The 70,886-nt window shown below is 37.8% G+C and overlaps 6 protein-coding genes across 9 annotated transcripts; 2 read left to right on the plus strand and 4 right to left on the minus strand.

The window, feature by feature from the left end:
• Nucleotides 1–1,027: 1,027 nt before the first annotated feature.
• On the plus strand, nt 1,028–4,734 carry LOC113282577 (phytoene synthase 2, chloroplastic-like). Its single transcript, XM_026531615.1, has 6 exons — nt 1,028–1,827; nt 1,933–1,983; nt 3,386–3,558; nt 3,659–3,894; nt 4,124–4,316; nt 4,414–4,734. Exons 1-6 carry the CDS (start codon nt 1,371–1,373, stop codon nt 4,600–4,602), a joined length of 1,299 nt encoding a protein of 432 aa, XP_026387400.1. The 5' UTR covers nt 1,028–1,370; the 3' UTR covers nt 4,603–4,734.
• Nucleotides 4,735–11,735: 7,001 nt separating this feature from the next.
• Nucleotides 11,736–15,994, plus strand: LOC113282579 (uncharacterized protein At4g15970-like). Of its 3 annotated transcripts, none has more exons than XM_026531617.1 (5): nt 11,736–12,201; nt 13,323–13,688; nt 14,816–15,297; nt 15,389–15,483; nt 15,890–15,994. In XM_026531617.1, the coding sequence occupies exons 1-4, from the start codon at nt 11,944–11,946 to the stop codon at nt 15,471–15,473; spliced, it is 1,191 nt and encodes a 396-aa protein (XP_026387402.1). In that variant the 5' UTR covers nt 11,736–11,943; the 3' UTR covers nt 15,474–15,483; nt 15,890–15,994. The 3 variants fall into 3 exon arrangements, with proteins under 3 accessions (XP_026387402.1, XP_026387403.1, XP_026387401.1); XM_026531618.1 differs by lacking the exon at nt 15,890–15,994 and having other exon boundaries at nt 13,323–13,422; nt 13,504–13,688; nt 15,389–15,840; XM_026531616.1 differs by lacking the exon at nt 15,890–15,994 and having other exon boundaries at nt 15,389–15,840.
• Nucleotides 15,995–16,108: 114 nt separating this feature from the next.
• LOC113282581 (major latex protein 146-like) lies at nt 16,109–17,408 on the minus strand. The gene is made up of 3 exons (XM_026531620.1): nt 16,960–17,408; nt 16,506–16,813; nt 16,109–16,207 (listed from the first exon to the last, which is right to left on the minus strand). The coding sequence occupies exons 1-2, from the start codon at nt 17,174–17,176 to the stop codon at nt 16,539–16,541; spliced, it is 492 nt and encodes a 163-aa protein (XP_026387405.1). The 5' UTR covers nt 17,177–17,408; the 3' UTR covers nt 16,109–16,207; nt 16,506–16,538.
• Nucleotides 17,409–17,617: 209 nt separating this feature from the next.
• Nucleotides 17,618–20,880, minus strand: LOC113282580 (superoxide dismutase [Fe] 3, chloroplastic-like). The gene is made up of 8 exons (XM_026531619.1): nt 20,619–20,880; nt 20,387–20,464; nt 18,829–19,020; nt 18,499–18,670; nt 18,216–18,289; nt 18,081–18,107; nt 17,968–17,991; nt 17,618–17,852 (listed from the first exon to the last, which is right to left on the minus strand). Exons 1-8 carry the CDS (start codon nt 20,715–20,717, stop codon nt 17,727–17,729), a joined length of 792 nt encoding a protein of 263 aa, XP_026387404.1. The 5' UTR covers nt 20,718–20,880; the 3' UTR covers nt 17,618–17,726.
• Nucleotides 20,881–22,672: 1,792 nt separating this feature from the next.
• On the minus strand, nt 22,673–25,754 carry LOC113282582 (40S ribosomal protein S14-2-like). 2 transcript variants are annotated; one of them, XM_026531622.1, is made up of 6 exons: nt 25,646–25,754; nt 25,384–25,503; nt 25,227–25,272; nt 23,532–23,617; nt 23,183–23,312; nt 22,673–22,992 (listed from the first exon to the last, which is right to left on the minus strand). In XM_026531622.1, exons 1-6 carry the CDS (start codon nt 25,646–25,648, stop codon nt 22,925–22,927), a joined length of 453 nt encoding a protein of 150 aa, XP_026387407.1. In that variant the 5' UTR covers nt 25,649–25,754; the 3' UTR covers nt 22,673–22,924. The 2 variants fall into 2 exon arrangements, with proteins under 2 accessions (XP_026387407.1, XP_026387406.1); XM_026531621.1 differs by lacking the exon at nt 25,646–25,754 and having other exon boundaries at nt 25,384–25,512.
• Nucleotides 25,755–35,179: 9,425 nt separating this feature from the next.
• LOC113279538 (PHD finger protein MALE MEIOCYTE DEATH 1-like) lies at nt 35,180–37,934 on the minus strand. The gene is made up of 4 exons (XM_026528228.1): nt 37,559–37,934; nt 37,067–37,313; nt 36,082–36,938; nt 35,180–36,003 (listed from the first exon to the last, which is right to left on the minus strand). Exons 1-4 carry the CDS (start codon nt 37,932–37,934, stop codon nt 35,180–35,182), a joined length of 2,304 nt encoding a protein of 767 aa, XP_026384013.1.
• Between the last annotated feature and the right edge of the window lie 32,952 nt (nt 37,935–70,886).

Genomic DNA, 70,886 nt, shown 5'->3' on the forward strand with positions numbered 1-70,886 from the left:
ATTGTATGATTTCCCCCCAAAGTATTTAGTTTTTTTTTGTTCTACTCCAATGGCTCCATCACCTCTAAAATCAATATATCCTGAGACAAGTGCTAGATCTTCTTCTAAAGTATAATTGATATTGAGAGCTCTCATTTGAAATAGACTGGTAAAAGAATAACCACTGAACTACTCTTCTTCTTTTTTTCAAATTCTTTTTAACACTCATTTGCTCATCAAAGTAGCATGATGCATAAAGAAACATTGTTGCATCTAGTTACTTAGTAACCGGTAAGGAAAAAAAAATAATCAAATTTGGAGGTCAGCCTATGGCTGGAGACAGTGCCAGGATATTTATGTGGTATCATTTGGACTTTACATAGACGTGGATATAAATTTTACCCATAGTTACATTTTTGGTTTATAAAATGTGAACCATCACAGAAATATGGATAAATTTTTGCTCGAGAGCAAAATTTCCAAAGAGTTCTTTTGAGAACTTGATTGTATGTTGGCTCTGGAACAACCAAATTTACAAGAGTTACTATATTTCACAGGAATTACTAATTTACAACATATTTCACATGAATTACTAATATTACCTAGCTCTTCAATCGTACAAAAATTGGTGACTCTAGTTGAATTCACTAACCCCCCCGTTACCCTGGAGGAGCCTTGCGAATCTGCCCACGGAAGAAATGTCCTTTTGAAAATTACCCATTACAGCTCTCTCCTAGGTGTTGGGTAAGTAGACATAGAACCAACATTTAACTTTTTCTTGTTTGGGTATAAAAAAGAAGATCCTGATTCTGGAAATACCTGTTTGATCATCTACCCTTCGTTCCAAATTTGCCACCTCCACACGTATTTTTTTCCCCTTTTTTAAAAAAGGATTCCCAAGAGACAAAAATGAGAATCAGAGAAATGAGACTCCACAAACTGAGTTGATAACCTTATCTTTCATTTCATTGGACAAGCATTTCTACGTGTCACTTTTCCTTGATTTCATGGAACTTCTTCATCTCCTTCCCTCCTCTTATTACAATTTGATTACAGAAAAACAAACCACTGACGAATACAAAGCAGCAAGTGGTAGTAGCAGTAGTAGAAGGAGAAAAGGATAAAAGAGAAATTAGTTTTCAGAAGAAAAAATTATAATTTACTTTATGTGCGATAAAAAGCCTAAGTGAGAAAACAAGAAAAACACAAAGACTTCGAAAAAGAAGGTCCGTCTTTGATTAATCTTGTTTTTTCTTACTTGGGTTTTGTTTAAATTCATTTTTCGATCAAAGGGTTTCATTTTTGAATCAAAGGGTTTCATCAAAGATTGTATTTTTTTAAGAGGAGTTATAGTGAATGTATTGAAAAAGGTGAAGTAGAGGGAGTGAATAATGTCTTGTGCTTTGTTATATGTAGTTTCACCAAATACAGAGATCTCAAAATTCATTTCATATGGATTACCTGATTATTCCATTAAAGCTGCTTTGAGTTCAAATTTTGATGGGAGAATTAAAGGGAAGAAGAAAGGAACAAGATGGAGTTCTTTCTCTTTTACTTCAGACTTGAAGTATACTTGCTTGAGTGGTGGAGGGTCAGACAATGCTGGGACTTTCCCTGTTGTGTCCAGTTTAGTTGCAAATTCAGCAGCTGAAGTTGCAGTTTCTTCAGAGCAAAGGGTTTATGATGTTGTGCTTAAGCAAGCAGCTTTAGTTAAGGAGCAATTGGGGTCTTCTGGGCAAATTGATGTCAAGCCTGATATTGTTGTTCCTGGGACTCTAAGTTTGTTGAGTGAAGCTTATGATCGGTGTGGGGAAGTCTGTGCTGAATATGCTAAGACCTTTTATTTAGGTGTGGCTTCTCATTTCAGCTCTATTTGGTTGTATCATTCCAATTTGAAATTCATTGTTTTGGTGGACTAACTTCAATTTTTGGTCTTAATTTTTCGATTTTCAGGTACATTGCTCATGACACCTGAGAAGCGTAAAGCTATTTGGGCAATCTATGGTGAGTTTCAGCAATGTTTTACTTGAAATGTATGTTCATGTAGACGAGTCAGATACAATACTGGCATATTGACTTGATTTTGTTGCTGTAAATTTAGTAAGTTCTGGTAAATGATGAAGTGAATAGTGAGATGCTTAGGAGGGATAATTGGCCTTCTTGACTGGCCTAAAGTGAATCGAAAAGACAGAAGAAATCCAAAACCTGCAAGTATTTGTGTATTAGATGGGAAAACATATCCACCATCATGATTGTCACATATTACTGAAATTGTGCTTAAGATTATTCTAATTCCAACATGATCTCATACGTGTCGAGGGAAGGAAGTAGATGGGTGTATGACGGTAGACTCAAAAGCGTATCTTAATCGGGGATGCTCTCCCATATACTACAAGGACTTGTTTTGTCTCTATCAAGCACTAAAAGTTCCTTAATAAGTTAGTGTTTAGCTTAAGTAATCGTTTAGCTTAAAATAAGATTGGATTAGTGATTAGTTTATTGTTTTAACACATGATGCCCAATATGTTAAGCATAATAGTTTGTTTAAAAGTTGTGTTAGCTGAACTTAAGATTGAGTCACTCATTAAACTTTTATGGTTTCGACATAAGGTGCCCATCTTCTTCAATAGTTCATCTATACTTTTTCTTTAGACCCCTTCTTATGTATTTCATAGTTGGCAAACACATCTGTTGGATAAGGTATATAATATGTTGATTCTGTCGGCATTTTGATTCCCAACAATGTCGAAGTTTTATTTTTAATTGAACAATAATTATACGTGTCATCGAGTTACTTACTTTTTTCCAATAGAATATGTTAATCTTTTGCCCTCTTCACATGGATTTCTAATTCAAACCCACTTAACAATGATTAACTTTTGGGTGGCACCACAAAACAAAGATATTTTTTATAAATCTTGCAAATTTTCTGATGTTATATTATTAGGTATCAGAACCGACGGCATCAAGAAGAATATAAAACTTAACTGATATACCTGCACTGTTGGGAATAGATCCTGCCGTTAGTTCTATATTACTATATCTTCCTAGTGAATCCCTGGGGGTAACACTAGCACTAACCTCTGAGAATCAGCTTAAAGGAAAGAGTGCCGGAGACATAATATGCCACCATCAATCCCATTTTGTAGTTGACTCAGGTCGGGTTGTCTGGGTCACTTAACAACTAAAGTTTTGCTTACAAAAGGAATGGTGATTTTCGCTTATATCCTGTATGTGAATTCATAAATTCTTAATATGTTGACTGTGTGTTTGCAGCATATCTGGCATCAGAGTGTTTGAACAAATATTAATCAGTGCTCTTTGTGCTTAGTTTTAGTTCTCTATCGAGTAGTTCACTTTAAATGAGATTTCAAACCCTTGACTCATTAGCTTCTTTTTTCCACAGTGTGGTGCAGGAGAACAGATGAGCTTGTTGATGGGCCTAATGCTTCTCACATAACACCCAAGGCATTGGACAGGTGGGAGTCAAGGTTGGAGGATTTGTACGCAGGTCGTCCATATGATATGCTTGATGCAGCCTTATCCGACACAGTTCAAAAATTTCCTGTCGATATACAGGTACATACTAGTTTAGTGCCCGCTATCCCCAAATTCTAAAAGCACTACTGTTCTGTATTAATGAAATGTTTCATCAACTAATAAATCTTTCATTTTACAGCCTTTTAAGGACATGATTGAAGGCATGAGACTGGACCTTAAGAAGTCAAGATACCAGAACTTCGATGAACTCTACCTTTACTGTTACTACGTAGCAGGAACTGTTGGTTTAATGAGTGTTCCTGTAATGGGCATCGAACCTGAATCAAAAGCCACAACGGAGAGCGTTTATGGTGCTGCTTTGGCATTAGGAATTGCAAATCAACTAACCAACATTCTTAGGGATGTCGGAGAAGAGTAAGTGCTATTTAGCTCTAAATATTGCCATCTTCTAAGTAGTGGATTTCTTTTCATAAATATTTGAACTATCATTTAACATACCATCCCATTGTTCAGTATTTTCAAACAAACATGAGCATACAATACACAAAGCCAGAAACCTTTGAAGTTGATTTAGATGACCATTGAATATTTGTTCTCGCTTTCTTTATGATATGTTTTCTCACCAACTAATTTTCTTATTCAGCGCAAGAAGAGGAAGGGTTTATTTACCACAAGATGAGCTGATGCAATCCGGGCTTTCGGATGAGGACATATTTGCTGGTAAAGTAACAGACAAGTGGAGAAGTTTCATGAAAAAACAAATTAAACGGGCAAGAATGTTCTTCGATGAAGCAGAGAGTGGAGTAACACAGCTCAGTGCATCTAGTAGATGGCCGGTAAGAAATAACAAAAAAAATCCTCTAAACATGCTTAATTCACCTATCCCTGTAACGACATTTTGATGGTTTATGCTCATGTATTGTTTTGTTCTAGGTTTGGGCCTCATTGTTACTGTATCGCCAAATATTGGATGAGATTGAAGCCAATGATTACAATAACTTCACGAAGAGAGCTTATGTAAGTAAAGCAAAGAAGGTAGTAGCATTGCCAGTTGCTTATGCGAAATCTATTTTGGGATCTACTAAAAAAACACCACAGACCTTACAAGCATCGAAGAAATAGTGTTACTTTAGAACATACTTACGTTGTAACTAGGATTAATGAAAAGCCCAGATTGCTGTATATTAGAAGGAAAGAAAAAATACTCTTGATGAATGAAATATCCTTACTACCACAAGTTGATCATGAAATTGTTCAGGAAAGCCACATTGGCGGAGCCTAACAACGAGATTACAGAAAATTTTGATTGGAGCAAATCATATTGAAATTGTTGAGCAAATGAAACAAAATTGAAAATTTGAAAAAAAATAAAGTATCACCCACGGGGAACAATTGGTTCCATCATTGTATACCAGAGCATCTTGTGCCGTATGGTATGGACGAAATTCAAACTGTTGTTGTGTTACTTGTATACACTGCTTGTATCAACCATGTTTCTTTTTCGTTAAATCTTTGTTATCCCGCTGTCAAAAGCTAGACTGCACTACCTGAGTCTGGAATTAACAATCAGGATTTGCCAACTCTAATGCTAAGAGTATAATTCCAATGGGCGGGCAAATGGTAGATTTGCTCATTTTCACCCCGTGGGATAGACAAATGGTTAAAATGGATGGGCAAAGGCTGAGAGTTTGCCGATCCAGTCTTATGTTGAGATGATCACGAGTTAGATTTGTTCACACTCCAGTGTATATTTAACATATTATTCTGATTGGTTGGTTATTTAACTGATCCCCATTATCCGAGTTCAAATTTGTTGACACTCCGAGTGTATATTTCACATATTCTTCTGATTGGTCGATTATTTAACTGATGACCATATTATCATTCATGTTTAGAATCACGACCCTCGTTACATAACTCCCTAAATTAAATCAAGGATAAAGATTGAAATGTTACGTGCGCACTCGTTAAGGAGTGTGCACAAATTCAGACTCCTCATTAGCCTCGATGTTTAGAATTTCGACCCTCGCTAAATAACTACCTAAATTAAATCAATAGTGGAGATTGAAGTGTTACGTGCACACTCTTTAAGTAGTGTGCACAAATTTGGACTCGATGATCACTCAATTGAAACGAACGAGTCAACCATAGACAATTGGCCTAGGTAAAGTCGAGACTCGGCTCTGGTTGGGATGATGGTTCGGCCTTGTTTGAGCCGATAACAACTAGTTTCATCCAGCGACTCTAATTTCATTCCCTATAAATTCAACCATTTTCGACCCTTGTACACTCAAATAATATCAAAATCTTAATCTCAAAATCAGAAGAAGAAAAAGAATCCAAAAATAATGTCCGGTTCATCATAGATACAAAATACTCCAACATTAAATGTTTCGTCATCAAAAGTTTGCGGCATAAAGTATAGTCTGAATAAAGATAAAGCTATTTGCAGAGGTTGTGTAGCATCAACGCTTGATAATGTTAATGGTGCTCAACAACAACATAATACGCTTTGTGAGAATATTCATAAGAATTTTAGTTAGGAAACTAGGAATATTAAAAAACGTGAGGCTAATGAGTTGTCAGGTCATTTAAATACAACCACCAAAGATATGAACAATTAGGTAGCTTTGATGATGCAAATGGGTCGGAAAGAGCGATTAGTGAATCAGTGATACTGAAGTCAGTATGGTAAGTCGCATTTCAAATTGTGTAATTGATCTTTAAAACGTGTTATGTTAGTTGTAATAACTAATTTATAAATATTCAATCTGCACCAATTAAAAACTCAAAAGGAATGATAAAGAAAAAGAACTTCGAGTTCCAAGCACGAAGTTGGTCTCCACATCTCGAAAAGCTCAACCGATATAACCCTAATATGTTGAATGGATATCGGTACCAATGGAGTCACCTTAGGTGACTATAATCTTCACCAAAAACAACTTCAAACCCTCAGCACAATACTGGATGATTCCCACATGATAATTCTAATTTTAATGTTAGTGGAAATTGAGAAAGATGACGGACCAGGTGTCAAAAAAGCAACTACAACAACAACAACAACAACAACAAAAGAAAAAAGAAAGACAACTCAAGATACCGCATAATCATCAACTTCATAATTCAATTTTAAAGAACTCTTTGAGAAACAAGAAAAAGCCGGTATTGTTAAAATAATAGAGCGCTAGAAAATGGTCGCACAATAAAAATTAAAGGTTGTAAGGCGGTTGGACAATTTTCTTTTAATGCGCATACGAAAGGAATTATGAGAATGGAAATATCAAAGATGAATCCTACACAACTACAACTCTGGCAAGAAGAATTTGATGAAATTCAAGCACAGAAGGCACTAATACGCCCAACAACAGTTGACATTGATTCTGATAAAGAGGACGACACATTATATGAGGAAAACAATAATGCCATTATATTTGTTTAGTTGTTACTTTTTAAATTCCGGATGTAATAGTTAGCTTTAGATTAAATGTAATCCTTAATGTAAAATGCAATGCAATCCTTAGTTTCGATTTCAATGTTTGTTTAATTCAAATTATACAAATCAACATAACAAATTAAATCATATTAATATAACTAAAACGATAAAGCAATAATAGGAAAAATCTTGTAATGGTTTCTTCTTTCGACTTCGGCCCAATTCTGCGCAGTAAGATTCTCCTTTAGTCGTAAATATAAACCTATGTTTTGAACTCTCTTCTACCATTCTGTATTCTCTTACGGGCATACCATGAAGGGATTGAACTTCTTTTCTCAGATTTTTTTTTGGATACTTGTCCAACCAGTATCCCGTCGGGTATCCTTGATTACCATATTATGCAAAATGATGCAAGTAAGCATAACCATGTTCATTTTTATTGGTTCAAAAAAGCGATATGGTCCATAAATTATATGGAACTTCCTCTTTAAAATACCTAGTGCTCGTTCAACATCCTGCATACTTCCCATCTGCTTTTTATTAAAATATCTTTATCACGGTTCTTATCGTGTTCGGGTATCCTTGCACTAACGTTGACTACGCTTGATAATTTTCGTCTGCTATGAAATACCACATGTTATAATTATTGTCCTTGACGATGAAATGGAGAGTTGGAGCAGTTTCATACTTCAGTTTTTTAAATAAAGGAGATTTATGCAAAATATTGATGTCGTTGTTGCAACCAGGGAATTAAAAAAAATTCGACATATCCAACAATCATAAGAAGTCGATGCTTCCAGAACAACGATTTTTTTTGAATATTGACCCTTATACTAACCTTACCAAACATAAGGATATTCATGCCACACCCAATGCATGCAATCAAGGTTACGTAGCATTCCGGAAATGCCCATATTCACATTTTCAACTAGTAGTCATTCGACATCATCTTGTGTTGCTTGTCGTAAAAAACGTGGACCGAAATGGGTTGACTACAGTTTCTCAAAACATACCGAGATTTTCGTATGTTGTTATTTTTTCCTTACAAATGTACACATTACAGGCATCCGTTGGCACACCATAACTTAAAATCCTTAGAGTTGCAGTAACTTTTTATTTAGGACTATATCGAAAGCTCTCCAGTAAACCTAATAACCAAGTAACGTGTCATACATAAGCGACGTTGGAAGTCTTAATCAGAGTACACACATCCATTGATAAAATAATCACACATCATTTGTTGGTGTCATTCCTCACGAAATCTCCACATATATCTTCTTGTAAAAACTGCTCTTGGTTCTGGAGCTCGCGGTATTTGTCCCATGTATAATTGTCTCATATTGTTGGTAATCATTCTCTCATCGTCTGAATCTTCATCCATTTGATTCAACTGCTGCATCCAAATTTGTTGATGTTGGAGAAAGATTAGCGCATCTGAATGTGTTTCCTCATTTCCAAATTAGGATCCATTAATAAAAATTAAACCTTAATCAAAACGATAAAAAAAAGTAATATATTGAAGAAATTGGATGAATATATGTGAATATAACAAATAAATGGAAGTTGTGTGTGTTAGATGTCGATGAATGAGATTTATATAGGTAGGACGGAGATATATCCGTTGGATAATGCATTCGTGTCGTCTATAGTTGAGCCGGTCGGCTTAACTTTATCCAAAACTCGGCTCCAGTTGAACTGAGCATTGGCTCAACCAGGGACAATCATCTCTAGTAATGAAGAACGACTCCAACATTACCGATATACTTTTTTTTTTCACCGTGAGAAGATGAATTTACCCATTACTAGATGAATCAAGGTCATATCTTGGACATCAAAGTTTTTGTTACAGAATCATGAGTACTATGTCCGTCAGTTTGTTGTAAGAGATAAGAATGTGATATCTGATTCTACAGGAAAAAAGATAGAAGCATTAGTTCAGATTTTGGGTATGTTGACAATTTCCACAAGATATTCAAGACTGGTGTAAGGAAGACTTTCCCATATGTACTTCACTTATTTAATCAATAAAATCGCTATTTTGAATAAAAAAATTTGCTCTGCTGGACTTGCTCAAATTCATTGTTTATGTTAATCTACTTGTCACCCATATATTTCTCCCCCATTATGTGTCTCCAATATGTGGAGCTAGTTTAAACCCCTCACTTGTGTTTTTATCCCTACTTATCAGATGTGAGGTTTTATTCTACCTAAGAAAATTACAAATAAGATAAATGTCATACAAAGAGACTTCTGGTGGGATAAAAATTCGGGCACTAGAGGTTTCTATCCTAAAGCGTGGATCAATCTCTGTAAACCAATGAAAGTAGTAGATAGGCTTAGGATTTAGGGATGCCCACAAATTCGATTTAGCGAGGATTGTAAAATAGCCTGGAGACTAGTTCAGGAACCAGACTCCTTATGGGGTAAACATTGAAACCAATATATTTTAAATGAAAAAGCCCCTTAAAAGTAAAATCACTAGATAAATGTTCTTGGACATGCAAAAGCTTATGTAAACGATTAGAACTGATAAACCAATATCGTATCTTGGAAGTAGGAAATGAACTTAGTATCAGTGTTTGGGAAGACAACTGGGTCCCAGGTATAAATGGAAATCTGGCCTCTTATCGCAATACGTTTAAAAATTCTATAACGCTTGTGGCAGATCTTATAGATCCCATCACTAAAAAAAAATGAAATTTCACCCTTATTTATGCTTCCTTCCCTGTGGACATAGCTTCACAAATTTGTTGTATCTACATGTTCCTAGACAAAATAAAATTTCTAAAACAGGATAAACTTAGATTGACCTTGACAAAATATGGGGTTTACATTGTTAAATCAATGTATGATAAACTTAATGAGGTATGAACAAATATTGTAAGTTTATCGCTACCTAAAACTTTTTGAAAACCTCTTTGGAAACTGAACATATCACAGAGAACTATTTGTTTTTCCTGGAAATGCATTCAGAATGCCCTAGCTACTAATGTTAAGTTATGCGGAAAAGTTAAAGACAAGACACTTGTTATTTGTAGGTATGCATAAGTTGTATGGGAACAAGAACCAAACCCAATCACAATCCTGTCTGGCCCACCTACTAGCATCCTTGATTTATGTAAAAATTGGTTCCATACCTCAAACCAGGTGATAACAATATATTTACTTCTTACAAAATGTGGTTTATTTGGAAAGAAAGATGCAACTAAGTTTTTGAAGAAAAGTCTAAAACAACTTCTCAGCTGTCTAAGAAGTTCAGAGACACATCCTTTGTTGGTCTAGAAAAGATTCACATAAGAAAGACAATGATATCTCTAATAAGAAATCTAAAATTCCATGGAAAGCTTCAGAGCCCCACTCTCTTAAAATTAATGTAGATGCGGCCTGGATCTCTCAATTTTCTTATTATAGATATGTTTTAATTCTAAAGGATGACGCTGGTGTATTCGAAAAAGGAAGAGCATGACCATCATCAAGCACAGACCCACAAGAAGCAGAAGTTGTAGGGGTCCTACAAGCAACCTAATGGGCAAAGGAGAAGAACATCAATCATTTCAGTATTGAAGGTGATTGTGAAATTCGTATTAATCACCTCAATAACACCCCCTCAGATGTATCTGACGCAACAAAAACATTTTGGAGGAAGTGGATAAAGTGCAAACTCTTGTTCAAGTTTTTTGGGTTTTTGTTTTGTTCCTAAGACAAGAAATGTTGTTACAGATTCCTTAGCAATATTGCAAAAACTTTAAAGTCTGAATTGGATCAGACTCACAACCTTCCGGCCTGTATTAATCAAAATTTTCTAATAGATAAATATAATATCAGGAGGAATCGGTCCTTTATATTAGATGACTCTACTACCTTTGTAACTCAGACTCTTTATGAGTCTTAATTCTATATAAATAATTAAATTTCACAAAGAAAAAAAATCCATTATAACTGGTCTTACGACCAAACAAACCCATTTCCTCCTAGTGAGCCGGATATCATGATACATGACATTATCGTTTTCCGACAAATTCAACTTTTTGTTTTTGGCAGGCATTTACGAATCCACTTCTAATGATGAGTTATAGTATTTTAGGCAATGTAGTTAATTTCGGTCGAGATTTATGTAGTCGATTTCGGTCATTTCGTCCGAAATTTCGGCGAAATTCCGGATTTCGGTCCAAGAAGACACGATTTTGTTAATTTCGGTCGGACGAAATCTTTGCGAAAATTTCGGTCGGAAACGCGTTTTTCGGTCGGAATTGATTTGTCTTGGCCGGATTTTTTTTTCTTTTTAAATTGAGTGGACTAATTTCACGTACAAAAATTAAAAAGATTAATTCACTCACTAGTATTATTGCTTGTTGCTGTGTTTGAATTTCTTGAGCTAAAATTATTATTTGGTGTTGATGATGAGGAAGGTGAACAACCAGATTTACTAATACTATGTTTCTTTTAAGTGATTATCGATACGAGGATATAAAATATGAAACCGAGATTTTACCGAGATTTTAAAACGGAATTTTCCCGAGACAAAGTTGTACCAGTATCTCGGTGTCGAGCGAGACAATCCGAAATCCGAAATTGACTACCTTGGTCGAGATACTACCGATGATATCGTTTTCGGTGTTTATCTGAGATGCCAATATCGTCGATACTTCACTGATATTCACCGAAATATTGTTTTTCGGTCCCAACCGATATTCATAAATCCGATATTGACCGCGTTGATTTAGACATGCTTTCATGGGAAGGTCCTACGAATTTCAGATCCTCGTGATAATATCATAAATGCGGGACACAGTAACAGTTGCATGTAGGTGTACGCGTCACCATATCGACCCAGAAACAGACCCTCGGCCTCAGTCCGTTCACATTTTCAGTCCCATCTCATGAATTTCTCTGCCGCTGCGACAACAAATGAAAGAAACGAGTTAAAATCATCCATCACAGAAGATCAAGTTTCAAGACGAACGGGGTTTCAAGACGATCATAATCATGTCGTGATACAAGTTATAAATTCCGAATGAGAAACCGATTTCATGAGGATAGTTGGTGGAGGAGGAATTACTACTGTTGGAAGGCTAAAACGAAGGTCTAAAATGATGATAATTCATAATTCTGATAGTGTCGGTGGTCTTTTATTTCGACGGACACTGACATTGATACTGTTTTTTGCGTTCGTCGGAGTTCCTAGTTTGTATCTTTATTCAGCAGTCTATCATCCTTTTGACTTTCATTCTTCGTCAAATAATCTTCTCACTGGTTCTGCTTTCTCTTACAACATCAATCATTCTGAGGTGAGTGACTAATTTGCCATTTTCTGCTCTTTAATTTTTCAAATTTGTCTGTAAAGTTTGTTAGGAGCTTAAAACACTAGTTAGGGTTTGTCTAATTGTTGCCGAATTTGGGGCGTTTCAGCTCAATTTTGCTGTAATCAGAAAAAAAAGGAAACATCTTTTTGTCTTTCTAGACTTGATTCTGCAATGCACGCACATTGCTTGACAAATTGTCAGCTCATTTTGATGTATTGACTTGATTTTGCAATACAACACACACACAGCTTGACAAATGGGTTCCGAATTTCATCTCAGTTTGATGTATTTGGCAAAAGGGAAACACTGATTCTAGACTTGATTCTGCAATGCACACACTAGATGAATGACATGGTCAATTTACTTTGCACATGGCAAAAGAGAGTACTCAAAATTGATTTCTCTGTGTTGAATACTGAGCCACAGAAGCTCATTGGGGTCATACCATAGTTGATTAATAAAGTCCATGATAACTAGACTTGATTTTACTCCCCCAGTTGGACGTAAACTCTGTCTGCTGACTAATTTATGGACCAGTAAGTGTAGGTTTTCCTGAAAGTAAGGGTGATACATTGCCATTATTTGGTGTCGCCTTTAAGAACTTGTTTGTTTGCAGCTGACTCGGCGTCTGAATCTGAGTTAACCCCTGACTCGGACCGAGTCAGCAGTCAGACCGTTTATTTTCCATTTTGAGTCAGATCTGACTCGACCTCTGACTCAGACATAACCCCTGACTCGGACTCATTTGAGTCAGGTAACAAAATACCCCTGACTCATGGGACCAAACCACTGACTCACTTATTTCCGAGTCAGATGAGTCAGATCTGACTCAAAACAAACATATCGACTCAGATCCAGATGAGTCAGGTGATTTCACTCAGATCCAGATGACTCAGATGAGTCAGGAGTAAACAAACATGGTGTAAGTGTCAACTGTGCTTAGACAGATGATGCACAATGTGGTCATGGGAATATCATCCTTTGAAAAACGAGGAAAAGGAATAAATCAAGAAATTATTAGTGCTTGATGTGAGATTGTAGATGGTCATATCTTTCTATTTTTGCAATTTGGTTTTGTCTGATCTGTTTCTGCATTAATTCTGCAGGATAGTGACGAAGTTAGGTTGGAAAGAGTTTTAAAAGAGGCATCAATGGGTCAAAGAACTGTAATCTTAACTACGTTAAATGAAGCATGGGCAGCTCCAGGTTCTATTTTTGATCTCTTTCTGGAGAGCTTCAGGATAGGAGATAACACTAGTAAACTTTTGAATCATTTGGTGATTATAGCTTTGGACCAAAAGGCATATAGTCGTTGCTTGGCTGTTCATAGCCACTGCTTTCCTCTTTCTACCCAAGGAGTTGATTTCTCTAAGGAGGCTTATTTTATGACCCCCGACTATCTGAAGATGATGTGGAGACGAATAGCATTTTTATTGTCTGTTCTTGAGATGGGATACAACTTCATTTTCACGGTAATTTTTTTATGCTTGTTATTTATTGCAGCTGAGCATATCTCTACTTACATGATAGCCTTTATGACTGTGCCTAGAGAGTTTTTCTGTTATCATTTCAGTTGCACTTGTTATATATGTCTTCGATGTCAGGGTCATAACATTCTTTTACTGCTCTTTGAGAAAAGCATATGGATTATTTGCTTTCATTCTTTTCTCCGCCATGGGTGAATCATTAATTGTGCTGTTACCTTGTGCTATTATTCATCGCTTCGTTAAATATGCTCAGCATTATCAATTTCTTATAAATTTCTGAAATGTAGAAGTATTTGATCAAAATCACAATACACCTCCATAATATTGCATAGTCTGTTAGTTATACGTTGGTTTCCTTCTGTTTAGTCCTATATCCTTAAATCTCTCTAGATTCCAGGACCCATCAACTTTCCATGTCTAGTTTCGGGAAACATATTATACATCGGTAATGCAATTGTTTATTCAATACTGTGTTGTCTTAAGTGTTTGATTAAACTCAAAATTTTAGGAGAGTAGATCTATTAAGTCTGTAAGTAGAATGCAGACAAAATATGTGGAATTGCCTTAAATATTTCTTAAAATAGGTAGCGGGGCATTGCTGAACAATAAATTATGGATGGGAAATACATTAGCTGTACATCAAACCCCAATTGGGATTTACTGAAACAATATGCTACACTCTATCCCATTTGTTCGTTTTTTTATTGATATCTAAAACCAGTTTCTTACATTTGTCACCACAGTAATTTTCCTGGAACCAGAAGTGTGTTTCTCATGACCATGCTGATCTTGAGACCTCTAATCCTCGAACCTACCTAAGATAAGAGATGATGGACTTGTGGATGGTATCTGGATAGGATGTGCCTTACATGTGGTAATAATTGTAAGGTAGTTTTAGAAGACCTTATAAAGCATTCAGTTTCCTAGAACCATATCTTTTTCTTAACACCGGGGATATTCATACCGCATCTTGCAACCATTTTGGGTATGATAGGTTTTCTAAATTCTAATCAATTTGTCGCTTTTTATATTGTATTTTATCCTAGGTAGGTCTTTCTTGGTTACATATTGTACCCTTTTCAATGGTTTTTCGGTTGGTTATTCTTCTCTAGGATGCTGATATCATGTGGTTCCGGGACCCGTTTCCACGATTTTATCCAGATGCAGATTTCCAGATCGCATGTGATCTCTTCTTCGGCAGTTCTTACGACCTACAGAACCGACCAAATGGTGGGTTTAACTATGTTAAGTCCAATAACCGAACAATAGAATTCTACAAGTTTTGGTACTCCTCAAGAGATATCCATCCAGGATACCATGACCAGGATGTGCTTAATATGATCAAATTTGATCCATTTATTATGGAGATCGGACTGAAAATGAGGTTCTTAAATACTGCTTACTTTGGCGGGTTTTGTGAGTCAAGCAAAGATTTAAATCAAGTATGTACCATGCATGCAAATTGTTGCTTGGGTTTGGATAATAAGGTTCACGATTTGAAGATCATGCTCGATGATTGGAGAAAGTTTTTGTCTTTGCCTCAAACTCTGAAGAGATCAAATCAATCTGCTTGGCGGGTACCGCAAAATTGCAGGTATCTGTTTCTTTCTGTTTTCATGTAATCTGGAGTTGTCAATTTTATGTTATTTATTTTTTTGCTCACAAAAGTTGTATGGTGGTTGCAGCCTTGCATCTCTCCACACGAATAACTTGCCGATGGAGAATGTAGAAGAAGGAGTAGTAGTAGAAATAGGAGACACACAAAACTAAATCCATATAGGTATGGTATGTGGCCATTTAAATGGATGCCTTTTAACATTTTCTCTGGTCAGTAGGTGTTTGGTTGATACATTTCCATGTGCTCGAAACAACATATCATTAGTTATAATCATTTCATTCCATAAATTTTTTGCGAAACCTAAGATGGAAAGATTTGCACATTTTTTGTATAGATTAAACTGAACTGTGATCATTCAGTTATTAAATGTGATCTAACTAGAGCAGTGGCGTGTAGACCACCAGTTGAGCATTACTGTAAATCAGGGTGCCACGGGTTAACATTGGTTTTGTATTGTAAAGCCTGTGACACTATCTTTGGGAATTTTCCCACATTTGCTAGCCTATTTCTCTTGGTTAATTTGGATTCACAGAAATAAACAGGTGTTCAATAAAGTTCCCTTTTGCAGCACTCTGGTCTTGAACTCTGCTTCGGCCTTACTCAAGGAGTGTACTGACAATCAGAGTACTGCAGGCGCAACCGCGCAACATAAGTTAAAATGTTGATATGGCGCTTCTAATCATGTCAATAATACATGCATTAGTGTAGTGATCATGGTAAAGCTGGGAAAATTGCAGGATAGGCGAGACACGTTTTCAGGAACGCCAACATCATGGCAGACCGGAGGCGATTTTAGAAGCTCTATTGCTTCCTGCCAGCTGAACTTCACCATGATCGTAACAGACTACAGTAAGTAAGACCAATCTTGGTGTTCGCCACTATATATCTGTTGGCCAAAATTAAAAGAGAAAATTGGTCAATATTTTATTTTGGGGAATCAACTAGTATTGGGTAGTGTAGCATGTATCATAAGCCCATGTTAATATTACTACTCTCAAAGAGACCACTGCAATCTGGCTTAACCTTCTTGATTATTACAGGTAATAGACACTCGAGTGTCGCGTGGACACAAAATACATTATACAGTAGTATAATTTATTAACTGACCAGAAAAATTACTGACAAAACATTAAGCAACACACCATGGCACCAAAGACCAAACTATAAATTTGGTAGAAACTTACTGATAAAGTACTATAAGCTTGATCGAGTGATCATCACTGACACAAGTGAGCATTTAGGTCTCTGGTAATCTTATCGAGCACATCAAGGTATGAAAGTGGAGTTGGCGAATCCTCGTTCAGCTTCTCATACTCGACACTCCATTTCACTACATTCCCTTCTATATCACCCTTTTTCGGTTTGACGTGCAGTGTCACTGCAAACTTCTTATATACGTTCATCACTTCTCCTTCGAATAGATCGTGAGTTATCCTTCTCTTTTCATCGTCCATCTCTGTTACTTTTTCCTTCACACAGTGTGGTTTTCCCTCTGCCAACATCCAAAATCAAGTGTTAGAAACAAAAGGAAATGAAGTGATTAAAACCGCACAAGGCACACGAGAAAACAATATAACACTAGGTTTTGTTTTTAACAGATGACAAACAAAAGGTGTAGTTTAGTAGTTTGTTTGGTACCGAGAACATAGTTCCACTGCTTGACGGAGCCAACACTAACTCCATCTCCTTCAATAACTTGGATGTCACCATAGACAAACGGCATGATCTTTGGAAGTTCGGTGACTTCATGTTTGTACATTGAATAATACTTATCAGCAGAGCAGTGGACTTCTGTTTTGAAGGATAGTGTCCCTTTCAAACAAGTACCAGTACCACCAGTAACAGCACCAGCCATTGATTTTCACAAATATGTACGTTTTCCCACCACAAACTGGTATTACTACAAGTGTTAGACTGATACTTTTTCTGGCTATTTTATTTCCTTGCTCGCTGTGATGATCAACCTTTTATAGACTATCTAAATCAGAGATGGCATTATTGAAGCTGAGGTCAGATCATATTAGTGTTCTTATCCTGATGCATGCATGCACTTTGAAAATATAAGAATATAAAAGCTATACCCGGATTCAAACCCACTTGCTTATATTATATGCGACAGTTATCACCGTGATGGTAGCCATGCACGCCTTTATGAGCTATGACTTAATCCTCAATTATTAGCTACCGAGTTGCATGCAATCAATGGGAGGATGAGTTAGGTTGCATTTGTTCAACTGTTTTTTTAGGAGACTTAAGTGGTATCATTGAGACCAATAAGCCCTCATGACAAATTCAATGTGAAGGGAGAACCAAAGGAAAGCATCACTCAATTGATTAATATTCCTAAATCCTAAATACACCAAGATTAATATCAGCACAGAAAATTTATACGGACTTGAAACTTATCAAGCAACAGGAATTTTTGGTTCGCCTAAATTTACAAATGCTTCTGCCCGAACCATGCGTGCTGTTGCTGCACTCCATGATACAAGATGGTTCAGAAAAACATCCACGTATTTCGCTTTGTCATTCTATTCAGAACGCAAGATACAGGTCTGATTAGTAAATGATAAAATGGTAAAGTCCAAACCCTTGGAAAGAACTAAAGAAGAAACAGAAGACGACAACATAAAAGTTTTAACATACCTTGTAGTCTATATAGTATGCATGCTGTAACAAAAAAAAACATGAAAAAATCAGAAATGGCACAAAACCGATATATTTAAAACTGAATCTAATAAAAAGAGGAGTTGGCTTACCTCCCACACATCCAAACTGATGATGGGCTGAAAAAGAAAGAACGAGTTAGTGCAAAACGAAATAACACAACACCTATATTTATCTTGAAACCTCCTAATCTAAAAGCACACAAATGTGAGGGTGAGAATGCGTACAATATCGCCAGATATGAGCGGATTAATGGCATTTGACGTTTTAACTATCTCGAGCCTTTTCTCTGTAGTTTTCACTGAATAATCAAAACACCAATTGTTTAGATAATAAAAGATGATAGAACATGAATACTTAGATGCGAAATTTTCAACTTCCAATTTGTAGGGTGGTATAGAGGTCTATCTCTGATATTGCCCACCCTAAATGGGGTTTTCTAATGACAAGAAAGAAAAAAACAGCAAGAGGAGTAATTTAGCTTAGAGATATGGGACTGGAAGTACTTACAGACAAGCCAAACCCAACTAGAACCAAACTGAGACAAAGCAGCTTCTACAAATTTTTCTCTAAAATTAGTGAAAGAACCAAAGTCCTTTTCAATCTGCTGAATGACACCTTCTCCGGGTATTTTACCACCATCTGGTTGCATCGATTCCCAAAAGAACTCATGATTCCAAACCTAGAAAACGTGGGTTAAAGCATTAACTTGTGAAGCGGGCACAAAAATGAAGAGATGTGTAGGAATTCATCTTAGTTTTTTACGAGTTGAGGGAATAAGAATTTGTGTACAAAATGTAGCAAAAAAAAACAAAAAAAAACGATCATCCACTAACACACCTGAGCAGCATTGTTGAACTCTGGTAATGGGTTCCCAAAATTGTATGTAACATTCACAAGCTCATCCAAGGTATAACCATACAGTGACTTGTTATCTGAGAGTTGTTTATTCAAACCATCCACATAATTACGATGATGTTTTCCCCAATGCATTTCAAGTGTCTCCCGGGTCATATATGGTTCCAGCGCATCCTAGACATACCATATTAGATATTAGTATAAGAGAGTTAAAAAAGGTAGCCTAGCATGCTCGTACTTAGTCATCCCGTGGACAAACGACAAGTGAGGGGTTAGGCCTGAGCTCATGAAAGTGGAAGTAAAATACAGCCTCAGAATAGGGCGTTCCAAAAGAAACTAGTACAAAAGTTCAAGAAGACGGTAAGATTAGTGTTCTAGCAAGGTCACCAATAATACTCCATAAGCTATCCGACTTGGTAGAAAAACAACCTCTGGCTGCAGAACCAGCAGGACTTTTGCCCGGTTCAGATGGTTGGACATTCGTCGAAAGGTAGTGACTCTAAATCCTAATTCTGCTGTCCAATTCGACTAGTTCATATAAATATTTTTTTATGCAGTCAGGTTTGGGAAGAAAGTATACCGCTTTACAATTGTAAAAGAACTAATACGACTAGGCTAATATCTGCATCAGCATTTTCTTAGTACATAACTGTCAAAATTGGTAATTGCTTCAACTCATGCATCAGTAGACACTAACTATACATAGGTTAGAAAGAAGCAACCAATAATTTCAACAACTTTCAATTTAAACCAAACATTAACAGGGTTAGGTAGTATTGGAAAAGTTAGAAAGATGTGCAGTTGATAGACTAAGTTGCCATCCACCATATGGTGTGCCCTTACTGGGGTTTTAATTTGTAAATGTGATGATTAATGCTAAACCTGGGAGTCATTCTGCAGGAGCAAACCGAAGAAAACTGGTGGGAGAAATACACCCAGAAATGTAAGGAGAACCAGGCCATCAAGTGAACATGATATGGATAATATGGATGACGAAGATGATCTAGATTTGAGCTTGAGATGATTGACTGTGTGTTTCTAGTAGCCATTCTATAGGTATTTTACTCTTCAGTCAAACCTTTAGATATTCTAACCGGTACAGCTTGAAAAAAAATCCTTGTATCTCTTAAATTAGTAAACATCAGGTTTTTTACTACTACAATGGTCTAGTCTGATGAATGGAACTGCAATCCTTGGATTTGTTAAATCTAGTACATACTGCAGAGATTTTTATGTATCTTTCTCAAGGTCGTTAGATATCTCGAGTTCACAGGATATATTTGAGCATACAAGTTGTACATAAACATTTCAATACACACATCCCAGAAAGTTTAACACTGTTTGTTTTATCAAACTATACCATTCAGACAACACACTCCTATCCTTCGCATACAATGCCTAACTCATGCTCCAGTTTCAGTTGAATATTTCATATTTCAACCAGATGCACAAAATTTGAACATAAGTTTCTAGTTATGCTCATATAAACTTGGTTTCAAAATTTTCCTAATTTGATCAAAAAGATAATAGTATTACTTACAAGTTTATAAGGAGGTGTTGTGAGACCATGGTAAGCTACAATCCTTGAATTCCTTCTAGTCTTATGAAACATTCCTTTCTGCAATATATATCAAAAGAAATTAGTACAGATAAAATAAGGTACCTAAAATAAACACTTGAAAATATAAATGACCTCAAATTTAGGGTACAACTTGCAATTTCCCAAATTATCTCCAAATTCTTAATATGGATGAAAATAGAGAGAGAGAGACCTTGGGAAGAAGCTTTTGAGAGTTGAAGGAGGTTGAAAAACTGGTTGCCAGAAGATGAGAATCAACAGAGAAAGGGTTCTTACAACAACAGGCCTCCATGTTTACTCTGTTTCACCACTCCCTCTCTCTAAAACCCTAAACCCTTAGAAAAAAAAAGAAGGATATCTTACCAATTTGCAGAACTGGAGTTAAAATGAAAAAGATAAACAGGGAAAACTAACTTCAGGAGAGAGAGAAATTTGAGAAGAAGTGAGAAATAAAAAAGATAATGACCAATCTATCCTTCCAACTATACCCTTTGAATCTCAGGCTTCCAGTTCCAACTGCTAAAGCCCGAAGGAAGCGAGAATGTTACCCGCTTAGTAACAGCTGAATGACAGATGATCCTACGTGGCGGACATAGTGGCAGCAATACGTGTCTTTTGAGTTTATCCAGGTCATCAAGATTAATGCTAAAGAAAATGATAAAGGTTTTTCGTGTTTCGATAAGTCATATAGAGAATCTAACAGTCATAATGGAGACATCTAACGACTGAGTATTAAGCAAACCTTCTTTCAATTTTTTTCCTTACTCCTTAGCAATTTCTTTCTTGACTTTTTTCATCAAACAAACAGAAACATCCCATGCATCTGCGTTTGATTAAATAGTAAGGAACCCATATTGCATTATAATCAAAAATCTCTTTATTGCTTATCAATTCTTCTTCTGCTACTTTAGTTGTTTTTCAAGAATTTTACACTTATTTGCTTGAAGTTTCACTGTTCTCAGATCTATAGCAACAATTTATTCAATCAAATCAAGAATAAAAAATGGATAAGAAATTGAAGATTAGGGAATATTATAATTTTGATCCATTACTGCTACGAAAATAGTAAAACAAGCATATTCTGACGATCTGGATTTTGGTTTTTCATCTTAATTCATGGTGTTTTTGTACAGTAGAAAGAGAAAGAGAAAATATTGTTGTACAGCAGAGAGAGAAAAAAGTGAGAAGAAAATAGAAAGAGAAAGTAATTTGTTTTTTTTTTTTTTTTTTTTTTGTACATGACGTGTATAGAGGAATTTACTCATCTCTCTGCCATTGTACATACCAACGTCATCATCGCTGTTACACCGCGGTTAGCTAGCTGTTCAAGTAGCACGGTTCCGAAGGATATGAGTCTGAGATGGGTGTGCGCCTTGTTTGGTAAAATTTATGATTATTTATTTATGATTATAGATAATCATTTTTAAAATAAATTTTTTCAAATAATTGATTATCTTAAGATATTGATCTCAAAAAGGAAAGGAAAGAACAATGATTTACCATTTTTTTCTAGTCCCATGTAGTTTTGATGTCTCTATCTTAACCATATATAAAAAATAAGAAAAAATTCAACTTGAATTTGTAGGAAAAAATAATTGATTATAATAAATTTTCAAAACAATTTTTTTCGGTTTATGGAAATAATGGATTTTTTTAATTATGATTAAAATAATCAATTATTATAATGTTTACCAAACACATATAAAATCCATTATAATCTGCGTAATGGATTATGGGCTGATAATATAATCTGCTTAATGAATTATGGGCTGATAATCCATTAAAATAATGGTTACCAAACATCCCCATCCCCGTATGGACACCAACTACCTTTGAATCTCAGGCTGCTAATTGCTAAAGCCTGAAGGATATGGACACCCTAATAGTGATGATCCTATATGAACACCAACTACCTTTGAATCTCAGGCTGCTAATTGCTAAAGCCTGAAGGATATGGACACCCTAATAGTGATGATCCTATATGAACGCAAGTGCCATTTTGATCCAAGGTGTTCATCCACATTCTTGCATTCTGCTTGATTTTCTAAGAAGTTTGCTCAATTTCACAACGCACTGGTCTGTAAAGGACTATAAGGCAACGAGTGCTAAACACACTCTTCAAAACAGTTGGTTGACTAAGTTTGATGAAAATCCTAGACAGTGGAGCAGCTGGAGTGCTTTAAGTACAATTGTGTCCGTCGAAGCAAACTAGCAGCAATGATATTAATTTAAAACAGTAAAAAAGCCAAACAGCATTGCTTTTAAACAGTAAATAATTTAGACAACGTCAAAGAAAATGTTGCTTATCATGTAGAAATTTAAATAGCTATTTCATATAAAACTAACCCAGCATTTAAATTACTGCAATCCAGTTAATAAACTGAACACAAAACTCATATAACATAACCTAGAAGTTCAACAAATTATGTTGCTCATAAAACATCTTAACACATGTTTTCCAAATGAAAAGTGTAGCCCCAAGAGGAATTGATTTATGAACTACAGTCTCCTTCCTCTTCTACCACCCTTTCTGCGAGTGCTGTCAGTTGGAATTGGAGTAACGTCCTCTGCAAACAAAACAGTGTGAACAAAATGAATAAAGAGATTATAAATTGACATTAACTGTCAGTTTTAGGTTCAAAGTTTGAATTACATTCAAGTATTTACGAGAAGTTGTCAGTAATCTATTTTTATCTTGAGAAATTACTTTTGGCGTAGAATGAAAAAAGGCCAATGTCATCAAGAGTCGAGACTTACCAATGCGGCCAACTCTCATGCCAGAACGAGCAAGTGCTCTAAGAGCAGACTGAGCACCTGGACCTGGTGTCTTTGTCTTGTTTCCTCCTGTTGCACGAAGCTTAATATGCAAAGCAGTAACTCCAAGCTCCTATATTTGTAATTGGAGAACATAATTAAGCAAAATGAGAGAGGGGAGTTGAAGTACCAACTAAAAGAACAGAAAAGAATATTCCAAAGACAGCCACAAAAATGTTGAGTAACAAGTAATGTATAACTTTCAACTCAAAAAGGAAAATAAGTGCGAACCAGTTTTTAGAGACTAGAAATGACAGTTGGAGGTCAAAAACAAAAACAAAAAAATACCCACCTTGCATCGTGCAGCAACATCTTGTGCTGCAAGCATGGCAGCATAAGGAGAGGATTCATCCCTATCTGCTTTGACCTTCATCCCACCTGTTGAAATTGAACACAAACAAAGAAACCAATCATACAGCTGTCACAAGTATGTGCATAACAACAGCCTTAGAGCTTGAGACGCCGTAACTGTGTAAAAGCAATGGCTGTAAGAATTCTACTCCTGAATCAAAATTCATCCATTATCTATTAATTAAGGCTTTTAAGATAGATTAATAAGAATGACAACACTAACGAGAAAAAACAAATCTAAAGGAGATAATGATGGTATTTGTAATCCAACACATTGGAGCACATCTCCGTAGATGATAGTTTAAGGAGAAGACTCAAGCAGAGTGGATTTCATTTCGTTATACGCACAAATAAAATCTTAGAAATCATCGTCTTTGATATCCAAGAAGAACTATGTGCGATATACTACTTACTGATTTAATCAAATAACTGGATTATCAAAAGCAAAAACAAAATTCAACCTACTGAAATCAAAATTAACAACAGACTTAGAACTTCAGATGCCATAACCGTGTAAAAGCAGATAGTTTAACAAGAATGATTGTAAGGAATTCTACTCCTGAGTCAAAATTCAATAGTTCATCCATTATCTACTAAGTAAAATTTTCATGATAGATTATAAGAAAGATGCTAGTGAGCAAAAAATCAAACAAAAATCAAATGTAAAAGGGGATAATGAGGGTATTTGTAATCCAACACATTGGAGCACATCTCCGTGGATGATAGTTAAGGAGAAGACTCAAGCAGAGTGGATTTCATTTCGTTATACGCACAAATAAAATCTTAGAAATCATTGTCTTAGATATCCAAGAAGAACTATGAGCGATATACTAAATGATTTAATCAAAACAAATCAAATAACTCAATTATCAAAACAAAAACAGAATCCATTCAACATTCTTAAATCAAAATTTCTTACATACATATGGAGCGTGTTTCTGAAACCCAAAAGTAATTTTTCACTCTAAAGAGCAAATTTCTTTTAGAGAATATACAGTGAAAACCTATCACTGATTCATAGGTGTTTAAAAACAATTTTTAGCTGAATCCTTTTAGTATATATAGTTGTAATAAGAATTCAAAATCATTGATGACATGAATATTTTACATCCTCCGAGAGATCCTCTGAAACAAGAGGATGAGCTAGAGGATGTAAATCAAAACATATGCCACACAATCCTCAAAATCTTTCTTCAAGTTCCAGCTGGAGGAGGATTTTTAGGAAAAATTAGACAACTCCCATATGGCCGTAAAAAAAATAAGCACATCCCAACCTGTTGGAGATGTTCTTAGAACTTGAGACATCGTAACCATGTCATGTACTCAACCACTTCCAACAAATTTACGGAAAAAAAAAAGTTAAACAACAGAATAGACTGTGCTAATGTTTTCTACTGCTATCATTTAACTGTACATAATAGTTTAGATGGAATAATTTTGTGTTTCTTAATATGACTTAATTGTAACCCTTGTGCTTAGCATGAATCAACACGAAAATGAAGGTAAACCCGAGAATCACCTAAACAAAATGTACACAGAAATTTTAAAGCACGTAGTTTCACTAACAAATACTTGACACAGAACCAAAAAAATCAATTGTTATTTCGTTTACAAGGTTTTAGGAAATGGAGATTACCAGTGATACGAACAAGGGTTTCTCTTCCAGACAGATCAGTCACATGCTGCAACAATTCCACACAAAACATTACATTAGACATCCTAACTTCCCAATACAAAAACAAGCTAAATATAAAGGTGATGATTCTCACAAAAACCCCAAAAAAAGTACTTACAATGAAAGTGTCATTAAATGATGCAAAAATATGTGCAACCCCAAAAACATATTCTCCATCTCTTACTGATGGTCCTAGTGTAACAGTTTCTTCTTTGGGTTCTCTAACCTTTCTTCTCGACTGCATCATACACAAACAAATCAGCAAAAACTAGTTACAAATCTATGGTTATCAATCACATAAATCCGAAAGAAGCTCATCAAAATATCAATTTTCTTCCTTAGATATGAAAGAAACTAAATCTATGAGGCGAGTGACTTACCATGGCTGCCTGGAAGCTGAACTGATAGGGTTTGGTGAAGAGAGACCTTTTTTTGGTTTCGCCGCTGGAAGAGCGAATGAAATTTTGATTAGGGTTTTAGACCCTTTAGGTTTTGAGGAGGGGATGATGACAATTTGGGTGGGCATACAAACGTGGGCTTGTATGGACAGGTCCAGTCCAGATATGTCAAAGCAGTGATGGGCCTTTGCTGCACTACATATTTACAGTAAATTCAGCAGTGAATTTCACTCCCTTTTTGAAGAAATATGATTTTGGGTATAATGAAATCTTTCTAGGCATATTGAATAAAGACAAAAAAGGTTTTGAAATAACAAAATCAGATATCCTCTTAACCCAAATTTTTTTAAATGACAAATCTACCCTTTACGTATTAGTGTTAGTAATCTGGATTAGTGATTAAATATTTTGATTAGTGATTAAGATATTTTCAGAATTATAAAGGTTGTTTAGATGAAAAAATTTGTGGAAAAAAAATAATCAAAGTTTTGGTTAAGAAGGAGAGAAAGAGAAAGATAAAGTGAGAAAATTTTATTCTTGATTCAATGGAGGATGAGGAGGGTCATAATTCATATAAAAAACCTAGGAAAATACATATCAACTACAACAATGATTCCCAAATGGCTGATTTCTTAGATTATGAGAATGATTTTACACAAACTCAAACTCAAGCTCAAACTCAAACACAAACTCAAGATGATGATTTTTATGAGCCAAATCCAGATGGCGAGCACATATATGAGGAACCCAATGCTTCTAATACACAGGTACACTTCTATCTTATGCTCAATCTCACTTCTATAGCTACAAATTATCAAAAGTTTGGATTTTTGCTTCATGGTTCGGCGAACCAGATTTAGGTTCGGCTGACATCTATGAGCCGAATCAACCAAATGATGAACGGTTCGGCTCACTGAATCTGTTTACAGCATGCGCCGAACCTATAATTTTCAATTCTCACCCTTTTGTTACACACTAGTTCGGCTTATATGAAAGTTTCATAGTAAGCCGAACAACATCTTGCATAGCCCAGAATAAGAAAATTAATGGGTCGGCTTATATTGATAATAACGTATAAGCCGAAACCTCTAAATGTTTAAGGTTCAACACATAATTTAATTATCGTATGAGCCGAACATAAATTTGTTAATTTTTGGGTTAAAATATTGAGTGTGGTTCGGCACATATTTAGAATATCGTATAAGCCGAAACCTGTAAATGTTCATGATTCGGCACATAATATGATTTTCGAATGAGCCGAACCTTGCTATTATAATTATTTTCTAGTATTTAACCTTGTGATATTCTTTGTAGATCGTGGTTGGACCCATGGAAAATCAACCTGTTCCAGTAGGCATGATTCACGGGGATACCAAGGATCACTTCCAAAATGATTTGGTATGTAAGAACTTTTTGAGCACCTTAATGTTGTCGGAATATTCCAAAGTTTTTCTTACAAATTATTTGTTTTGGAATGAACGTAGACATGGAAAACTAAACCCGAAGTTCTTGATTGGCTTGAGGAACATGCTATTTAAAGGACAACAAAGCCGATGGGATCGGTTTGAAATGATTTGTGAGCGTAGTGGAACCGGCGCTAGCAAGGTTAAAAAGGGTACCGTATATGTTGGGAAGACCGGGAGAAAGAATAGGACGAAGACGAAGAAAAGAAATTGCCCTTTCAAGATCGTTTTCAACCTCAAGAATAAGACCATGAAGAAAGAAGATCAATATTGGATAATGAATAAAGATATGGATTGTCGTCATAACCACCCACGTCCCAAAGACCTTCATGGACATGCGAAATTAGCGCGACTCAAACCCGACGAGATGCTAGAAGTGGATAAAATGACACGAGCACGTTTGCCACCTTCTAGGATTCTTAGCAAATTGAAGGCGGACAACAAGAATAACAAGTCGACTATGCAAGACAAAAGATTAGAAGACTCAATTTGCAAGGTAGGATGGCGATGCAACAATTAATGTGGTTAGGGGTGAAGAATAACTACGCTTGCCAAAAAAAGTTGGATGACTTCGGTCAAGTCACACACCTTTTCCTTGCCCACCCGGAATGCTCCCAATTGGCTCTATACTTCCCACAAGTTATTATATTGGATTGCACGTACAAGACTAATAAACATGAGATGCCGTTGATGAACATTGTGGGGCATACTTCGACAAAGGCACCGTTCACCGTGGATTTTTGTTTCATGAAAAACGAGAAGAAAGAGAGTTATGTTTGGGGGTTAGAACACTTTTGTCACGGTTTTTAATGCAATTGATGAATATTTCAAAAGTGATGTTGTGAGAATTAAAACCGCTTTCGAGCATGACCTTATGTTTAGACACAAGAATTATGGTACTAATTGGCTATGTGAATTAACTTATAGAGTCTCCCATCTATGCATAGACTTGTTGATGAAAAAAGTGGATTTGATTAATACATTAGGTGCCACCTTGGAGGAAGAGTGTGTTTGTACAATGAAGAAATCTATGGGACTTTCGTGCCGCCACGACCTACTTCGGTACAAGGATGGTATCATACCATTTGAGGACATTGATCATTTTTGGAAACAATTAAGCTTCGATCCTATCCCAACCGAAGACGACGAGGATGATCTAGAGATATGGGACACGACAAATGGGAAAAAATTGGCGGAGATGTATAGGAATATGTCTCCACCTCAAAAGAAATTCCTATGGGACAATATGATGCCGGTCATGTATCCTTTCACTCAAGAAAATATTTTGGAACCAGAGAAGAGTGACCCGAAAGGTAGGAAGAGTAATAAAATGAATAATTTTCAAACTAAACAAGCCAACAAGGAACTATTGGCTAATAAAAGGAATCCATCCGGCGTTGATTACCATGATGCAAGGTTTGAAAAGGCAAAGATTGAAATTGAGAAGTTGATGAAGGAGGAAGAAGTCAAAGTTCCAAAAAAAACGAGGTCGTCCGAGTATTCAAAAATCGGAAACAAGTAACAAAGAGGTGAATGATAATGATTGTCCGTCACAAGCTAAGGATAATAAAGAGGATGTCAAGGGGAAGGCTAAGATGTATCCTTCACAAACTAAGATAAAGGAGAAAAGGACCGTACATGAAATTGGTAGGATGAGAGGACCCAAAAGAGATAAGTCCGGTAAGTATATGAGGCCTATCAATTTTATATACGATAACTACTTGGAAGATCTATCGCCAATAATTCATGAGCATATTATAGCAATGGACGACGTGCAAGGTGATGGAAATTGTGGTTATTACGTCACAACGGAACAACTTGGTCCTTTTATGGAAGGGAATAATCCGGTGCCCCCTGAAAATGAAGTGAACTATATTCGGCAACGATTGTTACAAACCCTACGTAAAAAAAAAAAAAAGAATTCTATAAGACAATGATGAGAACATGTCCAAGAAAAGATGCAGGGGTGTTAGCGGAGTACGTTGCATTCGAACGTCGTTTGCATGGGGATTTTATCATTACCGAAGAACATTGGATGACAATGCCCATTTGTGGGTTTTTAAGAATAAACCTTCTTTGGATAGTATGTTACATAATTAGTGCAAAGAGATAAATCTTCTTCTAGAGTAAACTTAGGAGTTGGGGGTGCCATTTTTTGAGCATATGTGGTTAAGAATATGAAAAAACATGTAGGTATATATAGAATATAGTTTTACAACGGCTATATCTTTCAAAAAAAGAGTCGTTCCTAGATTTTCGTGAAAAAAAAGTAAAAGTTCGGCTTATAGAAATTTTAGAACATAAGCCGAACCTATATAAGTAACGGCTATTTTTTAAAAAAATTTGAAAATTTTTACAGATTCGGCTCACCATATTGGTGAGATTTAAGACGGACTATATACTGGATTACACCAATAATGATTTTTAAGGCTCGACTTATAACTCAAATTATAGAAAAACCCGAACCTGAAGGACAAATGATTCGGCGCGTAACTAACATTAGAGGATAAGCCGAACTCTATAAATTCGGCGCATAACTCAAATTTCAAGATAAGACGTAAGTAGCTAATTAACTGTTAAGTTATTCATTAAAACATGAAATTGAAGGTGTCCATAACCCAATCCCAGCACCATTAAAAACAAAGTTCAGCACCTAAAAGCAAAGGTGTTTGCAACACCATAAAAGTGTACTTAAAATTTAAGAAAAACATTAAAAGGAAGTTGGAAACATAAAAGGGAATTTAACCACGACCCCTCTTCTTAGTTGCACGATCACCTCTTCTTCCACCTTGGTCTTCATCTTCCGACGCATCATTACCGGGTTGGCCGGTAGCACCACCTTGGCTTGTACCTTCACCAACTTGTCGAGACCTCTTAGTGGTAGGCCTTTGTTCGGGTTCCTCGGGTCCTTGTCCTTTGTTGATGATTGCATCCCACTTGTTGATGAGGTATTTTTATTCTTCCACGGTCATTGGTATTTTACAACCAAGTTTGGCCTTCATTTTTTTCAACATCTCCCTACCCGCGACAACCTATTTTTTCATTTGTCAACAACTTATAACCGTGAGGTTGAAGACATTTTTACCGTAACTAATATATGAAAATAGTATAAAGTGAAGTCATTCTTACCATAATCTTGAAAGCCTTGACTACATCTTCGGAAGTAGACTTGTTGGTGATATTGATTGGCTTCGCCTTCCCCTTATCAGCTATCTTTTGCCTTTTATTATTGATAATGAAGGGATGAGAAATTTGGTTATACCAATCCATATAACCCGGATCCTCTTCACATGGATCATCAAGTAAAGGTGTTAACTTGGACGCATCTAATGTGTGGTTGTCTAAATTATTCCAAAACTCAACGGTGGGATCAGGATCATACTTTGGTTCCCAAGATGAAGTGGTGCTTTTAGTTCCCTTACCACTCTTTGGTAACAACCTGAATTTCTCGTCAAACAAAGGAACCTTTTGGACGCATCCTAATTGACGGAGTACTCGCCTAGGATCGTATATAACATAATCACCGGGATACCACAATGGCCCATGATACATACCTACCGGAATATCCTCATCTTCAACAACTTCATCTTCCTTCTCATATGGTTGAAAAGTGACATCATCAACACCAAGACGGTCTAACGTCTCTCTCAAACTTGCCACCAACTTCTTTTTGTTCCTTTTCTTGGAGTCCTCGTACGCGTACCGTGCTGCAGCTGGCTCTGTATCAACATAATCGACATCTTTCTCAAATACTTTGGCCAAGTTCAATATTAGGAAATGGTCATATATCCACACCTACATCCAAAGAACCACATTAAAAAATCAAAGGAATTGAATTGATAGAAATAAGTTTTACTTGGAAATATCAAAGTAAGAATAAAGTTTGCAAACTCAGAGAACTGTTCGGCTTATATGGAGCAAGTATTATAAGCCGAACCAAGTAAGTAAAAAGTTCGGCTTAAAAGATTTTATGGTTATAAGCCGAACCATACTCTGAACTCCCAAAAGTTACCTGGAGCAAAGTGAAGTTCCCTCCGATGTTTGTACTTGTCAACCTAGACGCGGTGGCAAATTGGTCCAGCAGGTAAGCGAGCGTAGCCGTTCCCCAAGCAAACTTGTTACAAGTTTCAAGATTCTTTATCAATTGGAGATAATTAGCATTTACCTTGTGTTCCGGTAGTGTCGGGAAAGATGTCTCTACCAAGAGTATAAAGCAAGTAGGCAGTTCTGGTTTGCTTCACTTTGACGAGATCCATTATCAACAAACCTTGTGTTACTCTTTCCTTTGTGTTCTCAAACTCCTTTTTCAAGTTAGTCAACTTGATCTTCTTATTCTTCTTATTTCTGCCACCTGGTATGCAAACAGTATCGACATCTTTAACTGATCGACAAAACTCCAACTCAGTTTTGTGTGAACCCCAACCAAGGCATTCCCGGTACAAATTGTATAGCTCATCCCAACTCATGTCATAAAAACCAGCATCCACACTTACACCCCTTGCTTTAAGGCCTATAATCTTACTAGCCTCATCAGGAGTGATTGCCATCTATCCAAAAGGTAATTGAAATGTGTAAGTTTCTGGGAAAAAACGCTCGGTAAAGGCAGAGGCCGACACACTATCATATTCCTTATGTCCATAATTGATGATAGGCCATAAAGTACTGCGTTGTAGTAAGCAATCACCTCAGAAACCTCTTCATCAAGATTCCATTCTGCTGCCCTCTGGTGTCTCAATACTCGGACTGCACGGTTGTGATAAGGAGTCTCATAAATTTTCTTCGCCCAAGAATCAGCATAACCAATCAACACATTTCCTCCATCTTCTGGAAGACCATGAGGCAAACCATCTGATCGAGGTGTAATTACGTCATCTTCATCAGGAATGTGTAAACCAGTGATCCGTCGATCATCATCGTCCTTCTTTTTCTCGGGTTCTGCCACCTTCTTACCTTTCTTGTCTTTCTTGGGTTTTCCTTGGGGTTGTGTTTCTTGATGAACTTCTTCATGTTCTTCTTGATTATCATCAACTTATTCTTGTCTTCCAACTCTTCCTTGTTCAACTTCTTCTTCTAAAATGTCTCCTCTACCTCCCGCTCCCAATCTTTTCTTACCTCCTCCTCGAGGATCGAGAGTTTTAGAAGTAGAAGGTGTTACCTCCATCTTCTTCCTCTTATTAGCTGCATTAGGCCTGACACAAGTATGAAAGTTAGAAGTATGCTTTGAACAACAAAGGGATACAAACTATATGAAATATGGATTTGAAAATCCAAAAACTTGTCAACAAATAAGAAGGCTCGGCTTACCCAAAATAACACATATGAGCCGAATCATGTCTTGAAATTATTATTAGCTTACACAGAGAGTGGATCGGCTCATACCACAAAACAATTATAAGCCGATCCTACATATTCGGCTCACAACCGATACTGTCGAATAAGCCGAACCTATGATTATGAACTCAAACATGTATTCGGCGCAACATGATATCATATAAATAAGCCGATCCTATACACTTGTAAAATTTATGGAATTTTAACAATGATATTCGGCGCAACCCTAATACTATCGAATAAGCCGAATCTAGACTTATAAATTGAAACATTTGTTCGGTGCAAAATGGTGTCATACAAATAAGCCGATCCTACACATGAAGAATTCATGAATTTCAAACAACATTAATCGGCGCAAAACTAATACAACCATACAAGCCGATCCTAAGCACATGCAAAAATTCTGAAATTCAAACAACATTTATTCGGCACAAAACTAATACTACCATACAAGCCGATCCTACGCACATGCAAAATTTCTGAAATTCACAAAACATATTCGGCACAAAACTAACACTATCGAATAAGCCGATCCTAAATATAAGTCTCTGTGTCATTAAGTTCGGCTCAAAACGGATTTCATATTTACGCCGAGCCGTTCATATGGACTTTCAGGGTTCAGTTTCAAGAACAGCTCGGCGCACATCTAAGATTTGTTTTGCGCCGAACTATACACTGTCACCGCCGCAAAAGCATGATTTTGACGAATTAAATCGACCAAACCAATCTAAAACATCAAATACGAGATGGGTTTGTAGAACTAACCTTCTTATTATCATTTCCTGAGTTGGTTCTTCTTCAATCTCTTCTTCCGGTTGATTTTGAGTTTGTTCTTCACTCTCTAAATCTTCTTCTTCGTCAATAGATTGTTCAATCGATCGATTTGAACGAGATACTGGCTTACGACGGCCCATTATATAGATGAGTTTAATCGTCGACTAAATTTTCACGAATCGACGATTAAATTTCCGCGATGATACGATGAAAAAAAAAGTAAGAAGAAGAAGAAGGGTTCGGCTGTTGTGGAGGAGGAAGAAAAAGGGGTTAGGGATATGAAACTGATTTTGATTATGAAACTGATTTTAGGTTTATTGATTATAGGTTTTTGTATTAGGGTTAGGGATAAATTAGTAATTTAAAGGATTTAAGGGCATATAGGTAATTGAACCACCCCATAGGGTACCCCTTATAAGGTCACCCAAGTTAGGACTAGTGCTTTGTATGCCTAGGAAGATATTGGTATGCCCAAAATCAGGGTTCTTTTTGAAAGGAGCATCAGGTATGGCATCCATGTATGCATCCTTATGGAAGATTTTGAAAGGAACATGTGCAACTGAGGAGACAGTTAGGAAGAAAGGTTTTTCCACAGTTTCTAAATGCTATCTTTGTGGTAACAATCATGATACAATGCAACATATATTATGGTCCTGTGTGTTTATTGAACAAATTTGGCACTGGATAAGTGGCATATTTCAGTGCATAATTCCTTCCAGTTTTGATGACATCTTACAAATTGCCAAAGGGAAGAGTACTATAATCAAAGAGGTATGGTTTAACTGTGCTTTCAATATCATGGTGGAATTATGGTTTGCCAGAAATGTAGTGATCTATGAACACATTCAACCAAATGTGGAGAGGTTTAAACAGAAAATAACAAGATTCACCAAGGAATGTAGAGTCAGGATGAAAGGAGTCATGTGGGGTACAATGTATGAGTTGCAAATTCTCCAGTTTTTTGGTATCACAGGAATTCCAGTTCATAGCAATAGAGTGAAACAATGTTTTTTCAAGCTGCCAGTTCAATATCAAGTTCTTATTTGCTGTGATGGTGCCTCAAAAGGAAATCCAGGAAAAGCAGGTCTTGGATTCATTGCAAGAAATAGCTCTGGTGTTTGTTTAGGAGCTGCTTCAGCTGGCCTGGGAATTTGCTACAAATTATTTGGCTTCTCATTACTGCAGGTGAATGGGCCATCAACAAAAAACTGAGGGAGGTATGTTTCTGTCTGGATTCAAAAACATCTTTAGCGGTTTTCACAAATGATAAGGTTCCATGTATTGTTCAAAATAGATGGGATAAAATCAAGATAGCAATAGCAACCATCTCTTTCAGACACTCCTATAGAGAAGTAAATTTCTCTGCAGATGACCAAGAGAGTGTTTTGCTAAATAGAGGTGAAATGCAAATATATGAAGAGAAGCCTTCCTTCCTAGGAGCATTGGAGAGTGAAGAGGGTATTTACTTTAGATTTTCATAGTTTTGGTGTGTAAAATTTCTTTTAGAATAGTTTTTGTGTTTTTTGATTTCTGTATTTCTTTCTGCCTTGAGATATTCTTGGCACTTTTTGTATCTGGACAATTTTTGGTAATAAAATTCATGATTTAGAAGAAAAAAAAATTCACTCCCTTTTTCAGAACTGTACACATAGTAGTAATTCAGCTGGAGATCATGGATTTGTTTCATCTTTGAAAGAAACACACAACAGAACTAACTACTTAATACATCAAAAGAGAATAAGCTGAAGAGAATTTTTCTTTTGTTTCTTTTATTAGCATTCAATTGATTACAAGAAAAACCAACAAACGAATGAACAAATGAATGAATGAATGAATGAATCAGTATTTGTCCTAAAAAAAAGGTTCATCTGAAGATATACAATGTACAACATCAGTTTTCATCCAGAGCAAAACTTGATGTAAAAAATTGCCAATCCGTGGCACACAATTAGTACCCACTACTATAAACTTGTCCAAGCATGCTCTCAGGTTCCATACTATAAACTTGTCCAAGCATGCTCTCAGCCTCAGGTTCCATACCATAAACTTGTTCAAGCATACCCTCAGGTTCCATGTCCATGTAATAGTGTTCATTAGACGGCATAAGTGATGCATTACAGTTAGCACAGAGAAACAACCGTGGCACTGCATCAGCATCAGCAATGCCACTGCACCTAGTATGCTGCCATACCTCACAAATATCGCAGGCTACCATCCTCTCCCCGTCATCATCTTTGGCTCCACAACTACAATCAACAGTCCAGCTATCAACGCCACCTTCATACTTCAGTGCATCACTGCTCCCTTCACCCAGTCCATTACCCAGCACCCAAAGATCTGCACCAGACTCCACAACTCCAAAGAGAACTTCCTCATCTTCAAACTCTTCCATCCCTTCTATTTCAGTCACTCTAAAACTTTCCAACAAACAGTATGTATCCCTCAATATGCACTCAATTTCAGTCTTCAATTCACCAATTGTTGTATGAATTGGCACTACCACTAACTCACCTGGCGGTGGTGAACATGACTGATTTAACTCATATTCGTATCCATACTCAAACAAACTCGGTTTAAGGCGGCATACAAATCTCAGGAAGAAATCTTCTTCATCTCTCAATGGCCATTCCTTCACAAAATGCTTACTATCCAAAACTGCCTGAGTCGATAATTGATTCAACTCAGTTATAGTCTTCCCATCATACCCTTGGAGAAGTAATTCCTTGTAGAGATATAAAACATCACTATAGACATCTAAACCAGGAGTGTCATGAGTAATATGGGTAGTAGTAGTAGTAGTCGCAGTGGTAGTGGTAGTGGTGGTGGTGGTGGTGGTAGTACTATGACGCGCTGCAACTGGACCATCTGGAGAACTTTGCGGCGTTTCACATGCATCTTCACCAAGGAGTTCATGAATTGTGAACTCAAGCGTTCGAGTCTCTAGATTCATGGCTCGGAGAACAACGTATTTACCAACAATCAAATTGTTGATGGATTTCAGAACAAAGTCTAGTAACCCTGTATCACCAATATGAAGTCTTGCTGCTTCTCTTAAGTCCTGACGCGACATTCCAGAACCTTTTTCTTTCAAGGCATCCACAATTACATCTGCAGCATATTCTAATCTTCTTGGAGGCCATCTGCTAGCCATTTGTGCAGCAAAAGATTTAAACTTTCTATACTTGGAATGGTTTTTAATACTGACTTTGTTGCTTTTGCTTTTGTTGCCGTCCTTATCCTTGTTCTTGCTGTTGCCGTTCTTGCAGTCGTTATCCTTGTTCTTGCTGTTGATGTTGTCGCTGTTGCTGTGTTTCTTGCTGACATCCTGAAATGGCAATCTCTGCGGAACTGATCTAGTAATGGGTTTGACAACAGATTGAGGTTTTGGCAAAGCTTTATGGGTAATTAGCATGAAACGAATGAGATCTCTAACAGTAATCAAATGGGTTTCACTCATTTCTCTGTAGGTTCTAATGATCTTCTCCATATGATTTCTGTCTTTACCACGAAAATTTTCGACAATCTTATCGAGGTTGAACGAACTTAACATGTCAATTGCAGTATTATAATTGTGTTCAGTGACACCGAAACTTCCATGACAGAATTGGTATCCCCATCTTCCAAACCATGGATGCCCATAAGCAACACCATAAAGAAGCCTGAGATCCATTGATCTTTTCTTAGATACATCTTCAACTGTAATTTTCCTGCAAATCAAGAAAACCCCAAAAATTTTACTCCACCAAAAACAGAAAGAGGCATTTTTCTTGATGAATTTTTAGGAATCCAACATTTCTTAAGAAGAGAGATAGAGATAAGAGATAAAAGAATGTACCTAGCTCTGAGAGCAGTACAAATTCGATCCCAGAGATCCATGATTTCTCTTCCACAAAAGAACTTAGATCCTCCTTCAAACCCATTGATACTCAGAAGATGCCCAAATCCATTACAGTGAATCAATCCATGTAAGAGATGTGTTTGATGATCATCAAACAAGCTTTTATCCGGAAACTTATGCCAATCATTTTCTAGTGGTATTATCAAATGGTACCTTCTTTTTGATACAAAATGATGACTCCAACCTTTCAATAAACAAAAATTTAACAAATCAATCACACAAATTAACCTAATTTCAATCAATCATACACATCCAGATAACGATTTACCATAAATAACAAATGTTAAACCCTAACAATCAAGAATCGAACGAGAACCCCCAAAGAAACCCTACAATCAAAACCCCAAGATCTGAATTCAATCAAAGATTCACTCCAATCCAACACAAAAACCCAAATAAAATCAGAAAGAGAGAAAGGATCTTACTTACCAATACATCGACATTGATCACAAAAAGGTTGTAAAGAATGTTTAACACTTTCTTCAATCGTATAAAGAGGAACCACAACACCACCACCGCCATCACCATCATCGCCACCACCGCCGCTGCCACCACTACCACTCCTCCTCCTTTCATCAACAAGAAGTGTACACCAAACTGGACAACCTTCAACACTCCAATCTTCAATTTCACAACATTTCTGTATGAATTCTCGTATATTATCACGAAATGTACTGCTGAAATCACAAGGACAACCAGGATCACCAAATGTATGAAATCCATAAGATTTTTTATTTACATCATTTACTTTTCTTTTCTTGTTGTGGTTCTTGATCTTGATCGTATTTGGATTTTTCTTCTCCATTATTGAAAAAATTTCTTCTGCTTAATTTCTTCCCCCAAATCTTTGCCTCTGTAGATGTAAAACAAGAAAATCTAGAAACAGAAAAAGAATCAGGAGTGAGTTCGGAGGTGAGGTTTGCTGAGTTTGTTATTTGGCGCTCGTCTTGTAATTTTTATGACGGAAATGACATTGGGATGGTGAGGAAATTACTGAGAAAGATGGATGGTTTTGTGGTTTATAAAGGGTATTTGAGGGATTTGGACGTGATGGAGTAGGGTCCACCAGTGTGACTTTGGTGAGTGGAAAAGAATCACCAGTTTGTTACAGATTCTGGTAGAAAGAGCGGGATTTGGACATTGGCCGTCGGATTAATTTCAACTGAGTTAATCGGTGAATTATACTGTTCGGATTGATTTCTCACCCCAGTGGGTTAGCCAACCAACCGGTATAAAATTCCCTGATAAACATGCACTGTGAGCATATTAAGCTTCTCTAGCCAGCACACAATAGAAAAGCAATGCACACTGACATGGTGATTTTCCTGGCTCATTGAACTCTTTCTGCAACTTAAATTTTGGCCATGGGTCGTCACCAGTTGTGAAGTCAATAGCTATAAATCAAAAATGAAACATAATACATTATTAATATACGAATCATATATCCCAAACAAAACCACTGTATTCACCTGAAAGATCACTAGCTCCACGAATGGTTCCTTTCTCAAGAGTATCCTTGAACCTCCTCCATCCGTGGTATACCTTCAAAGTTCAAACTACTGTTTTTGTTAACAGACCGACTAAAGACTAAAATCATATGAGAATATAACAAACACGGTGAAACAAAAAAATTAATTGAGTTGGCAGAATTTTACAAAATTATTTCATCTCCAAGGTGTCGCCTAGCCAAACTAACAAGTTGACGGAGATCGTTTTTATTATCTCCAAATGAACCCTACTCATTCTCAACCTGTTAAAACGGTTACTCTTTTCCATAAAACATACAACCTAAAAAGGTGTAGCATCTTAGTTACAATCATGTGTTTGAGAGTGAGATAAAGCTGAAGAAGAACCTTTACCTGGACCATAATAATAATAGGACCGCCATTGTCGTAAAGAAGGGAGCTATTTTGGGCAGCAGAACACCCCACCATTTCTCAACCTAGGATAGAGCACCGAGCGATGAGTATAGCCAATCTTAACTAGAAAGTAATTTATTGACTCAGCATAAGAAATGAATATGTACCAGATGAAGGAACAGGATCCGACGATCTCGGTTTGAGAGGTGGTTCTATAGAGAGCAACCAAGCAGGGAAACCTCCAAAATCCCATTCTACAACCAAACAATTTATCCAAACAGGTTTATCAAATTTAATGAATACCGCCCACCAAATTTACACACACATACACAGATTCAATCGGTTTCAGTTTACGCCTATAAGTTGCAGTGAAATTTCTACTTGTCTGTAAACACAAGCAAATCAATGCTCACCTCCACATATGTAAGGACCCAAACTCTTGACAAAGCTTAAGAAATGATTCAATATCTGCAATACCCTCGAAAACCCATTCTCCAGGACTTGGTTCATGAAGATTCCAAGGTACATATGTTTGAATTGTATTCAATCCCAATGCCTTAGCTCTCAACAGCCTATCTTTCCAATACTAGAAACCACATTCAACAACCATACAGAAGTTCAATTGAACTGCATTTATAGATTCCACTGACGTGTTTCAGTAAAGTAACCTTGCTTGATGGATAGAGCTTTGAATTACCTCTGGATGAATACGAAAATAATGCAAGTCACCCACCAATGATTTCAAATTGCTGCCCATCTTTCAAGAACACATCATCAGCAATTCCAAAGCTTCGAGTATCAACCTAGAAACATATACATCACATGTAATTAAGAAAAGACTCAATTTTTGAACTCCCCCATTTCGTTTTCTAACTCTTGATTATCTAAAACCTCTGGGTTTCTGCTAGATTAAAATCAAACACTTAAAAATTTAACTAAAAAGAATTGAATCACTAAATTGATGGTTAAGTATGTTGGAAATTTTGGGTTAAACGAGAGGATGAAAACAGAAACAGAAAATGGTGTATCCCTGACTTCAAGGCTCTTTCGATTCTTAGGCTGTAAAGAGGCCAATTAGGCTGCGGTTGCATCGACCTCTAGGCCTGACTCAAATGTAACATGTAGTATTGCCTTTTCTCCTCCTGAGTTTTTTATTTAATGTATTAAGATTGGATAGCTTAAGGAGGGAAGATCACAACCAAGGTTCTTGAGGCTACTCAAATACTATTTCCATATTTTTAGTTGTTTTAATATAAGTTCTGATAAATAAATTGAAAAAAAAAAAACCAAGTAGGAAGAAATATGAAGATTATTGTAGCTAATTATTCGTAGTTTTTACTCTGTTAAACAAGGATAATTAGTATCTCCTTGTTAAAGTAATATTCGAAAAAACTTCACCTTTTACCGCGAGTGAAGTTTCTGAAATCGTACGAGTTGCAATTCAATTGATACAATTCGGCCAACATTTAGGAAATTGATTCGAATCGGGTATGCTAGGAATTGTAAAGATTCTCTGGAATATGTGATTCTTAACCATCTCATAAGTTTGACCAGCCGATTTACTACCTTCAAATCTAATTTACCGAAGAAAAGAAAAACAAAGTTACAGAGATTCGACGTTTTAAACACGAATACTCATGCTCATTCGACGTTTCATTACCATACTATATTTATTACCCCATATATTTTCATTATCAAAATACAAATACCAAAGTAAACCAAATTGATTAAGGAAACAATTCCATCATCCATCTAAAAAAACAATTTAGGTTACAATTTTTTTTTCCCCAGTTGGATATTACGTTATTTAAAAATATTCCTTCAATGTATCTGAATTTTAAGGAGAACCGAAAAACTTAAATTCTCGTTTCTCCCATAACTTCTTCATACAACGTCGGGTTGACTCCATTATTTAGCCGTTGGCTTCGTCTTTGCACCCTCTTAAGATGATGAGAAGAAAACCTAGATTTGAACGTGTAGACGTCATTTTTGTAGATGTTTCCACTTCTTTTCGGATTATTCACCTAAAAAAATACATAAAGTATAAAATAATCATAATAAGATAATATGCAAGAAATATAGCTAAAACAAGTGTGGAATTGACACTCAAAACATGTAAATTAAGCATTACTAGAAAAGCAATGAAGCAACTCAAGATTGTGAACTCTGTATTGGGATTCACTTATGTAGATCAAATTAGTTGTAGGAGCAGGAACACTTACTTGGTCTCAACCATACGAAGTTGCGACGGAAATTTTTATAGAAAGTATTTAAAACCGAATAGATAAAAATAAATATCCATCTCATTATTGGATCTATAATACAAAACAAAAGGGGTTTTTGAGCTTTGGACGGTCGGATAACATTTTGAAAGACAAACGTTGCATCCGACCATCCCAGTCTCATCTTAGCGAAATACATCTAACGGATGCAAGAGTTGTAACCTATAATCATTATCACCATGAATATACATCCCAGTTTCATAACCATGGCCGCGAGGGAGGTGATGAATCAAATCAAAATTCAAGCTTACGGTTAGTGAAATTCAGACACACTGAAGGAATATTTTTAAATAACGTAATATCCAACTGGGAATAATTGTTTTTGTAATCTAAATTGTTTTCTTTTTTAGATGGATGACGAGATTATTTCTTTAATCAATTTGGTTTGTTTTGGTATCTGTATTTTGGTAGTGAAAATATAAGGGATAATAAATAGAGTATGGTAATGAAATTGTATTTTAACAACAACAAAATAAAAAAAAAGTGATAAATGGGGTAATACTGTGGGTTCCTATGTGGCCTAAAAGTAAGCCCTTTAGAGCTTCTACAATAGACGACTAAAGCTAAAAATTTGGTCGAGAAACCAATCACAGTGGAACAGACTAAAAAATAAAAGGTGGAGTAAAACCAAATATCATAGCATATTTGGTCTGTAATCCGGACCAAAACCATATTTGGTCGAGCGAAGATTAAAAGTGTGTTTAATAGCAGGCGCATATTAAAATTTTGTTTGGAGTGGGACGTAGGTATAAACTGCGCACGAAATACAGACGCGTATTAAAAGTCCGTTTGAGTGGGGCGAAGGTATAAACAACGCATGATGGGGCGCAAGTATAATATTCGCCTGGTGATGGACGAACTTTTTAAGTCCGTTTGAGTCGGGCGAAGTTTAAGCTAACGCCCCATCAGACGTATTTAAAATGTTCGCCTGACATCAAACTCATTTTATACCAACACCTGGTGATAGTTTGGGCGGAGTTTATACCTCCGTTTGGTGATTTCCGACCGTTTTTGTTAGGTTTGCTTGTTGTTTATGTTTTTAGATATTTTCCGTTTTGAGAAGAACACTGGGAGAAACAAGAAGAACATTAGGGAAAGAAAAGAGGAGAAGTCTAGAACATTAAAGTTTTCGACCAATTTTTTAACGCAAAAATAAATTTTTTCGCGCCACACGAGTGATACAGTGCAGTAGGAATGGGCGTACTTTAAAACTTCGCCTACGAAAAAAGGGTATTAAATATACGCATGATGTGGCGAGATTTCAATTAACGTCTGAGAAAGGGGCACACTTTTTGAGTCCGTTTGATGTAAAACGGGTATATAGAGTTCTCCTGTTGTCAGACGAAGTTATAATGTGCGTCTGGATTAGGCGCAAATGTAATCTTCGCCTGTGAGTGAGGCGAAAATTATAAGATCGTTCCATTTCAGGCGTAGATTTAGATTTGCTTGGGTATAATTTGGTCGTCCCCCGTTTTGTTTAACACTGACTAAAAACTAAAAAGTACCAATTTTCTAGTTTTTGTTCTTTGGTTTTGGTCGCTCCATTGTGGACGCTCTTAGGAAGTATTTTCTAGACTCTCTACTCCTAACTGAAACAGTTAGAGCAAAAACAAGCCTAAAATAAGGCCATTACGGGAGCAGAGATGTCTTTATTTAACCAAAACTATTTCAGGTACTACTCCAGAAGAAATAGAGATAGATAGTGAACTAAGTTTCACAACTTAACATCTTCACCTAGAGAGATTTTTAGAGGTAATGTTCTATCCTAAAATACCACAGCCATAGTCTCCGCAAAAATATATCGTTTAAGCACAAGTTCAAATTGAACTCTCCCCCATTTATGTCATTCTCAATGACGACAACAAGAGTAACCTTGCTCTATGCAAGAGAAGGATTATTTTTGTATCTAATATTTTTATCACCTCTCACCGGTTATGAAATAAGTAAATTTGTATTTAAATAAGAGCAATTTTTTTTTCCAGTTACGAAGATGATGCGTGTCGTAGGTGCAATAAATTACTCAAGATATTTCTCACTAATTAACTAGTAATATAGCAATGGCAGGGATTGTTTCCACATAGAGATGTGTAATTGATATATTATTTAGATTAGAAAATACTAAGGGGGATTGGTTTATAAAATAACTAATATAGAATAAGAAGAAAAGATGATTAGGAATCATTCATTGTTACCAAACGTTGACTCAATCAGTATACTTATTTATGTTTCGTTAGAATCATTCATCACTAACCGCAGAATTGTAGGTATATTTAGATATACCCAAAACTCATTATGTCACTGAAGGTCGAAGCGCTTGAATACCAAATTTTATCCAACTGAGCCACCAAGTAGTAGCGCACTCAAGGTATAACCCAATCAAATGCTTTAGGGTTTGTTAGGTTGATCCTATCATCAAACTCTTAGCGCAAGGTCTTGCTTACTAGTGTTGTCTTCACTCGCAATTGCTCCACAGGATCCCTTTTCATGGTCTCGCAGTTTCTTCTTGCGTAAAGAATTGTGTGACTATTACAATTATCACCCAACTTCTACTAGCTATGAATGGTCAATTATAAAACTCAATTGTGCAATAAAATAATCCAATTGTGCACTTGAACAATCTAGAAATCAATTATAAACCATAGATATAGAGAAAATAATCGATAATATGATAAACACTTCAAATAAATTTGTTTAATAGTTAAGCTTCATGCCCGGAACATATAATTCATTCTTAATCAATAAAACCTAGCTACTCATGATTATACGATTTCTCGGTTTTCCCCAAAAGGAATAAACCCTAGTTTATGAATAAAGTATAATATGATTTGCATTTAACCTTGGTCAAGAAGTGTTTCTTTGATGCGTATCCAAGTAGTAAAGGCGTCAGTGTAGAATCTCGGTCGAATTAGGTCGCAACCTACATGTCGGTCGAATTAGGTCGCAACCTGTGAAACTAGCCTAGCATAACTCACTCCCAAGGCTGTTAATGTAAAGGAGTTCTCAAAATATTCCAATGGGCCACATGTAGTTACTGTAGAAGTCCAACACATCTCTTGTCCATGGCTTGTTCCTATTCTTCTCTTTTTCCTTTTTATTTTTTACGGTGAACTCCTTAAGAAAACCTGCTCACCGTAGAGTTCCATGTAACTCTTAAATTTTTTCTCCCATATTCTACTGTTGACTCCAAACCAACTTAGAGTTTTATGTTATAACCAAACCTCTTTATTTGTTTTTCCGGTTAGAACAACTTTTAGCTGTAGAAATCTTTGCTCCCAAGGGTTTTTATCGATGTCACATGGTTTGATGATTCCTCACCAACTAAAGATATTTGATGGACCCCCCTAGGATTAGGTTGTGGTTGACTAAGAAACTTTCCTTTTTCTCTCAAAGTCTCATTTATCTGACTAACCTGATTTTTTAACTTGGAAATGGCCTGGGAGTTAGCCTAACCTATGTTTTTACTTTCTTCTATCCCTTGCGCAACCAGATGGTTGATCTTTTCAGAGCTTTTAATAAACGAAGCGAGAGTTTCTTCAAAAATCGAGATCTTTTTATCTGAAGGGTTCTGAGTTTGTGCTAGTTCTGAAGGATTCTTATGATAGCCAAAACCTGGGGGAACTTGAGAGTTACTAGACTGACCTTGATTATGGCCCTTGGACCAAGAAAGGTTTGGGTGGTTTCTCCAACCAGGGTTATAGGTTTCTGAATATGGGTCAAACTTCTGCCGGTTTTCAAATCTAGTGTTATTATAAAGAGCATTGGCTTGCTCTTCAACCATCTGGCCCTCCCAAAAAGGCTCCATTTTACCACTACTACCACTAGAATGACCTAATTCTAAGTCTTCTATCCTTTTGGATATGACATCTATTTTAGCATCTGACTCATAATATCCTTCTATCCTATTGACATTTCCTCTACTTAGAAGAACTGTTTTCTTGGGTTCCCTACTATTTTCCCATTGTTGGGTCTTATCGGCGATTTCATTCAAAAATGTCATCGCCTCATCAACAGTTTTATTCTCAAACACACCAGTCCATAAGGACTCAACCATGGTTGTTGTTGAATAATCTAAACCCTCGTAGAGGATCTGAACTAGCCTAACTTTCTCTAAACCATGATGAGGACATTCAGATAACAAGTCATTGAACCTTTCCAGATACCTATATAGAGATTCTCCCTCTTGTTGAGCAAAAGCACAGATTTGTGTCCTAATAGACGATGTTTTGTGCCTTGGGAAAAACTTATGTATAAAGGTAGATGTAAGTTGGTCATAGGTTTCAATTGACTCAGAATCCAAACTATACAACCAAGTATCTTTTAAGGAAAAGAGGAATAACCTAAGTTTCAACTCATCATCACTAAGGTTTTTAATTTTCAGAGTACTACAAACTTCCTCAAATTCCCTAACATGAAAATAGGGGTTCTCATTCTCTTTTCCTAAAAAGATTGGGAGCATCTGTAAAATCCCAGGTTTGAGTTCATAATTTGCCTCGGTTTCGGCTAACTTGATACAAGACGGACGAGAGGTCCTAGTTGGGTTTAATAAAGCTTTCAAAGTTGCCATTTCTGGTACTACCAAAGGACTAGGAGTACTTTCTACACTAAATGTCAAGTTTCCAAAGCTGAAATTTCCAAAGACAGGGCTCTCAAAAGAAGAATCTTCGAGCTCCCCGCCTTCACAAGAAGAACTACTAGGTTTGTTACTAATCAAACGACCTAGAGTATTTCTTTTCCAAGCCCGTTCTTTAATGACCTCGGGCATACACTAGAAAAACAAAATTAAAAAAAAAAGAAAAGCCCTAAATGGAAGGGAAGTTCTATGCAAACACAAACAAGGCTGACTCCACCACAACAAACTTACTGAATTCTAGCAAACAAAAAGCATGATGGCTCCACTTAGATTGTTTCTAGACCAGATTCTAATCCTTCGAAAGGGAATTCGTTAAAATTTAAGCAAACCCCTCTAGAATCAATCCGAGTCAAAGTAAGTTGAATTGAGGCGAGGGAAGCTCAGTGGAGCTTTGATACCCAAGGCCTCACCGCTATTACAAGGCGGCACAGTCACGCATTCAACTCACAGAAACCATCATGAACTTCGAAGTACGCTTAAAAGAGTAACCAATATTTTTCGAACGACTTTCCTACTAAGCTCGTTACCCTATAGGTCTCGTTCTACTCCAAATTTTAAAGCTTAGGTTCGCGTTTGGTTTCGTTTTCCTAAGGCGGGCAAGAAGAGAACGGTGATGAAATCCGAACCCTCATCTTGTATGGCCAGTCCTTGCCCTTTACTAGGAAAATAAAGCAGCCGTTTTCAGTTCCTCAGCAAATATGCAAACGAAGAAATACAGTAACTCGCTAGCAGGGGATTCGCGAGTGTTTCGAAAAACTTACCTCATGTTCCAGACGGGGGATGAACCATTGAAGTCGACTCGGGCCACGACTCCTATGTCATGTACGAACCCGAGGGGCCGAGGCGATATCGTAATCGCCGTCCTTCTCTGCAAATAATTTAATATTTAATACTACCCTTCCGTAGGGTTTAAAAATAAAAGAAAGTCCAAGTGTCCAAAGCCAAAAGAGAGTCCAAAAATAAAGTGCAAAAAGAAAAGAAAAAAAATAAAAAAATAAAAAATTTCTAATACAATCTAATAAAATAAAATTCTCTTTTTTTTTTCTTCGTTCTTTTCGGTTTGTCTTTTGACTCCAATTCTTCAAGTAATCACCAACAGCTTTGGCAACTTCTTCTTTCGCTCCGAATTCCAAAATCTGTAATGAAAAGACAAAAAGCCAAAAACGTAAAATAGAACAAATAAAATTAATAAAAATAAAAACCTAAAAACTCTAGCCTAAAGAAAAGTCCGCGTCAGCGGCGCCAAAAATTGATGTGTTTCAAAAGTTGTTGTAGTAGTAGAGTTCGTCTAAGACTTGTGAAGGTTGTGATTTTAGATGTAAATTTTAAGAGTAAAGAAAATAAAGCAAGTAAAAGTTGATGTAAAGATTAAATTAGAGAAACCGGGGTTCAAGATTTCACCATTCACTAATATTCATGTGATTCAATGTTAATTTTTATCATGCAATTCTAGACAATATTACTCCAATTTAAAAGAACTTGTGATTCTAATCATTTCCTTAACTAGATTTTCAAAACATTAATTGTTAATCGCAAGCATGAAGTATCAAAAGTCCTAAACTAAGCATACTTCATCAAGAGAAAACACAACTAATTAATAAAAATCATTTACTCAATTTTCATTCGGTGCAAATAATCATAAAAGAATTGCGTAAATAATTTTAAATAAATTTTACCACATAATTATTGGAAGAATGGCTTCCTCCATCGCCCCGAAGGTTGGGTTTAGCTCCTCATATTATTCACTCGCTCAAAATATTGGTTCATAGCTCAAAAGTGTATAAAAAGAGGTGAAAAGAGCTAATACAGAGATTCGCAACAGTTATAAGTGTTGCAATTACACTGTTACAGAGAACGATAAAGATGAACTGTCGTTTTTACTGTAGCAAATAAGTCTGCCTACAAAGTGTCGCTATTACTGTAGCATGAACGACAGTTTTTGGTGGGTCGTTGTTCTTCGTGTACTTCACAGCACCAGCAAAAAACTCGTCTCTGCAACTCTGATTTCACGCCTCTGTGATGCTCTAAACTCCGCCCAAACTCTCCATCCTCCTCAATGAGACCCCATGAACCTATTTATACCGCAAAACACCAAGAAATCTCGCTCATTATCCCACAATAATCCTCCATTACTCGGTGTTAAAGAAAATATTCTTGGGAATATTTCCTTTCCATTCTGGTCTTCTCACGCGATTATGTTGCCGTCGAATATCCTTATTTGTCTTCTACACGTTTCTTCTCCAGTTTAACACACTCCAAACACGTCTAAATCTTGTGCAATCCCGTGATAGCCTCTTCCGAGAATAAACTCCCCTGAATTTTGCTTGCGGGTTATCTAGTCCAACTGGACTGAATCCAGCACCTATACCACGCCTGTTGAGCCAAATAACACCTCCCCTAACGATTTCAGACGTTGAGTCTCATCAAAACACAATCGAAAGTTCGAACAAAAATTTGCAGCGAGTCTGAAAAGAGTTTCCCGCCAAAAACCAGATTTGAAACTTTTGCTTCAAATCACTGTTCTAGCCATTTTTGCTTCTATCGGACGACCATACCGGGCCTGTTTAGGCATAAGAAAGATACCCATTCAATATCAGCACTTTAGTCTTATTGTAAAGCTTCCAATTCTCAAACCCTAATTCTGGCCATTCAAACCCTAATTTTCCCGCAAAAATTCAAAAATTCAAAGGTTGGAGATGAAGTGCCCTGATCCAATATACAGGTGCCTTTAACAACTGGGATGTCTGGGGGTTCCCTTATCCAAAATAAGGGTGCCTTTAACGCCTTTTCTGGGATGCCTTTAACACTTTTTCTGGGATGTTCCAAGTACTTTCGCCGGGAGTTCTCCGAGCAACTTTTCGAGCCGAATTTTCCAACAATATTTGTTACTCAAAAATACCTAAAAATACATAAAAAAAAAACAATATTAGTACAAAAATCGAGCTCCAACAATACAGACATTGAGGACAATTTAGACACAAAAATGTGTCTATCATGAATTTCATGAGTTTTTTAGAGATCTACAATCGAAGGATTCATTGTAGACCTAATTTTTTTCCAAAAAAAAATGAAGAACGAGACCAAAAAAACCAGAAATCTAACTAAAAATAGAAGAAATAGTAATTCAAACACCAATCATTAGAAAAACCTGTAATGAAATCACCTGGTTTAATGGATTGTTGACTTCGGAAGAAAAAAAAAATCGAAAGGAGAGAAACGAGTTGATCGCCCGAGTTGCAGAGCGTGACTCGTCCAACACGTACAACACTACCACCGTTAATTACTCAAAGTCCCTTGACTCTTGGTTTTCTCACATTCCTATTTTTTCTTTTCAAATTTGAGTGAACAGGAGGATCATATTTTTCCTTCATGATTGATTTCTTAACAATCATATTAACATCTTTTCCATCAGAAGTTCTGATGATTGGAGTCTCCATAACAATATGGGTTTGTGAGAGGAATTTCTCAGAACAAGCTCTATAAGCAAACTTGTGATAAAAGAGTTTCTTATAGAAGAAAAAAGGAATGTAGGGTTACGAAACCTTGATACACTTAAAGGATTCACGTACGCACAACTCATACCCTATAAAAGGCAAAATTGTCAACTTTAACCCTCTTTTATTGATAAAACAGAGAAGAGTCCTTTCAATATCAATTAGATATGAAACGATGGAAGAATTACAAAACAAATCAACAAAAAAAGAAAGAACACCTTTTATAAAGCCTGTAGAGTGCCACCTCTTGTCTCTTTTGAACCAGGCGCGTGAGACAAGACACTTAACCAACACAATTACGTTCTGCTGGGGTGAACAACAATCTTTCCACCATACCTTTCTTGAATGGAATTCCTAGTTCTCTGTATCCCAAAATGTTTAGACCGAAAATCTTTTTCTTAATGGTCTAGACACATCTTTGGAAATTAACTTCTTTGAAGAGGGGATAGGATTACATACCTCAGTCGATCCCTGAACAAGTTTGAGCTTGTTAGCTAATCGATTTGCTCTTCGTTGAAGTTTGTTGACATATCTTATCTTATGTTTGTACTTGAAACATTTTGATAACTTATGACCTCTGAGAGTACAATAAGAACATGTCAAACTGGTTGAAGGTTTATTCATCACAGCTGTGCAGACTGCTAAACACACGGTGGAACCTGCAAAATTAGAAAAAGAATTTCCAGAAAGCAAAGATAAATCCATTTTATCCTCCAATGTGGTTGAAGTTTCTTCTAGAAGAATATCGAGGTTGATGAACGTATTGCTACAATTATCAAAATTGGTATTTTCACAGAAGAGTGCAACATTTGATTTTTCGTCTTCACTAGAATCATAATGGTCAGACATTTCATCAAGAGTTGCAGCAAGACCTTTGTTTCCAGTTGTTGATGGTGGTTTTTAGTTTAGAGCTAAATTTGTAAAACCTTGCATTTAATGTGCCGTCACTCTGCAAAGATACATAGCCATGTAAAAGTGATGAATGTTTAACCTCACCACTGGCACATTTATTGAGCAACTCAATATTTCCCCATGAAATTTATCCAGAATGGTGCATGTAGCAACAATCCCTCTGTAAATTTTGGCACCTTGCTTGTATTACTCAGTTAATATAAGTTTCTTTGAATGCTTTATGTGCTATGTTCCCCGTCCGAACCCTTAATATTGATATGGCATGACAATTTATGTTCACTCGCAGCAGAGTAGCACGAATTTCCAAGTATCAAGGTTAAGGTCCTTGCATAAAGTATTTTATTGGAAATCATACTGCTCTTTGGCAATGAACTTAAAGAACTCTGTGTCAACACATAGAATTCAATCAATTTTGTGATAATTCACAAGATTTAGATATTACCCTGACTAATTTGCAAAAATTAGGGTTTTACGCCTTGCACAGTACATTATACCTTGCATGTCGAAATTAAGCCTAGGCGAACTAGGTAATTAATCCGCCATGGATTAGTAGGTGCAAAATCCTACCTAAAATCAGAAAACAAGGAATAAAAGGAGCTGCGAAATAGGAGCAACAACAAAGGAAGGTGTGGCCATGCCATAGGCCAGCCGACGCCACTTGCAAGTGGCCACACCCCATGTTGCTCAACCGGCCCCTATTTTCTGTCGACCAATCAGGTCGCCTTAAACCCGCCACACGCACATGAGTTGTGGCTGGGCCCATACTTGCTGGCCCTATTTCCTATCGACCAATCAGGTCGCTTTAAACCCGCCATACGCACACCAGAAATGTGACCACCCCCATGCTTGGCCGCCCCCTCTTTTTCGACCAATCAGGTCGCTTTAAACCTGCCACAGTATTAAAAGAGGCAAAGTTGCGCCAGATGGTCACGATGCCAAATTGGCTTCCCAAAAGCCGCGCCAACATGCTAATTGGCATGCCAAACATGCCATTCCGCTCCGGCGTGCTAGTGGCATGCCAAACATGCCAAACGTGCCACTTTGCCGCAGTAGCATGTCGAACATGCCACTTTGCCACAGTAGCATGTCAATCGTGTCAACATGCCATAAATAGAGCGCCAACGTGCTAATCCACTCCTTGTTCGTGGCCAAACGCCATAACATATTCCAATTAGGGTATTCTAAACGGCTCTGCCTTAGTGGCATTAGTTGAAACCCTAATTTCCAGTCGTGTCCCAATTACGCTACTTTGGTCCTACAACATGCCACGAGCCATGTGGTATCCGCCAAACCCTAAAAAAGGCGACATTCTATAATCACCCGTGGCCATCCTTGCGCCTTGTGGTTATTCCCATATTATGGCCTGGCATAGTTCCTTTGATGTGGCCATGGCACCGATTGCATAAAGCGTCACCGTGCCGCGGCCATGCCTACGCTAATTAGGGTTTCGATATGCCAAAACCTAATTTAGCTAAAGTTGTCATGCCAACTAAGTCAAGTAATTATCCTAAGGCCTTAAGTTTGATATAGCAACAGGGCCGATATTGCCAGAGCCGTATTTGGGTCTAACACCAATATGCCAAAATAGTTTCCATGGTTACCCTAGGCGCCACTCTGCCACTGGCATGCCGTTACATGCCACTACGCCATTGGCATGTGCTAATGACGCCACTGTGCTACCATCAGGCGCCAATAGAATGTGGCCATAATAAATGGCCACCCTTTCTCATGAGTTACAATCTCAGCCGTTCAAATTCACCACCGAATTGATAGGCCTGTGGCAAGTCTTAGGCGACCAGCAAGGGCAAGCCTAAATAGCATCGCGTGCTATCTTCCTGCGGCAAGTCTTCTGACTTTGAATTGTCACACATAGCAAACTGCTACACGTTTTCCACGAAAACACTCGAGACATCAAACATGTCACAAACTGGGGGATGTTCATCATGGTATTGGTCTGGCGGTTTACAGCGTGCGGCGTGCAACACGCCCATTACAAGAAAGTGTCAGAAAGCAGGGCAGTTAGTGGCGGCAAGAAGTAGTGGGTGTAAACTAACCCGTCTCCTTCATAGTGGGAACGTGGTCTCTGACATTTACGCATTACCCCACTTCTCCATCACTCAATCATTCCCACTTTCTACGAGATCAGGGCGTTCAATATGACTTGTATAAATAGGTTCTACCTATTTCAACCAAAAAACAAGTTTTGGTTAGAACAACACAGTTTCCAAAAAACACCAAAGAACTGATAGCTTACATTCCGCAAGCCAGTTCCACATTCTGATACAAGTCATAAAATAGCCACACCTTCAAAATTAACCATTCTGGTCTCAACACCTTCTTCACTTCCCTCCCTAAGACCAACCTTTCTCCTTCACTTTGTGACAGAAGCAAGACTGGAACGGACATTTCTTGTTTTAGGCCAGGATGTACAAATTGATCTCTCGAATCTAAAGCACTTCCGTGCAATGCATTTGTTTAGGTCTAAACTCGTTTCTCAGCAACACACCCAAATTTACCAAAATCGGAAGAAACAGTTTTTACCCATAAACAACCGGCGACCACAATGGGAGATTAATCTCTCGTTTGCAATTCCAATTTCAAAAAGATGGTCGGTCTTAGAACTGATTCCACAAATTCAAGTTCCGTTGAGAACCTGGCGAATGGCGACATCTCCCCTCCCAACGCTATACCCAATGGTGCAGGAAATGAAGAAATCCCAAGACTGATCGAGTTGGAACGAGTTCAAGTGATCCACAGAAGAAACATGGACCTGATAAAGGAGGCGATAAACAACATACTCGATTTTCTTGTCAAATTGACATCATATTGGAGCGGTTCACCTGTCCCAGAAATTCCAACGCTGGGGACTAACGCCTTGGATGATCGCCCTCAGATCAACAGTTTCACCACCAACCAGAGGCCATTGAACCAGGAAGCAGCCTCTTTGGTAGAGAGTTTATGTGAGCTTCTACACCTTTCAAGGGATCAGCGAGCAGAGACATTTGATGCAATCAATCAAATAGCCTTGGATGCGCGTTTGGCTCCTTCACATCCAGAGACCTCAAGAATGTCAGAGATGTCCGTCAACAATGTTACATTTACCGAAGATGACATGATGGCAGAAGAAGGTCATAATAGAGCCCTACATGTCACTGCACACATTAAGGATTCAGAATTCAAAAGAGCTCTCATTGACACAGGAGTATCCTCGAATGTTATTACTCTTAGAACACTCAAGACAGCCAAGGTGCGGCCAAATGAAATCGTACGACAACCTATCACAATGACATATTTCGAAGGAAACCAAACCATCACATATGGACATATCAGTCTGAATCTGTCAGTACCAGTCTAGTCGAAGGTAAAATTCGAAGTAATAGAGAAAGAGTTGGACTACCACATGATACTGGCAGGACCGTGGCTCCATGACAACATGATCATCCATTCAACGTATCACCAATGCCTGAAAACCATGTTGAACGAAGAAGTTGTCCGCATTCCTGCGTCATTGTCTCCTTATGCACCAATTTGTGGCGTGGAGCTGTTCGAGCCAAGGGAAAACTCACGAAACTCTTCAGGCAAGGTTTACTGCACCCCACTCCCTACATGGACGTCAATTGAGGAGGAGGACAGACTCGCATCCCTAAACAAAGGGACCCAGTCTCACGACACACCTCCACCCACAAGGCACGCCAATTTCCCCTCATCAAATGGAAGTGTGGCTCATCCTCATAAAAAAAGAGAGCGGTCTTTTGTTGCAAGTCGTGATGAAAAAGGGAAAACCATATATCGGCGCTGCTATTAGCAATTGGCAGGGGAGACTACCATCCAGTCTGTCTGCCCAATGGAATGCAATCATAACGACAAGCCATAAGAAGAGTACCAGATGCTCCGCGACAGTTGCAAGACGGCACGAATTCCACCACAGATGAACTCGAGATTGTCAACATCGGAAGTGAAGAATCCCCGCGGCCCGTATCCATTAGCTCGGCTCTATGTACAGACGAACGCACAAAACTTGTGAACCTTCTTAAGGAATATCAAGATGTATTCGCGTGGATGTACGAGGAAATGTCTGGCTTGGATGAAAAACTGGTCACTCATTTCCTACATATAATACCTGGATCCAAACCAGTCAAGCAATATCCAAGGCAGTTCAGACACGATGTGGAGGAACAAATCAAGACTGAGATTCAGAAGTTGCTAGCCGTCGGTTTCATCAAACCCATTTACCATCCTACCTGGTTATCCAATAAGGTTCCCGTAAAGAAGAAGAACAGTCAAATCAGGTGTCGTGTCGATTTTACAGATCTGAACAAATGCTGCCCCAAGGATGATTTTCCTCTTCCCAACATTGATATACTGGTAGATGCCACCAGTGGGCATGGCATGTTCTCCTTCATGGACGGGTACAACGGATACAATAAAATAAAGATGTATGAGCATGACGCAAGTAAGACATCTTTTCGAACCCCTCTCTGAAATTTTTATTATACCGTGATGCCTTTTGGTTTAAAAAATGCTGGCGCTACTTACCAACAGGCCATGACTGCAATTTTCCACGACATGGTGCATAAGCAAGTTGAGGATTACGTGGATGACATAGTGGTCAAATCAAAAACCCGAGCGGCACACACAGAGGTTCTGCGACAAGTGTTTGAAAGATGTCGCGAGTACAAACTGAAAATGAACCCTTCAAAGTGTGCTTTTGGCGTCTCTTCAGGAAAATTTCTGGGATTCCAAGTGACTGCTGAGGGAATCAAGGTGGAACCAACCAAGACCCAAGCCATCTTCACGATGCCGCCTCCTCGAATGGTGAAAGAACTCCAGAGCTTCATGGGCAAGGTAAATTACATTCGGCGCTTTATATCTGGTTTATCCCAGCTTATCGCTTCATTCACTCCCTTACTGAAGAAAGGAGCAAGTTTCGTTTGGACCGCGTTGCAGCAAGAGGCATTTCGGAGAATCCAACAAATATTGTCATCCCCAGCAGTCATGTAGTCTCCTGTACAAGGAAGACCATTGTGTCTCTACACCGCTTTCAGGGATACTGCGTTGGAGCTCTCCTCGCTCAATAAGATGATGAAGAAATTGAACATCCTAATACTATTTCAGTCGAACTTTAAGGGATGCTGAACTCAGGTATCCTAAGGAAGAAAAAGCATGCTTAGCCCTAATTCACTCCATTCAGAAGTTTAGACATTATTTGCTGTCAAACAAAGTGGTGCTGATATCTAAGGCTGACCCCATCAAATTTTTGCTTTCAAAACAGGCCTTGATGGGAAGGCCGGCCAAATGGCTCCTCCAAATGTCAGAGTTGGATATAACATGCGCTTCCCCAAGGTCCATCAAAGGACAAGCAGTCGCAGATTTACTAGCAGCTTTCCTGGGAGAAGGAACCACCGCACTGCATGAAGACCTCCCTGGAGAATTTCCGGAAATCTCTTTTGTTAAAGAAGAAGTGTGTCTACTGTATTTCGATGGATCTTCCACCCCTATCAATAATACTGGAGGAGCGGGTATAGTTCTGGTGTCTCCCACTGGTGAAGTCTTTTCACATTCCTTCAAGCTGGAATTTCAGTACACCAATAATTCAGCGGAATATGAAGCTTTTCTCATAGGGATATCGCTGGCCAAAAAAGCAGGCGCCACACACCTGGAAGTTAAAGGCGACTCTAAGTTACTGGTTAACCAGATGAATGGAGTATACACACTAAAAGAGGTAACACTGGCTCCGTATAGATCTGAGGCGCAAAAGTTATTGAATTACTTCGCTGATGCAACCATAACTCATGTCGGTCGAAGTAACAACAAACACACTGATTGCCTAGCCACATTGGCCTCGAAGCTGCAATTTGAAGGTTTAGAAGAAACCTTTAACAATGAGGAGACGGACTATAGCATCGACATGGCTCTTACAGTCCAAGGATGCTGAAACAAATTATTGGAGGACACCGATTATCCAAGAGCTCAACAGTTCACTTTCCCAAGGAAAGGTTAGTCTCAAAACCCTACAAAATTTCTTCATGCTTCACGGAGTGTTGTATCATCGAAACCCAGATGGCTCCCTGTCGAGATGTCTCGGCGATGAAGAGGCACAACTACAGCTTAACCACGTTCATGGCGAAATTTGTGGATAAACGTTGGTGATAACTCTTTACCATCGTCTTCAACGCCTTGGCTACTACTGGCCGGATATGGAAGCTCAATCTCGATTGCTCCAAGGGTCTTGCTCCAACTTCCAAGCACCGCCACATCAATTGGAGATCTTTAACATTGACCACGCTGGGAACTGGCAAGAGCCATATGTCAATTACCTCCGCAGCGGTATGCTCCCTGCCAATAAGAAGGATGCAGCCAAGATGAAGCAAAGAGCCAAAAGATTCGTATTTCATGAAGGAACCCTGTACCGTAAGAGCTTTGGAGGTGATCTCCTACGATTCCTGGCAAAGGAGGAAATCCCAATTATGTTAAAGGAGACGCATGAAGGTTAACACCAACGGAAGAAGAAACTATTCCTCCAGATACACGATAAATACTATTGGCCGACTATGGAAGATGATGCAACAACGTTTGTTCAAAGGTGCCACAAATGACAAATTCACGGAGCCTCATCCACGCACCTTCCACTCCCCTGCACTCGGTGAGTAGTCCCTGGACATTTTACAGCTGGGGAATTGACATCATTGGGAAGATTAACCCTCCATCGTCAAAGCAGCATGAGTATATCATAACTGCAACGGAGTACTTTACTAAATGGGTTGAAGCCATTCCTCTACGAGGGACTACTGGAGCGACAATTGTAGCCTTTATAAAGGAGTACATCATTTGTCGGTTTGGCGTGCCTAAGCACATCATTACTGATAACGACACTCCCTTCGCCAACAAGAAAGTACAAGAGTTACTCGAAGAATGCGAAATTAAGAAAGTCTTCTCTACTCCTTACTATCCCCAAGGGAATGGGCAAGCCGCAAGCCGAGAGCACCAATAAGACTTTAATTCGGATTTTCAGCCGGACAGTACACAATAACCCTCGGACATGGAACGAGCAACTGCCCATGGCACTATGGGCATATCGGGCGGCACCTAGAAGCTCTACTGGCGTTTCTCTCTATTCACTCGTCTATGGTGCAGATGCAATCCACGCAACAGAGATCAAAATTTCGTCAGCTAGGATTGTGACAGCAAGTGGAGTCCAATGGAATGAGGCTGAGGCATCGAATGCCAGAATAGCGGAGCTAGATACTCTAGACTCCAAGAGAACTAAGGCGGAAGAACATGCTTAGACGTACAGGAATAAGGTCTCCAGAGCATATGATAAAGCCGTAAAACCTCGAATCTTTCAAGAAGGAGATCTGGTGTTGAAGACTGCCAAGCACATTCAGCAAGACATGTCCGCACCAAAATTCTCTCCAAAATGGGAAGGACCTTATGTGGTCACCAAAGCCTACAACAGTGGGTACTACAAAATTGTCAAAGAAGATGAAGGCAGGTTGGAAGCGATTATCAATGGAAAATGGCTCAAGGCATAGTACGCCTGACCATTGCTCCACCTCTCGCCGTTTCATAACATGGCCGACCAGGCATTTATTTTCCTTCCTCCCTCATGTCTGAGTTATCAAAATTTCATTTAGTCAAGACGTATAAATGAAAATTCCATTTAATCCCAAACACCAGTACAATTCAAAAAAAATTCAGAACCCAAATGAAAAATCAGTCGTTCTCAGAAAAGGTCATCCAACAAGTTGTAGTTTCTTGAAAGCATCATCTTCAGCCTGTTTTGGTACCTTTCAGTCCTGCTCTTCAAATCCCGGATTGCATGTTCTACCTTTTGAGATTCAGCATTCAGAGCCTTCTCCTCTTCCAAAATGGCCTTTATGGCAGGAACAACGTTGGCAAGGAGGTCGTCTCGATCAACTTTGACAATGTCAAGACGGTGCCGCAACAAGCTTATGTTAAACTCCAGGGATTCGCAGGTAGATACCATATTCTCCCACTTTTCAACGGTTGATTCAGTGACGTCGCGAATGGATGTGCCTTCCATTTTGACAATCATGGGCATAAGACAGTTCACTGTAGTGACTAACGCAGACGAGCAATGCTGCATCACGTTCCTGGTTGCAATGTGGCCGTATCTTCTCCATATCTTCGTGTACAAAGCCACGAACTCCTTCCGCACTAAGAACCTACCTACACTTCGGTAGCTAGAAGATAAACACTTCATGTGGATATCGAATGAAAAACCTGCATTGGGATATTCGTAGCAGGAAATACACAAATCAACATTTTCCAGGTCTGCAGCAGTTGGCGTACTGGAGTTTGAAGGAAGAGGTGTGGCCAGATCGTCGTCATCAACCACGGTTACGTCTGCACAAAAGAAAATATCTCTTTGTTACCTATTGATAGTAGAAAGCAAATATCCATTCGCCAGTAAAAAGTATACCGGCATGATCTTCTTGACTCGGATGATCCGTACGGGGGAGTTATCACAAGACTCAGGAGTTTGCCCACTCTAAAGAAAAAAAGGCAGCAACGTTATGAGAAAAAGAAGAATTATCACTTCAAAATCAGGAGGTAATTAGAGTCGTACTCTTGAAGCAAGCCGCCTGCATTTGGCCAAGAAATTTGGCTGGCTCGAGGATGATTCACTTCTGTTCGACATGATGAAAAGATATGAATTCAACAAGAAGAGTCTTTATTCTAAACTGAGAGGCACAATCCAGTTTCACCTGCATATATATCGTGACAACCTTAAGAAGAAACGGATGCTGAGCAATGGTAACAGACTTATCCGATAGCCAAGGATTCCACTTCAACCGAGCAATGTTTCTTCGAAACCCTAATAAAGACCGGGAGAAAACGGCCACGTGGTCAAAGGAAGGATGCGTTTTCCTAGCTTGGAGCTCTGACGTCAACACATCCTAAAGATATGAAGCAACCACTCTCCTGGTAATGATTGCTTACTCTGGCTCGGCCATTTTTCCGCTTGACCGTCACCCTCTAATGCTTACCCAACAACAATGCCACTGCTACGTGCTAAGCAGGGGACTTAATGTTGATGGTGGTTTTTAGTTTAGGGCTAAATTTGTAAAACATTGCTTTAATGTGCCGTGTAAAAGTGATGCGTGTTCAACCTCTCCACTGGCACATTTATTGAGCAACTCAATATTTCCCATGAAATTTATCCAGAATGGTGCATGTAGAAACAATCCCAGATATTCTGTAAATTTTGGCACCTTGCCTGTATTACTCAGTTAATATAAGTTTCTTTCAATGCTTTCTGTGCTATGTTCCCCGGCTGAACCTTAATGTTGATATGGCATGACAATTTGTGTTCACTCGCAGCAAAGTAACACGAATTTACAAGTATCAAGGTTATGGTCCTTGCATAAAGTATTTAATCGGAAAGCATACTGCTCTCTGGCAATGATCTTAAAGAACTCTGTATCAACACATAGAATTCAATCAATTTTGTGATAATTCACAAGATTTAGATATTACCCTGACTAATTTGCAAAAATTAAGGTTTTGCGCCCTGCGCAGTATATTAGACCTTGCATGTCGAAATTAAGCCCAGGCGAACTAGGTAATTAATACGCCATGGATTAGTAGGTGCAAAATCCTACCTAAAATCAAAAAACAAGGAATAAAAGGATCCTCGGAATAGGAGCAGCAACAAAGGAAGGTGTGGTCATGCCATAGGCCAGACGGCGCCACTTGCAAGTGGCCACACCCCATGTTGCTCAACCGGCCCCTATTTCCTGTCGACCAATCAGGTCGCCTTAAACCCGCCACACACACATGAGTTGTGGTTGGGCCAATACTTGCGGGCCCTATTTCCTATCGACCAATCAGGTCGCTTTAAACACGCCACACGCACACCAGAAGTGTGGCCACACCCATGCTTGGCCGACCCCCTCTTTTTCTACCAATCAGGTCGCTTTAAACCTGCCACAGTATTAAAAGAGGAAAAGTTGCGCCAGATGGTCACGATGCCAAATTGGCTTCCCAAAAGCCGCGGTAACATGCTAATTGGCATGCCAAACATGCCATTCCGCTCCGGTATGCTAGTGGCATGCCAAACATGCCATGTCGCGCCAATACACTAATTGGCATGCCAAACATGCCAAACGTGCCACTTTGCCGCAGTAGCATGTCGAACATGCCAAACATGACAAACGTGCCACTTTTCCGCAGTAGCATGCCAATCGTGTCAACATGCCATAAATAGCGCGCCAACGTGCTAATCTACTCCTTTTTCGTGGCCAAACGCCATAACATATTCCAATTAGGGTATTCTAAACAACTCTGCCTTAGTGGCATTAGTCGAAACCCTAATTTCCACTCGTGGCCCAATTACACTACTTTGGCCCTACGACATGCCACGAGCCATGTGGGACCCGCCAAACCCTAAAAATGGCGCCATTATGTAATCACATATGGCCATCCTTGCGCCTTGTGGTTATTCCATATTATGACCTGCCATAGTTCCTTTGATGTGGCCATGGCACCGATTGCATAAAGCGTCACCATGTCGCGGCCATGCCGTACGCTAATTAGGGGTTCGATATGCCAAACCAAAATTAGCTAAAGTTGTCACGCCAACTAAGTCAAGTAATTTTCCTAAGGCCTTAAGTTTGATATAGAAACAGGGCCGATGTTGCCAGAGCCATATATGGGTCTAACACCAATATGCTAAAATATCTGCCATGACTATGCCAGGCGCCACTATGCCGTGGCTACGCAGGCGCCACTATGCCACTGGCATGCAGTTACATGCCACTACGCCATTGGCATGTGCCAATGATGCTATTGTGCTACCATCAGGTGCTAACAGAATGTGGCCATAATCAATGGCCACCCTTTCTCATGAGTTATAATGTCAGTCGTTCAAATTCGCCACTGAATTGATAGGCCTTTGGAAAGTCTTAAGCGACCAGCCAAGGCAAGCCTAAATAACATCGCGTGCTATCTTCCTGCGGCAAGTCTTGTGACTTTGACTTGCCACACATAGCAAACTGCTACACGTTTTCCACGAAAACACTCGAGACATCAAACATGTCACAAACTGGGGGATGCTCATCAGGGTTAATTCAATCCGCAATCAAACAAATAAGAATTTGCGAGCCTGATTGAATATAAGAGAAATAACTTGAACGGTACCAAAGACCAATTGTTAGAGGACTGCTGGGTCAAACTCGCATGCCTTGCTATCTCAAGCATGTTTGTCAATGTTAGTGATCAAAACTATAAGTCTTGATTTCTAGTCTCTTATAGGTAAGTCTCGGACTAGGATAGTAAGTATAGTTGAGCTCAAGGACTTCATGGCGATTCATCATACAAGAAGAAGATCTACTCAAGGAACCGATGGAACTTCTCGACAAAAAGGTATGTGAAGACTTGAACTTATCTGTCACTCAAAAGTCTATCGATTCTATCTCCTACTCTTTGAGACAAAAGTCGTATGCTATATATATAGACTAGATCACACACATTTGGTATTTCAAGCCGAGTATACCTCGCCTATCTATATATCGAAATATGTGTTGGTAAGCTTTTCGCTTCGACCAAGTTTATCTTTACCTAGTGACGAAAGTCATGAATGTTTCAATCACTTTGAAAATTGCTTTGAGGATAAATAGTGTAACAACTGTATAACTTCCTCTAAGAATGTTTCAATGATTGGAATGAGAGTTTAGATTACATAACCAATGGATTCCTTGAACCGAAGTTTTCGAACTTTGTTGATCAAGAGAACCGGAAGTATGGCAAGTGCCAAGTCCGCGAACTCAGTCCGCGAACTGGCGAAGTTCTCAAACCCGAGAATTTCTGCTGGAGTTGACAAACTACTTGCGTGAGCCAAGTATGCGAACCCAGTTCGCGAACATGCATAGTTCTCGAACCCGAGAATTTCTGTTGGATTTTGTAAACTCTATCCGGTGTCTTAAGTCAGCGAACCTAGTCTACGAACTTGACAAGGTTATATATCTAAAGATGATTTCTGAACTTAATCTTAAAATACTAAGGAATGCATTTGCAAACCGTGCCTATTAAAGTTCATGAACTGATTCGAGTGAATCAAATCATCTTTGCTTCAATTGTGTCTTGTGTAGTTACATAAGATTTCCTTGCAATTGAGCAACTCTCTTAACTAGTTCATTTGAGTCAATTGAACTAGTTATGGTAAAGAAGAACATGGTTGGTATGAAACGCTATATGGTTAACCTCTTTGAGTAGACTATTGGTGAACCAACAATGTACACGTTTGGGTGTGGTTAACAAACCTAGAAGCGTACAATCATTTGTGTATGACAAGCTAAGTTTTCGATCTAACGGTTGAGAAATATTAGCTTGAATCTAAATCAGGTTTTCATCTAACGGTGGATATTGATTGCTTTGTAACTAAGGCAAAACCATGATTTGAAAGGCTATATAAAGAAGACATCTAATATTGTAAAAAACTAATCCCCACACCTTGCGTGTGATACTAGTTTGCGTGCTAGAGTCGATTCTTCTTTAACCTTTGGTTTTTTTCTTCTAAAACCAGGTTAACGACTTAAGACTTCATTGGGATTTTGAAACCAGACTGATACTACTTTTATCATAGTTGTGTGATCTGATCTTGCATCTTCTATCGTAACAGTACAATCATATTGATTGGATTGAGATCGTGAGAGTTCTCCGATAGGAAAGATATAAAAAGTAATCACTAACACCTTCGTCTCATCGTTTGTGATTCCACGACATCTTGTTTCGCTACCATACCATTAAGATTGTTGTGAGGTGATTGATTAATCTAGGCTGTTCTTCAGGAATATAAGACATGATTATCAATTGGTTCCTGTTCACCTTGATTATTATCAAAAGACGGAACAAAAAATTTTAGGGTTTTTCTGTGGGAGACAGATTGATCCTTTTATAGACTTGTCTGCATGAGACAAATTTGTTTATTGTTAAAGCCTGCAATTTTGGGTCGTAGCAACTCTTAGTTGTGGGTGAGATTAGCTAAGGGAATCAAGTATGCAGTATCCTGCTGGGATCAGAGGCGTAGGGAGTACAACTGTACCTTGGATCAGTGGGAGACTGATTGAGGTTCAACTATAGTCCAGTCCGAAGTTAGCTTGGAGTAGGATAGTGTCTGTAGCGGCTTAATACAATGTGTGTTCAATCTGGACTAGGTCCCGGGGTTTTTCTTCATTTGCGGTTTCCTCGTTAACAAAATTCTGGTGTCTGTGTTATTTCTATTTCCGCATTATATTTGTTTATATAATTGAAATAGTACATGTTGTGCGTCTGAATCAATCAATTGGAAATCCGACCTTTGGTTGTTGATTGATATTGATTGATCCTTGGACATTGGTCTTTGGTACCGTCCAAGTTGTTCCTTGTGTTTGATTAGGACTCGCTGATTTTTATTAGCTTGAGTGAATCAAAACAAGAGAGAGATATTAACTCCTTGAGATACTTTTACCTAGATTGAGTCTGACTGTCTAGTTGATTCTCTAGAAAGTGTTTCGAAGTTAGTCCATACAGATTGCTAAGCGAAATATTGGGTGGTGTTGTTAGACCCCCTCTTTTTCAATTGGTATCAGAGAAGGCAAACACGTTCAAGACCTTACAAGTATGTGTTTGTAGCGATCTGACTCTATGGACAACTGTGCTATCTATGGTAAACGTACCACCAGTCGTTGATGGCTCAAACTACTCAGGGTGGAAAGTTGTTATGTGTGCTTATCTTCAAGCTTGTGATTTTCAAACTGGATACGTATTGTTAAAGGCTATGATCCTCCGGTTAATACAAAAGGCGATGTATCTATACCTAAGGATGTTGGTAGTTATAGTCCTGAAGAATCTCTTGCTGCAATGCAAAACTCTAACGGATTAAATGCTATCAGACAGGCTGTTACCCTAGACCTTCAGCACTATGTGTCTACATGCACTAAGTCTAAAGATGCAAGGGATATCTTAGAAACTATATTTGAAGACAAGAGATACGTTTCTAAGAAGCATGCCATCAATGGAGGAAATAACTTCAACACCCTCTCCATGAATACCTCTCTTGGATATGTGACAATTAATGATCAAAATTCTGTTCAAACCTTTGCATTCAATGTTGTCTCCGAGACAAGTAAATCCTCTACTTGTCTTGGGCTGATGAGTGTTGTTCTAATGATAATAGGTTTGATAAACCATGGTTCACAGAAAGGATCAAGGAATTTGTAAAAAGAAGCATTAGATGTGATAAACATCTCCTGTCAGCTGTTGCTACTAAAGATTCTATGAAAGAAAATTCTCTAAGTGTCAACGCTTTGAATGCGTCAATTGGATGTGATGAAACCGCAGCTCTCGCGGCAGAAACCTCCACGTACTCAAGGTATGTTTCAGAAGTTGAGTATGACACAGAGATTTTTGAATTCTTGAATAAAGAGGTTCTTCAAGAAAATATTCAATTAAAAGCTTCATTGAAGAAACTAGAATCTTTAATCCAGGCAAAAGATCTTGAGATAGATTGACTTAATGATCAATTCACCAGAACCGTTGTTCTAAAGGAAAAAGAGATTAATATTCTCAAAGATGATCTTCAACGATTATCTGGAAGTTCTGATAAAATCTCAGCAATATTATTTGGTCAGAAATCCTTTGGAAATACCAATGGTTTAGGGTTTAAAAGCAAGTCTGCAGGTATTGTCAACCATGGTCCAAAGTGTCATGGGAAATCAAAGGTTGGAAATTGTGATAAACAGAAGGCACTTCAACAAGACAAGGAATCATCGATTTGTTCGTTTTGTGGAAATGCAAATCATGCTCAAAGCACGTATTGGAAGTTCAAGAGGAGCAACAAAAGAATGTCCAGACTGCAAAAGAGCATGTAAAATATGAATCTGGAGAATCAACAAAAGTCTTGTTAGAGCATAGCTTGGTCAACCTCGCATGCGTTGCTATCTCAAGCATGTTTGTCAATGTTAGTGATCAAAACTATAAGTCTTGATTTCTAGCCTACATAGCTAAGTCTCGGACTAAGATAGAAAAGTGTAGTTGAGCTCAAGGACTTCATGGCGATTCATCATACAACGACGAAGATATATACAAGGAACCGTGGAACTTCATCAACAAAAAGATGTGTGGAGACTTGAACTTATCTATCACTCAAAATTCTATCTATTCTATCTCCTACTTCTTATGATACAAAAGTCGTATGTTATATAGACTAGATCATACACATTTTATATTTCGAGCCGAGTATATCTCGCCTATCTATATCTCGAAATCATGTGTTGGTAAAGCGTTTCGCTTTGATCAAGTTTATCTTCACCTAGTGACGAGAGTCATGAAAATTTTCAATCACTTTGATAATTGCTCTGACGTGAATCGGTCTGTGAATAACGGCTACATAGCGTCCTCTGAGATGTTTCAATGATTGAAATGAGAGTTTAGATTAAATAACCATGTATTCCTTGAACCGAAGTTTTCGAACTTTGTTGATCAAGAGAAATCGGGAGGATTAAGGAATTGGCTTGCCAAGTCCGCGAACCCAGTCCGCGAACTGTCGGAAGTTCTCGACCGAGAATTTTTGCTGGATTTTCCAAAAACTCGTTTGTGTGCTAAGTCCGCGAACTCAGTCCGCGAACCCGGTCCGCTAACTGGCGGAAGTTCTCTTTCGGGGAAATTCTGCTGAGTTTGGAAAACTCAACCGATTAACTTAAGTCCGCGAACTTGTTTGTGAACTTAAGTGGTTATGATCTAAAGATGTGCTCTGAACATGAAACTTAAATTACTAAGGAATGCTTTATGCAAACCGTGGCTATAAATTTCATGAGCCGATTCAATCGAATCGAATCATCTTTGTTTCAATTGTGTCTTGTGTAGTTACATAAGATCTCATAGCAATTGAACAACTCTTTAACTAGTTCATTTGAGTCAATTGAACTAGTTATGGTGGAGAAGAACAAGGTTAATATGAAATGCTCATATGGTTAACCTTTTGGGTTACTATGTTGAACCAACATACACGTACACGTTTGCGCATGGTTTTCACGAACCCAGTAAACGTTTACCAAAATGTGTGTGGCAAGTTAAGTTTTCGATCTAACGGTTGAGAAATATTAGCTTGATTCTAAATCAGGTTTTCATCTAACGGTGAATATGGATTTCTTTGTAACTAAGGCAAAACCCTGATTTGAAGGCTATATAAAGGAGACATCTAGCATTGTGCAAAACTAATCCTCACACGTCTGTGTGCTACTAGTGCGCCCGCTAGAGTCGATCTCCAGTAACCTTTGATTTTCTTCTCTAAAATCAGGTTAACGACTTAAAGACTTCATTGGGATTGTGAAGCAAGACTGATACTACTTTTATCGTAGTTGTGTGATCTGATCTTGCATCTTCTATCGTATGAGTACAATCGATTGATTGACTTGAGATCGTGAGAGTTCTCCGATAGGCAAGATAAAGAAGTCACAAACATCTTCGTCTCACTGTTTGTGATTCCTCGACAATCCGCTTGTGTAGTCAGGAAGGATTGTAGAGAGGTGATTGATTAATCTAGGCTGCTTGGGGAATATAAGACCGGATTATCAATTGGTTCCTGTTCACCTTGATTTTATATCAAAAGACGGAACAAAACCTAGGGTTTATCTGTGGGAGACAAATTTATCCTTTGATAGACTTTTCTGTGTGAGACAGATTTATTTATTATCAAGTTTGCGATTTTGGGTTGCAACAACTCTTGGTTGTGGGTGAGATCAACTAAGAGAATCAAGTGCGCAATATCCTGCTGGGATCAGAGGCGTAGGAGTACAACTGTACCTTGAATCGGTGGGAGACTGATTGGGGTTCAACTACTGTCCAGTCCGAAGTTAGTTTGCAGTAGGCTAATGTTTGTAGCGGCTTAATACAGTGTGTATTCAATCTAGACTAGGTCCCGGGGTTTTTCTGCATTTGCGGTTTCCTCGTTAACAAAATTTATGGTGTGTGTGTTATTTCTTTTCCGAATTATATTTTATATAATTGAAATAATACAGGTTGTGCGTTCGTGATCATCAATTTGAAATCCAACCTTTGGTTGTTGATTGATATTGATCCTTGGACATTGGTCTTTGGTACCATCCAAGTATTTCTTGTATTTGATAAAGACTCTCTATTGTTTTTAGCTTTAGTAAAAATCAAATCAAGAGAGAGATATTAACTCCTTGAGATAATTTTATCTAGATTGAGTCTGACTGTCTAGTTGATTCTCTAGCAAAGTATTTCGGAGTTAGTCCATATAGATTGCTAAGCGAAATATTGGGTGGTGTTGTTAGACCCCCGCTTTTTCAAGTCTTATAAAAGCAATGCTTCCAGAATCAGAAGAGGAAGGAAACCTGTTTATACAACAAGCCTTGGTAAACAAGGGGAGCGTATGGATCACATTGTCTCTATCTAACTCCAGAGACGTTCGCATCCTCATCCTTAACTTGAGAAAATGAGGCTCTGCATTTGTGTGGCTAAAGTATTGTATCTATTTTTGTTAAGAAAATATTCTCCTAACAATATAGATTGTGGACTTTTAAACTGTGGAAGACTGTGTCAAGGATCTCTAGGGTTTGACACTTATAAATCTTCTCATATTATTTTTCCCACTCATATGTTCTCATGGCTCCTGTAACCAGAGGCACTTCCAAAAGTGATGCAGTAGAAGAAGTCAGCGTATATCTGAGCAAAGGAATCACTTCCCCGAGGATGATAAAGAAGAAGTCAACAATCTATGAAAAAGGTTCTTCCTCTAACTGTCTCTTTTCTGTGTATCATAATAATCATTTGAGAGACATGGTGAAAGCTTTCATCAACAAGCGAAATGATCTAAAATCTCGAATCATTTCCTCTTTGGAAGAGATATCTCACTATGAACAAAGGTTGTCTCTAACCAAGAATACTCTGCGTGATCTAAAAAAAAAGAACTTAGTGAGTTAACTGACATTTCTGAAGATATAGAGGAATTGAACGATCCCATTATCAATGGATTTTTCAATAATGAGAAGGAGTTTTCTGTAGATGCCTTGAGAAAAATATACAATGCCTAGTAAGTCTTCTTTTTGGTTTAGCTGGAAGAATAACTAGTGCTTTGAATAGCGATGATTGTGACTACACATAGTTATTATTTTCATCTTCTTGTTTTTTGGTTTTTTGGTTTAAAATTCTAAAACTATTTGGAGGATGATGTTTTGCAATATTTTTGATTTTTTTATATTGCAACTTGTTATGGGATATTTGTGTTTACGTCTGTGAACTTTGTTGTCCCATATTTTTGTCAAAAGTAAAGTCGTTCATGATTGGTATTCATGTATTGGTTTAAGAATGAATAGACTTTTGACATATACAAAAGTTAAGCCTATATTGTCAACCCTTGACGGAAGATAGGTTAAAATCTTTTGTATCCAAGGATTATTGCTATTGTATATGCTTGTGCAAAAGAATGAATCCTTGTGTATTCCACGGTATAGATCTTCATTGATCCATCTTTTTGTATTACCGTGAGGCTCCGTGATGTGTCTTATGTTGAGCACGATACAACTAAGTTGATTATTTTTGATTAGTTTGGTTGGTTGTTCCGTGAGGTACGTTATGTTGAGCATTTAGACTAAATTAATCATCTCGTTGGTTATTTAGTTATTACTCCACAAGTTCTCTTGTGTTGAGTACATGAACGATTAAGCCAATCACTCTCTTGTATGATTAACTTAGTCGTCAATGAATTAAATTGATCACTTTTGTGGTTAATTTGATTAGTATTCCGATTAGATTATTCATGGGTTTACTTATGAATAATTTGATTGGTGTTGGATATAAAAATCATTCTCATGGTTTTGGTGTCCAATAAAATCCTTTGTTTCTCTTGAAATTAAGGTCGCTCGTTTTTGTTCCCTTGGGAATCACATCAAATGGGGGAGAATTCTTTTGAACTTGTGTTTAATGGTCATATCTTGAGGGGTGTGCGGCTGTGGAATTTTAGAGGGGTTATCTTGTATCTTTAAACTCCTTGATGAATGTTGTTATCTCGGCTATATGATTGCATAAGATGATGTGTGTTTCTTTCTCTCAGTCATGAAATGTCTCTTACGGAAATTCCATTATGATCCCGTTCTTGTACCTTTGCCAATTTTATTGACAAAAAGGGGGAGAATTAATATGTAGTTCACACTACAAATACATATGGTTTTCGGATCATTGTGTAAGGGGGAGTGGTTTTCATGTGAGATGGAGTATTGACTAATGGGGAGTGATACATATCACCATAGTATTATTGTTGAAGTTGTGATACAATTGGACTTTGACACTGTATAATAATACTATGAAACTGTATAACAATGATCGAGACCAATGCTTTCTCATTGTTATAGCTACAGATCTTCAACAACGGTGATGCTAAACTTACAACCTTTGGGATCATTGGAGTACTTGGAAGTGACGAAGATTTCGAGGAATGTTGAAGATTAGACATGTGGAATATAAGCTACTAAAGTTTCATTATCTTTTTTGCATTCCATATGTATTGATAGTTTTTTCACTAAAATTGACAAAGGGGGAGATTGTTAGAGCACTGCTCGGTCAAACTCGCATGCATTGCTATCTCAAGCATGTTTGTCAATGTTAGTGATCAAAACTATAAGTCTTGATTTCTACTCTCTTATAGCTAAGTCTCGGACTAGGATAGTAAGTGTAGTTGATCTCAAGGAATTCATGGCGATTCATCATACAAGAAGAAGATCTACTCAAGGAACGGTGGAACTTCTCGACAAAAAGGTATGCGGAGACTTGAACTTATCTGTTACTCAAAAGTCTATTTATTCTATCTCTTACTCTTTGAGACAAAAGTCGTATGCTATATATATAGACTAGATCATACACATTTGGTATTTCGAGCCGAGTAAACCTCGCTTATCTATATCTCGAGATATGTGTTGGTAAGCTTTTCGCTTCGACCAAGTTTGTCTTTACCTAGTGATGAAAATCATGAATGTTTCAATCACTTTGAAAATTTCTTTGACGAGAAATAGTGTAACAACTGTATAACGTCCTCTAAGAATGTTTCCATGATTGGAATGAGAGTTTAGATTACATAACCAATGGATTCCTTGAACCGAAGTTTTCGAACTTTGTTGATCAAGAGAACCGGAAGTATGGTAAGTGCCAAGTCCGCGAACTCAGTCCGCGAACTGCCGAAGTTCTCAAACCCGAGAATTTCTGCTGGAGTTGAAAAACTACTTGCGTGAGCCAAGTCCGGCGAACCCAGTTTGCAAACCGGCGTAGTTCTCGAACCCGAGAATTTCTGCTGGAGTTTGTAAACTCTATCCAGTGTCTTAAGTCCGCGAACCTAGTCTTCGAACTTGAGAAGGTTATATACCAAAAGATGATTTCTGAACTTAATCTTAAAAGACTAAGGAGTGCATTTGCAGACCGTGGCTATTAAAGTTCATGAACCAATTCGAGTGAATCAAATCATCTTTGCTTCAATTGTTTCTTGTGTAGTTACATAAGATTTTCTTGCAATTGAACAACTCTTTTAACTAGTTCATTTCAGTCAATTAAACTAGTTATGGTGAA

This window comes from Papaver somniferum, chromosome 5 (assembly GCF_003573695.1).
Source record: "Papaver somniferum cultivar HN1 chromosome 5, ASM357369v1, whole genome shotgun sequence".
Taxonomy (NCBI): domain Eukaryota; kingdom Viridiplantae; phylum Streptophyta; class Magnoliopsida; order Ranunculales; family Papaveraceae; genus Papaver; species Papaver somniferum.

Bases quoted from the DNA above. Each gene is read 5' to 3' on its own strand.
- LOC113282577 (XM_026531615.1), top strand. From the start codon at position 1,371: ATGTCTTGTGCTTTGTTATATGTAGTTTCACCAAATACAGAGATCTCA. The intron at 1,984-3,385 runs GTGAGTTTCAGC...TTTTTTCCACAG, and splicing joins AGCTATTTGGGCAATCTATG to TGTGGTGCAGGAGAACAGAT. The intron at 3,559-3,658 runs GTACATACTAGT...TTCATTTTACAG, and splicing joins AATTTCCTGTCGATATACAG to CCTTTTAAGGACATGATTGA.
- LOC113282579 (XM_026531617.1), top strand. From the start codon at position 11,944: ATGAGGATAGTTGGTGGAGGAGGAATTACTACTGTTGGAAGGCTAAAA. The intron at 12,202-13,322 runs GTGAGTGACTAA...TTAATTCTGCAG, and splicing joins ACAACATCAATCATTCTGAG to GATAGTGACGAAGTTAGGTT. The intron at 15,298-15,388 runs GTATCTGTTTCT...TGGTGGTTGCAG, and splicing joins CGGGTACCGCAAAATTGCAG to CCTTGCATCTCTCCACACGA.
- LOC113282581 (XM_026531620.1), bottom strand. From the start codon at position 17,176: ATGGCTGGTGCTGTTACTGGTGGTACTGGTACTTGTTTGAAAGGGACA. The intron at 16,814-16,959 runs GTACCAAACAAA...GGATGTTGGCAG, and splicing joins GCAGTGGAACTATGTTCTCG to AGGGAAAACCACACTGTGTG.
- LOC113282580 (XM_026531619.1), bottom strand. From the start codon at position 20,717: ATGGAGGCCTGTTGTTGTAAGAACCCTTTCTCTGTTGATTCTCATCTT. The intron at 17,992-18,080 runs GTAAGCCAACTC...TTTTTGTTACAG, and splicing joins TCAGTTTGGATGTGTGGGAG to CATGCATACTATATAGACTA. The intron at 17,853-17,967 runs GTATGTTAAAAC...CGTTCTGAATAG, and splicing joins CATACTATATAGACTACAAG to AATGACAAAGCGAAATACGT.
- LOC113282582 (XM_026531621.1), bottom strand. From the start codon at position 25,512: ATGATGCAGTCGAGAAGAAAGGTTAGAGAACCCAAAGAAGAAACTGTT. The intron at 25,273-25,383 runs GTAAGTACTTTT...GAATTGTTGCAG, and splicing joins CATTTAATGACACTTTCATT to CATGTGACTGATCTGTCTGG. The intron at 23,313-23,531 runs GTGGGTATTTTT...TTACAAATATAG, and splicing joins ATGTTGCTGCACGATGCAAG to GAGCTTGGAGTTACTGCTTT.
- LOC113279538 (XM_026528228.1), bottom strand. From the start codon at position 37,934: ATGGAGAAGAAAAATCCAAATACGATCAAGATCAAGAACCACAACAAG. The intron at 37,314-37,558 runs GTAAGTAAGATC...GTTTATTGAAAG, and splicing joins TGATCAATGTCGATGTATTG to GTTGGAGTCATCATTTTGTA. The intron at 36,939-37,066 runs GTACATTCTTTT...CTTGATTTGCAG, and splicing joins TGTACTGCTCTCAGAGCTAG to GAAAATTACAGTTGAAGATG.